A 72,089-nucleotide genomic window follows, 5' to 3' on the forward strand; every position below is an offset into this window, starting at 1 on the left:
GATTTACTTGAATTTTCTGGATTGGCATTTATGCAATCTAAAAATTCTAAAAATCTTTCTATTTTTGTGATAGGTTTTTGGGTTCCAGTTGACTTCAGAGGACATGAAACTCCTTGATGGCCTAAACCAAAATCTTCGATATGTTGCTTTAGAAATGTAAGTGACTTTGGTAAACATGTTGGGCTCGATTAATTTCCTGATAAAGAGTGTATGATGTTAAAATTTACCTCAATACCATGAAGACAGAGGCCAGTTTGAGACAAAAATGTGACAGGAACTTTCTGGAATCTCATCCCAGACTCACTCCAGAGATTTCTTCACTGTCACAACAGAAGGGTGAATGGATCAGGGTAAACTTGAACTTACACACATATGTCCTGCCCTCCTCACTCCAAGGATCTTTCCAAGAAGGTAGATATTGCTGAATCTACATCTTCCATGTATGCCTACCATTTCTACAACAATCCAGTGGACATACACTGTGGATATCACCAGAGTAGCCTAATTCAATGTTTACAAAACTGTGTTTTTCATCTTCTTCTCTCAACTTCTCAATTCTTTATCAGATTAAAAGATTCTCCATAAAGTTTGTGGTCCATGCCAGAAATGCCCATCAGTCCCATATGGTATCTTCATGAGATCCTGCTAAGTTTATGTCCTTCACAAGTTTCCAAATTTCTTCCTTCTTTTTCAATGCATGTTTTTTCAGAACCCAAATAATGCATTTGCCTCTAGAAAGGCTAGCCTTGTGGGATCAATTAGAATTCTTGGTTTAGATTTTCTGAAAAACTAAGATCTCAATGAAGAAGATAAAGCTTTTAAGAAGAGAGATTTAAACCATTGGAAGTGTGTGGAGGCAAAAGTACCACTGTTGGAGAGAATTTTTAGCCAATAAAACGTCTTTATGATTACTTCATGCTCTAAGCTTCTGGAATTTTGAGAAAAGGACTTCAGTATTAATGAGCGAAAGAGAGTGCACATTTTTTCTGCCTGTGAGAATTTTAATTCATAATTGTAATAAATGTGATAATGTATGGAAAAGGCATAATGGCAAGTTGTGCATATTGAAAAGTTGGTAAATATATTTTTATCCTTGCTAATATATTTATCAGTATAGATTCAATTGAAGAATAAGATAGGAAAATTATGCAAAAATAAAGAGAGAAGGGTAATCAATAAGTCATACTTCCAATAAATTAGATATTTTAATAAGAAGCCATTATATTCTATCACTTTCTATTTTGACTTGTTACTGAATAGAGATCTCTCTACTGTACAATAAGTTCCTTGGAGATGGGACACAATTTTTATGTGAAATTCTTTAGATTTATGAATATAACTTGGTATGTTTCCTTGGTGGGGAGTTAGTAAATAATTAATAAATTTAAAAAATTGAAGTGAAGTTTTATTCAGTAAACTGTGTCACCCTCAAGTATTTATCAGTTCTGAGCATATATCTGGACACGTGTTGTTCAAAACAAGGCAGAACCACTCTTTTCTCCCACTGAGGGTTTCAAATAAGAAAGGACCAATGATCTGGCTGCTTTCTTGATAGAAGTAGCTAGGGAAAAAGAGGTATTTGAATTTTTGATTCTGCTTCATGTGTGTATTAATATCTGGGCAGGGAATATAATTTGAATATTTTAATTATTTTTATTATATTTTAATTATTATGAAGTCATGTTTGTGAAAGAAAGGCAGACTCTATACCCAGTCAGGAAATAAAATGCTTAACTTTACCCTATGTACAGCTTCATAGAAATCACTTCTGTACCACTCTAGAAACAAAGTCATTGAATCCATGCATCTATTGTTGTTTTCTCATTTTAGGTTTGCTGACCACCCTGAGTATCCATTTTCTGATGATTATTAACTGGAGGCCTTTGTCCTGACTTCTATTAGAAGCCCTGTGTGTGAGTAGTGAGACAAGAAGCATCTCAGGTGTTGAGAATTGGATACATCAGCACGAATTTCGTCCATTTTGTTTAGCAACTCATACTCAGCAAGATTTAAGTCAATAGGTCAGAAAGGAAAGGAACTTAATATGTTTCACATCCTGTAACAATTAAAAATTTTCCCTACAAATCTCTTTCCTATTCCACTCTCTGTTTTGTATATTTTCTTTCCTTCTGACTCATTAGAGCCAAAAAATGATTTGCCTAGAATTTCAGTGTGTGGAATTGGATGCAATGAGTAATTTTATAGACATTTCTGGAGTGGGATGGGCAGGGTTTTTGTCCTCTAAGGAAGTAGTAGTTAGCAGATATTTATCAGTCAGTGTTCCTTTGGGCATTCAAGGAGCAAGAGGACACATTCCATACAGTCTGGATGGTGAGAAACATATTGAAAGGATGATCAGCAATGCATAGGCTCCCTTTCAGCAGCTCAGGGGATCATTAGTCCAGGAAATCCCAGAAGGAGGTAACCCTGTGCCAAGGTTGGCCCAGAAGGTGGGAGGGGAGCCAGACTGGAAGGATGACTAGGATTCAGATATATAGTAGTTTTAAGAGTGGAGAGTTGAGCAAATATCTGGGAAACTTTGGGAGATGACTTTTTGCTACTTCTCTTCTGTAGACAAAAAGAAACTTTTCACAATATTTTACCTCAGAGCCAGAGATGAGAGTCACAGTTAGACTGCTATATGTGCCCAGGAAAGAGTAATGAGCTTGCTGGCTTGTATTTTGGCAGGAATTCAAAGAAACAATTCAATGATCAAATCACCTTGAACATTAGCTCCATGTTTATCATAATTTCTTACGTTCAAAAACATATTAATTTGATATACTGGATCATTTTACATGTTTCAAACACAAAGCAAGGCACACTTACTCACAGAAAACACAAACCATTCCTAAGCCTTTAAATATTTTCTGTATAGCCAATATTAATGTAGCAAATACACTCAGTAATGCCAATTCTCCTAACTTTTCCAACACCATTTCAAAATACATGCAATAAAAAATAGCACAATGTTTACAACATTCATTAACTTTTAGGAAAAACTTTTTTTTAAAATATCCATTTGCTTTCTATAATTTTTATGGGTACAAAATCAATCATGTAATTGTAAGGAACCATATTTTGAACTCAAACTACCTTGTTAAAATTTGAGACAATCATGGACCAAACAAAGACAATCAAAGATTTTTGAGACTAAAAGTTGTTTAAAACCTGGGTACACATTCTAATGCCTATACCTGCAACTGTTTCTTCCTCTCCTGACCACATTCGTGTGTCATGACCATCCAGCTTTCTAAAGACATGCTCTTCAGCTGGGACAAAATCAAAAAGCTATGTAACCCACAGTATTTCCTAAAATGATTCATGTTTTAAATTAGAGAAGGTCATATATGTTCCCAGATTTTTGTTCAGATTTTTATAACCTTATGTTATCAAGACCAAGTTAATAATTATTTGGGTTGAATCTTATTGGTAGGCTGTATTGTACCCCTTTTCTATTTATAATGACTCCTTGGATTTTTTTTAGTCAATTCATTAAAATTCGTCTTAAAGTGTTCCTCCCCTGGGAAAATCAGTGTATATGGTAAATGTGGTCAAGTAAACTCCCTAAGCCTGTTTCAGGCAGGAAAAAGAAAATGAGAAGATGCAAAGCCTCAAGAAGCTATATTGTCTAACTAATTCAGAACTGCTCAAAAAAGAGGGCCAAATTTTAATAATATTGAAAAACTTAGACTTTTGGTTTTGGGTTGCATAGATAAAGAACTTGAAAGTCAACCCTTCCTTCCTCATATCAAGAAAAATGGCAAACAACCTAAGAATGAACCCTCCTTAGGTCCACCAGAAAATTGAAGTCGCAGGGCAAACTGCAGATCTAAAATTGGAGAGACAGGTGGTTACAGAATAGCACAACTCCATGAGAGCAAGAGAACAACAAAGTTACTTGGCTGACGTTACTCAATTTCAGGGCTTACTAGAAGGCTGCAGCAATCAAGACAGTTTGGTGCAGGGGACACACAGACATGCCGATCAATGGAGCAGAAGAGGGAGCACAGAATAGAGCCAGACAAATGGAGTCGAAACATCTTCGAGAAGAGAACAAAGGCAATGCAATGGAGAAAGAACAATCTTTTCAACAAATGGTCCTGAAAAAACTAGATAGCCACGTGAAAAAAAAGAATCTAGATTCAGATCTTATACATTTCAGAAAACTTAACTCAAAATGATTTATCGACCAGAGTGTAAAATGGAAAAGTATAAAACTTTAGATGATAACATAGGTGAAAATCTAGATAAACTTGGGCATGGTGATGACTTTTTATTTATTTATTTATTTTTTCAAATTGAATTGTCAATTTGCTTTATTAATAAAATATTGTCATAATCATCCTTATAAGTTTGAAATACCTAGTAGTATATGAACCCACTACAATTTCAAGAGTATCGTACATCTATTTTACGTTGTATACAGTTCCCTGGTTCCCAAAGAGACCCAAACTGGTAATGAGAATATCAGAATGAACCTATGTCAGCAACTCTACTGAAGAAACCCTTTTTAAAAATAGTTTTACATTTATTATGTAAAATTTCAACATAAAAAAGTGGACACGTTTGTGTGATGATCAATAGGTTAATGGATAAAGATGAGCTGGTGTACATACACAATGGAATACTGCTCAACCATTTGCAACAATATGGATGGACCTTGAGGGCATTATTCTAAGTGGAATAAGTAAGACAGAAAAAGTCAAATACTATATGGTTTCACTCTTAAGTTAAAGATAAAAACAACAACAAAAACAGCAACAAAAACGGATACAGATATTAGGTTGTTGGGTATCAGAGGAGAAAGGTGCGGCAGGATGGAGAAAGGGGTGACAGGGCACATGTGTACTGAGACTGATGGTAATTAGACTTTGGGTGTAGAACATGAAGTAATCTACACAGAAATTAAAATATAATGATGCAAAATTGAAATTTATATGATTTTTAAAAACAATGGTATCTAAATTAAAAAAAAAATAGTGTTGAATTCCCAAATACCATCCCTAAACTTCAACCATCACCAAAATTCTTCCATTCTTGTTACCTCTACATGTGCACCTACTCCAAATCCCACTCTAAATATTATGTTCTAAAGTGATTTAATGATAAAATTTACACAGCTTCTCAGCATAAATCTTAGCTGTCCAATTTTGACAAAGGGATGTATGGTATCACCTGACACCTAGTATGCTACAAAGACTTTCTATCTCCCAGCAAAGTTCTTTTGTGTTCCTTTCCAGAAAATTGTTTTTCACCGTAACGCAACCATCTTTCTGTCTTTTTCAACTTAGATTAGCTTGATGTGTTCTAGTACTTCATATATAAAAGAAGTCATACAGTATTTTTTTGTGTGTCCCATCTCACTGGCTCAGCATAACATCTGTGAGATTTATCTACATTTTTGCTGGTATCTGCTTCATTCCTTTTTATTGCGGAGTAATTTTCCATTGTATGGATATATATAAATAACTAAGTTCCTTCTCCATTCACTAGTAAATGGAAATATTAGCTGTTCCCATTTTGGTACAATTATGAATGAATCTCTACACATATTAATGAGACTCTTTAATCACACCATATTGTGCCTTACTTCTCTCAGTTATCTGAGAAGTTTGAGGAAAAGGACACTACATTTTCAATTGTAAAACCTTTAAATATGTATTTTCTGATTTTTGTTTTCAAGTTGGAGTGGGGTAGTCCATATCTCTCAGAGGATCCAATCTTGAATGCCATTACCAAGAAACATAGTTGAAACCATGGCCAGGTTGCCCTACACTACGAGCTGTACCCAGGAGTGGTGTTTCTGGCCAAGAGCTTTAATGAGAAGAGAATCGAAAAGAACTTCCCGATACAAGGTGGAGAGTCTCTCCAGAGTGAGGAACTGGTGCTGTATTTGGGGCTATCTCTCTTTCATTTCAGGAAACACCCATGTTTATTCATCCCCATGCATCTCTACCTATGTGTTATGGGGCCTCTTGGAAAAGAGGAAAGAGAGACCACTGGCCTCAGAGTCTTAGGTTTTATGGCTTCTAGGCCACTTTGCCACTTTCACAGTTGTGTGACACTGAGCAAATGTGATCTCTATTTTTTCATCAGTTGTAGAAGTCTTTTGATGCACTCAAGATCTTTTAAAACCCTGGTTCCTCTTCTCTGGCTACTCTACACAATGATCCCCAGTAGGATTAGTGCTTTGTTAATCCAATAAGACACACCAGTACAGTTGTTGACCATCATAGCCCTAGCTTTGTCTCTGTTAGTTTTTCCTTATTAAACTATTTTTTTTCTTTATATGACTCGTGCTTTCTAGATCATGAGACCTGAAATGTGACTCCCTCTGGGTTATCTTTTAGCACTTATTCCCCAACAGAGCTCGTGGTAGATCAAAAACTACATATAAGTTTGTAGACATATCAAATTAACAAACAATTGAATAAAGTTGTTCCCCAAATTCTCCCTCATACATCTCCTGGTCCCTTAGATTAATCAGTGGTCTTCAACTTATTTTGTTGTGCACCTCATGAGAATTGTGAAAAACTACTTAAGCTCTACCTCATTTTGATGTGATGCTAAAAATTACATCACGGTTTTAATATTAGCAAAAGATGACATTGGAGAATATTATTTATAATTATTTGCTCTAAAATCTTGAAGCTATAGATTTAGTTCATTCAATTTATGTAAATATTGAATACAGAAATTTAAATATCATTATTAAATGAATCAGAAAACAATCAAAATTCATTTTGTAAGTCAACTCAACATGTTAATACACATCCTTATGAAAACAAAACCACCTCTGGAGAATATTTTTTAAGATGAATTATGGGTTGATAGGTAGATGACACATAGGTAGATAGATATTTAGATGGATAGATAGATAGACAGACAGATAGATAGATATGTTGGTAGGAAGATGAGGCATTGAGTTTTCCATGAAGTTGTTCCCAGGAAGAAATGATGAACTTCACAGTTTCATATTTCTTGCCAAAGATCTGTCTGCTTATTATTGGAGTCTTGATTAGGGGCTATGCATTGTCAAATAGAAACATATCTGGACTTAAACAAGAGAGACTTTTTTCAAAAGGAAGAACCCTCTGAGTGTAAGATCTATGTGTCTCAAAGATCAATCAGAAACTGTTTTCTTTTATAAGAAGGAGTACACACTCCTAGAAAGACAATGGTGTTTGCTGGTTGTGATGAGCAGGTGATTTAATTCCACAGTTGATCAAGGAACCCTTTTTCTGGAGGATGACAGATTCTCGGATAAGTCTTCACAGGGGTTGGCTCTTCCTGCCAATACTTACTTAAGTTCAAGGCTATCAAATATTAGAGAGTTATGGGGAGGGAAAAATCTGGCTAATGTTGTGTCAAATCAGCAGATACTCTGTCCTGATTGTCCAACTGTCCGTTTGTAAAAAATGGATGTTTTCTTTTCTGTCACAAGCAATTAACTTGGAAATAATTGGGATTTGTGAGTTTTGAGTCTTTTATTTTGTGAAGTGGAGAGTGAAGGACAGGTAGTGTGGAAGGAGATGTGGAAGAAGGAAGAAGAAGGAAGAAGAGTTCTCAGGCCACTACACCTTGAAACTGATGACAGGGAAGGCTTTCCTTGATGCTCTCCTTGCCTCCGTACAGCTGGAGTGTCCCCAAGTTCCCAGGAGGAGCCAACTGTGTGGCAAAAAGTTCAATATGATTGTCTCCTTCATTTCAGGTTTTTGACTTTGAATGAGTTGACTCCAGAAGGCTTGAAAGCAGTTGGTGGCCTCACCAGAAATTTCTATTTAGTCTTGTAAGTTAGCTATAGATTGTTTTCCACAGGTTGTTTTTCGTAGCATGCAAGTTGTCAGATGAACTAAGCTTCCCTAAATCCAAAAGACAGGCCTGATTTCTGGTGTAGGACTAAACAGGTGCATCCTGTAGACCTGAGACCAGAGATCACTCTAGGATTCAGCCTCTGGCCCAACAGAATTGTGAACAAGGTCCAGGACAGAGCATAAGTAAAATCACCAAAGTTTTCATCACGGAGAATTCACTAATTTTACACCCTTAGTTTCTATGTCTGATGATCTTCTAAAAAGAGTTGACTTACCCATTCAACATGGAAGATACAGTGCTCAAGACCCACTATACTTTTGGGAGCCTATAAAATGTTTCGTCTTTAATACTTTTTAAAATCAGGAGAAAAAAATGATTATACTAATAATGCCTACATAATTATTAATCCAGCCCAGATTCTATTCATTTTTATCCTAATATAATAGTACAATGTAATGTTAATATTTTGCAGAGAGGCGGGACCCAAACAGGCAAATGTGCATTCATGCTACAGAAGTAATACCATGTCCCTGCTTCAGCTTCCTCTCCTAAGTGTCCAGTGGCATTTCTCCTTAAAGGATATTAATTTTTCAAGACACCATCCATTTCTCCTAAATTTATCTCTCCCTTGGCCTCTTTGCCCCATCACAACTCCCATTTCCTCAGCCATGTGATCTCACCAAACTGAATTACAAATGGATAATGAAATTAGTTGACACTAAAGTTAGTGAATAATGTGTCCCCAGTGGCACACACCAAGATGAAGTCCTCTGTGTTGCTCTGCTTCTTGAGTTAAGTCTTACTTATTTGAAAAAAGTGGCCTCTGTCAGTCAGGAGACTATCACCTGGGAGCCTCTACATCCTTTGAGTTTGACTTGTTCACAAACATAACATTCAAGTTGTTCTGTTCCTGGAGGAGCATCTCACGATGAAGAGAAGGAAGGCTCATCAAACTGAGAAGTTTGGATGGGAGACTGGAGATAAGGGGGATAAAATTTTAGCTATAGAATAAAGATTTAGTTCCAAAAGAATGGTCTTAAAATTCTCCTTCTTGCTTTCAAAACTTTGTCATGATTCTGAGAAAGTAACTTTCCTATTCCCAAAGGCTTTTAAGTGTAAGTGTATGATCTCCTTCATTAGGCTGTGAAAGCCTAGTCTCACTATTTTTGTTGTTTTATGTCAACAGCACAACTCCTGGCCCACAGAATTGCTCACAATGCAGTTTTCAATGAAATTGAATTGAAAAGGACAAATTTAAAAAGGAAAGTAAAACATAGAAAAAAGGAAAAATCAGTACTAATGGTTGAATAACAAGTATTCTTATAAATTATGAACACAGCAAACAATAATCACCTTTTATAGATGTGGTTATGTAAGTGTTCATGTTGTCTCCTCAGCAGATTAGAAGTTCCTTAACGGAAGGGCCCTTGATTGTTGAGGGTGCTCAGCACATATTTGTTGAGTGAATGTGTCAAATAGAGCAGCAAAATCTTTATCATGATCATTCTTATTGGCTATGGACAAAAGTTACACTTGTGGCTGAAATGACCACAGCATTTTAGCCATAGTTCTTACTTATACATAAATATAAATTTTAATCTTAATCAAACTACCTTTCACTTTTGTGTTGATATTACACAGCAATATGAGATTTGGGCATGTAGGTGTTGTTTGCACATGAACAGGGAGCCTGCAAGTATGTGTATTAATGTAGAACGAGGGACACGGTTGTAAATTTAGTTTTCAGCCCATCCTGACTAGATCCTCAGAGAAATTCCCTCTTTGACGACGTGAAGACAGAATTAATGCATTAATATCCCTCTGCTCTTTCAATGCTGTTGACATAACTGCTATTATCCATATTCTGAAGAATATTGAATGTGAGCTATGCACCATGAGCTCTACCAGAATTATCTGTCTAAGAGCGTGGAGAGTATTTCTGTAGTTGGTGGAGTTGATTCAAAGCAGCATCTCTAGTTTCAGACTGCCAGCCTCTCCTTTTTTCAGTTTCATTACTTTTTTTCATTTTAAGAAATAGTAAAGACTACAAAATAAGGATGATTGCTTTTCCTGATTATTAAAATAATATATACAAATTAGAAAAAAATGAAAAATAAAATGGAGAGGATAGAGAGTGATAGTAACTTATAATTAGTCCATTAAAAAATTCCTGAACTATTAGTGTATTTTCCTTCATGATTTTCCTATAGAAATGTGGAGTTTTGTGTTTATTTATAAATTGAAATAATAGTCAATATACAGATTGCATAATTTATGTTTACTTACTTAAAGTATTTTCCCAAGCTATCGAATATTATTAAAAATTCCAGTATTATATTTTGCTTGTTAAAAGCCATGTATCTTATTAATTTAATTCTTTAATCATCAGCCTCTGTTTTGACATTTTCATTTGTTCTCATTTATTTTCCAATTCATTCATTTATTAATCCAGCAAAATCTTTATTGTACATTCTTTAGTTGCTAGACATTGTTTTACCAATAAATAAACCAGACGAGAATTAAATTAAGATGAAAAAGGTCTTGGGTTTTCAGGCTAGTGGGAGAAACGACCATGAAGGAATTAGTTACTTAGTTGTTAGAAATGGGTACGTGTGTGTTGGGAAATAATTTTCCGTGGTCTCATACTTTTCTACCCCTGATAGGCAGAGGCACTTCTCCCCTGCATTCTACAGTAGTTTTTCAAGATGTTTGCCCAGTAAACAGCCTTGGAATGTAGAGATAGTGGCTCCCTCCAAAGAAATGGAAGGCATGCCTACTTTCTGGTAATAGGAAGACAATATTTCCCTCCCGAGAAAGGACAGGGATGTTCAGTGCCTGCTAGAAGGCATCTGAGTTCTCTAGACTCAAGTTTTCCTCCTGTAAGTCAACCTGAAATTTCAGATGTCATGTGGGCCCCTTCAATTCACCCTGTAGAAATGGGGATGAAGGACCTAGCACAGCAAACTTTACTGTGAGAAACATTTTCATGATATATCCATGTAGTAAATCACCACATCATAAATTTTAAAGTTACACAATGTTATATATCAACCATATTTCTATAAAAGTGGAAAAATGCTCTCACTTTGTATACAGCTATTGTTGTGAGTAATAAATATTTCTTCTTCTGTGAGCCACAAGTTTCATGACTTCTACCAACATCCATGAAACCATGGCAAGTTAACTTGCTAGCTTGAAAAGTCAGGTTAAAATCTTAAATCCTTCATGAGGATTGACAGGGATATGGAGAAAAATTAAGCAGGCAGAAAAAGAAGCAGTGTTGGGCTGTGGGATTATTATGTGGAATTTCAAATAGAGTGGTCAGAAAAGACATCACCAGGAAGGCGACTTGAGCATAAATTTGAATGAGACAAGAGTTTGAGCTATTCACTTGTGTGGGAGAGTATTCCTGGACATTGAACAGAAAATGTGAAGGCAAAGAAAAAAGTGTGTTCCTATAATATGTACGTGATGGCAGGTAGGCTAATGCAGGTTATGTGATGCTTAGTGAGCCAGGGAGGAAGTAGTGGAAGATAAGTTCCAGATCTACGAAGGGGCCCTCTGGTATGTAGGCTATCAAGAGAGCTTTGACATTTTCTCTGATGAAATGGAGAATGATTGCACAGTAGCTACATTTGTTAGCTTATTTTAAAAGGATCATTGTGGGTGTTACATTGAGAAGATAAAGGGAAAAGACCCCTCTGATATTGCTCTTTAGAAAAATTCCATTGAGAGATGATGTTGACTAAGACCAAGGTATGAGCAGTCAAGGTGGTCAGAAGTTGTTAGAATATACCCATATTCCACAATTTAAATATACTTGCTGGCCCGCTGGTGTAGTGGTTAAGTCTGCATGCTTTGCAGGTTCGTATCCTGAACATGTGCCCAGCAGCACTTGTCAATCCACATTCTGGCAGTATCTCACATAAAATAGAGGAAGGTTGGAACAGATGTTAGCTACATGACAATCTTCCTCAAGCAAAAAGAGGAAGTTTGGCAACAGATGTTAGTTCAGAACCATCTTCCACATAAAAATAAGCAATAAACAAAAAACATATATTAAGAAAAAATAAAAATAGACTCAACAAGGCTTTCTTACATACTGGATATTTGGGAACAGGAAAAAAGGTGCCAAATTTGATTCAAGACTCTTTGAGATAAGGAACTGGAAGGAAGGAGTTACAATTTACTGAGATGCATAAAATATACGAGAGCAAATATGGGAAGAGGATAAGTTTAATTTTACACATGTATGTTTGAGATGTCTGTTAGCAATCAAGGCGAAGATGCTCTATAGACCATGGGCATACACTTCTAGAGGTAGAGGAGGGGTCTAGACCAAATATATATCATAATATAATTGTCATTGTAAAGCCATAAAGATGGATGACCAGAGATTAGATTAGATGAGTGAGTGTGGACAGAGAAAGGAAGAGCCATGAGGGTTCGCATAATTACGAATTTATTAGAAAAGTGGAGGAAACGGAAGATGAGGCTGAGAAGGAGTGGCTAAATAGGTCCAATGAAGAGCAGGAGATGGTTCTGTGTTGGAAGGAAAATGAAGGAACTGTTTCAAGGAGAACAGTCAAATGCTACTGATGGAACAAGTAAGATGAGCATTGAAATGGACCAGTGCATTTGGCAACTGACCTTAACAAGGTCAAAAGCCGTTTTGAAAGATGGGTGGAGACAAAAGCCTGGATAGGGTGGGTTCAAGAAAGTGTGGGATGAGAGCAATTAGAGAACATAGACAGTTTTCAAAAATTTGCTCTAAAGAAGACCACAGATTTGGACAGTTGCTGAAGAAGAAAATGAAGTTAAGTGAGGATTGTCTCTGATGGGAGAAATAACAACGTGCCCCTATGCTCTTAGAACATTCTAATAGAGAGAGGAAAATTGATTATGAAGAAGAAGGGGGGAGAATTGCTGGATTCATGTCTGTGTTAGTTTCCTGTTGCTAATATAACAGTTTACCATAAACTTTGTGGCTTGAAACAACATAAATTTATTATCTTATATCTCTTGAGGTCCAAAGTTCAAATTAGGATGAATGGTCTAAAATAAAAGTGTCTGTGGGCCTGAATTCCTTGAACCTCTAGAGGAAAATATGTTTCCTTGCCTTTTCTAGCATCTACAGCATATCTTCATTCTTTGTCTCATAGTCTCTTCCTCCATCTCCAAAGCCAGCCACACAGTATCTTCCAATCTCTTATCTGTGCTTCTATCCCAGCATCCCTCTATGACTGAAACCGTCTGGGGTCCTACTTAAAAGGATTTTGTGATTCCATTAGGCCTTCTCAGTTAATCCAGGGAAATCCTCCCATGGCTTGATCCTTAATCACGTTGACAAATTCTTTGTTGCCGTGCAAGCTGACATAATCAGAGGTTTCAGGGATTAGGGTGTAGGCATCTTTGGTTACTTATTCAGTCTACTACACTAGCTCTGTGGTTAATTTGGGGCAACTAAAGCTCAGTTTCCTAATCCATCTACTAGGAATAGTTATATCACCAGAGGCTAAGTACTGAAACTCTAGATTTTCATCTCAGAATTCAAGTTGAAAGCCATATTAATAAACACTGTCCATTTGGGGCTGGCCTGGTGGCATATCAATTAAGCTTATGCACTCTGCTTTGCCAGCCTGGTGTTCATCAGTTGGGAACACCAAGTGTCGGCCTATGGACATGTGAACATGGGCCCAGATGTTATCAAGGCCATTCTTCCTTGGCAAAAAGAAGAAGATTGGCAATTGATGTTAGATCAGGGAAACAAAGACATAAATATATAATTGTCCTTTTAATGCTGATATCAGTTTGATCCTACCACCTGACTCATTGTACATCCCTTCATGGTTTTACTTTATAATTCATTCCCAGGATATGTTCACATCATCCTTGTTCATGCAGACATCTCAAGTTTCAGTCTTTTGACAATCTCAACTCCTGATTCTTTCAACTTGTACTCACACTACAGGTGGTAACTATTCCCATGTTTACTTCTTAGAACTGCTTCATCTGTGAAACATTAACTTTAACACATTCCACACCCACCAAGTCTCCTATTCTCTGGCTTTTACTACAGCTTAATCCAACAAGTTATTGATTCATCAAGAATTGTAATCACTGAGTCTTTTTCTCTCCATTTCATCCTTTCAGTTTCCATAGAAGTTTACATATCAAATTAAGCAATAAATTAAATCAAAGTTAAATCAGACTCCACTCATTCTCTAAATTTCTCCCTTAAACAGGTTGGTGCTAAGTGAGACCTGCTGGCTTTTTCATCTCTGTGGGCAATTAGAATTGTTCACCTCAAAACGCCTCTCTTTGGCCTGATTATTTTTAAGACCAAAAGACTCTGAAAGAAACTTTGATGTCCTCCTCAACTGCCTAAAGGAATTTAAAGTAGAAGGGCCTCTTCCAGGAAAGAGGTTATATAATAACAGTAACGTAATTTAAAACGTGTCTCTAATGTCACATTCTCTATAGTTGGCCTATTTGCATTTCCATCTCCATATAAATATCTTTCCTCCTCATTCAACTCCCAACTTCTATCCCCAACACCCTTGTTTTTCTTTAGCTAAAAATAGTTTTTAAGGTGGTGACCTCAGCCATTTTGGTGAGTTGCTGTCTTTCCGAGTTTCTCCCATGGATGCACGTTATAAAGCTTTGTTTAATTTTCTCCTGTTATTCTGTCTCATGTCAATTTAATTCTTAGGCCTGCCAGAAGGACCTAGAAAGGGTAGAGGAATTCTCTTCCTGCCCTACAGCTTGGGGACTTAGTCAGCATCACATTTCACTTGCTGTGCATTGTTCACTCCTGGACTACTGCAGGAGAGATCCTGGACCTCTGCCAAGAGCCAGCAGGAGGTAAGAGTTCTAATCATGTCAGTCTCCCAGATGTCTGCCTGCAGGGTACAATGGACATGAGAGTGGTAAGTTTTTCTTTTCCTTTTCTAAATATCAGGAGAAAATATTGGTGAATCTAGCTTCTTGGACTCAGTGACTCTAGGATTTGGTTTGAGTCCTCATTGCTCATTGATCCTTTTTCTCCCAGAGATAGTCACTATCTTTTCTTGCTTCTGTCTTTTTTGTCATTTGTTATAAGACACAGGCATTTCTACAAGCCGGTTGTCTGGGAATATGTGCATGAGGTGAAAACTGTTGCTAAGGGCATCTCAGAAGCCATAAAGGACACACAGTTGGTAGGCAAGGATCGAGGAATTAAGAGCCATTAGGGAACTTGTCACCTCAAGAAGTTTCCAATGACAGGATAAGTTGGATCATGGAATGAGATAGGTGACACAGGTCCCTGTCAACTTCAAAATGTCTGTGTGATACGGTATTCTGTAAAACTGATATCGACCTGGATATCGGTTTCCCCACATTAAACCCAGCATATAGGGGGTTAAAACCAAAACACTTATTCCCTGACTATTCTCCGGCTTCCTGGCTCCAGAATCCACTATCCTCCATGGAGACAGACACCATCAAGGACAAGCACCTGGACTGTCTCCTCCCACAAAGAGATATGGGCTGGTGGGAAAGCTGCTGACCAGCAAGATCATGGGCTCCCTTCTCTCTGCAAGTGTCTCAAGGCCAAAGAGAGTCTGGTGGGAAAGCTCCAACCAGCAAGGCCATATGCTCCCCCTCCCCTACCTAAAACCCCAAATAAAAACCCTTCCTTTTAGCTTTTCGGGGAGTTTGGGATTTGAGCATTAGCTGCCCTCTCTCCTTGCTCAGCACTGTGCAAAAAATAAAATTCCTACTTTCTTCCACCACAGCCAGTGTCAGAGATTGGCTTGCTGCACAATGGGTGAGCGAACTCACTTCAGGTTCAGTAACAAAACCACATACAGCCCCATGGCACCTCTCTGCTAGTTGTTAACTTGGCTCCAAGAGACCCAAGGCTTAGCTAAAACTGTTCATGTGCATATAAGATGAGTGTTTTTTTCTTTTGTCTTGTTCTGTGTCTCCAGAGTTTGGCTTTGTGAACCTTTCTTGTTTCTGCCATCCAGAGGATGCACCAACAGGCAAACATCTTGGTGACCAGTCAAATAGACTGGGGTTCTGAAGCACTTTCTTTATTTACTGTGTCAGCTCTCAGGGAAGTTTGGCATGAAGGGTCCAGTTGTTTTCATAAGGGGACTTTGTCATTTCAACCTTTGTTGCTTTTTGTGCAATGCTGGCCTTTGCTTTCTTACTCTATTTTGGGGAAGAGAACTTTCTTGATATATTTTGGGGATGCCTCAGCCATCTGTGGTTAAGCTTATGGGTATGAGCCTCTTTTAAGATCTACTCATCAATGTGGCCAGATGATGGATCGCTACATTAGAAAAACTTCTAAAAATGGAAAAAAAATCCTTTTGACAGTTTTCAACCTAATTGTTTTGTTGGTATCTATGAAAAAGCCAAATTAAAAAAGAAATACAAAAAAATAATGACTAACTTTAAGACACTGACTCAGGTTACAATTAAATTGAGAAAATGTAAAAGTATACTTGGTGTAAAGATTATAAAGGCTGTAATGTTTGAGCTAATTTTATATCAAGATGTTATATCAACTTTGCCTGAGTACATTTTAAAACATCTGACTGGGAGAGCTTCCCCTATCCAACAGTATAAGACCAAAAACTACTGATAAAGTCCTAATGAAAGGTATGATTAGAGGCAGAAGAGTTGACATAATTCAGATGAAATTTTGTAGGAAAAATGATATATTCGTGGGTTCTATGTGAAGTGATCACATCTCTTTTTGCCTGATTGTATTATAAATTGCATTGTAGGGATAGATATTTTCTCTCACAGGGAGATGTTTCCCCTGCCTGATTGTAATCCAGCATATAGTCTGCCCTTCAGACAATGTTGATTAAACATACCAACGAGAAGTCCATAAGGTTGCTTGGGCCTAGACCTTATGAGATAAAAACTAGTGGTTAATATCAAGTGCTAATAAAAAGGATAATAAAAGCTCCCCCAAGTAAATTGGTCTAGTGTTGAACTGTACACTTAGGAAAAAAGAAGCCTTTGTTAAATTCTTTGTGCAGACATTTAAAGGTGTGACACCTTGTCCTGAAGTTTTAGAACACGATCATCTTTTGATTCACCTCTTAAATTAAAAATTTCCCTGACACAAAGAAGGAGTTGGAAAAATGTAGTTGGAAGTGTGGGTTATCCTTCTTTGTCATTTAAACTGTAATCCAGATGCAGTAAATGTCTTTGGGTCTTTGGCTTACAAATCTCTGCAAGGTGTGTGGAGGGAGTATGGCTCTAGAAAAGAGCTGAAAGTTCACCTGCCAATCCCAAGCCTCCCATGTTCCTCTAAAAATGTTCCTAGATATTGATTGAGGCAAAAGCTTGAGATCTTAGAAACTGACAAGGCAAATATGCCCCAGAAACTCCATCTTGAAGAAAACTTGATGGCTTTTTCTGTGCCTTTATGACCTAGATTCTCTGTTCCCAACTTCTCTAGGATTTAAGAAACATCATTTGAAATGTAAGTGTTTCTCATAAACTAGTGAGTTTTGTATCTCAACTGATTCATAACAAAAATTTAAATTCAAAAAGCTATATGGTCTTTCTCCTTGTCTACCTATATGTTAATGTGTGTCTATAGATGTTATATATATATGTGATATTTTACCTGCAGATGGTACGGCCAAAATTAAGAGCTCTTCAAAATAACAATTGATAAAGTAACTTGGTTATTTCTGTGACAGACGACATCAATATAATAACTAGAATTATGACTGATAACCAGGACAGATTATAATTTTAGAAATATTCTATAATTTTTTAAACAATTGAATCAGTAACATTTACCCACATGATATCCTAGGTCCATATGAAATAACGCTTATTTATACATTTAAGCATGGTGACAGTTAAAGATTTTTAAGCATTTGTATGTCACAGAAATAACCAAATTACTTTATCGATTGTTGTTTTGACGTCTTTTGTCATTTATAGACAGCTATTTTAGAGAGATGATTTTGTAATATTTTCATCTCTGGAGAGATTCATAGAAAGGACTCTGACACACTCTACACTCAGGTTTCTGATAAACTTTCAGATCATAAAACTGAACTGGGTAAGAAATTACTGATTCTAATGGAGAAACTGATGAGTTCATGAAATTGATAATGAAAGACCAAGATCAAAATTTGGTTACATGAGACTGAGTGAACTAATGAGAATGATTACAATTTTTATGATTTTTACTTTAAATTATTGCTGATTTGTAAACATCTAATTTCAGATTTAAGGAAATTTTTTCTCCTTCCCCTGAAGCTAACTATGATACAACAACTTAATAAATTATACATCTGTAAGCAAAATTGTAACATTTACCTTTTTCTCCCTACCTGATATCTCCAGAATTTGAAAACTTACAGTGAATTACTATTGTTATTTTCATGACAATGGAGTTATTTGCATAAGTTCATTAAGAATATGTTCTCTTCATAATAAGACCCATTGGCATCAATGGTTGTATTATCAAAGCTTTCACTGCAATGTCATATTTGAGAGAAACATTGATAGACCAGATATAACCAGACAGCTTTTGAGGAATAAAGATTATACTTTATGAAATAAAGCCACTTGGCAATACTGGCCTATTACCTTGTTTACAGGGTTTCCAGCAACCTTACTAGTTGAGTTAAGAAGCTCACTTTTCTTGCATGTGCAAGAAAATTCAAAAGAATTTGGGAAACCTCAAGAGAAGAAAGAAATTCACCCAAACCTATAGGTATTGCAGGAGAAGTCTGACAAGTTCTTGACTTGGTTTTCCTGATTTCAAGTGGCCTATAAAGTTCAATCTGAGATTCCTTAAAAAGTCCAGGCAAAGCAGATTTAGAAGAGCCTATATGATCAACTGCTATTCTTGCTGTACTTATGTAAATAATTGGGCCAAATTTAGACTTGCTTTACAAACCAATTAGCCATAATTTGGTGATGTTTGGTAAAAATGAGAGTGATTTTAGAGAGAAAAAATATATTTCAGTAAAAATTATAGTACATACTTATGGATATTAGATCCTTGTTCAGTTGTCTTTGAGGTTTTTTATTTTTTCCTACCTATAAACATGACTAGAACTTGAATTCTTTGAGTTGCCTGAAATATCTGGCTACAAATATCCAAAATAACATTTTAAACTTATTTCCCATCAATTTTATTTGCAATCATTGAGAATCGAAACCACTCTTCTTCCTAAAGCCCTGTAAACTGAAGTTGGGCAAATTGATATAAACTTAAGAGAGATCACCATGATAGCACTCCTATTGCTTTGTAAGCCATTCAAACTGATATTTGAACACCCCATGACATCATGGGAGACAATTCAAGCTGTAAATGATGACTCAACACTGACCTCTAAAAATCTTCTTGACTGACAGTCCCCTGGTGTCAGAAACCTGGTTTATAATTTTCTGCAACCGCTAACCTTGTTTTTCGATTTGTTTCTATAAAAATACTTCCTATTAAATACCTTATTGCTTGTTTCCACAATATAGGCCTAATTTGGGGAGCGCACATCCATCACCACCTCCTGAAATGAATTTGACTGGACTCATATATGTTCAGGACTATAAAATGTGCTCAATGAAATGGAACAACTATCAACATGGCTTATGGAGTATGAAACTTCTTAAGATTCAAAGGACTGTGAATATTCTTAAGTTTCAAAGGTGGGACTGTAGGGGATCAGATAGGCCAGCCAAAAATGTGTCTCTTTACTTCATTATTTAAAGAAGAAAAGACTCTGAAAGAAAATTTGACATCCCCTCCAACTGTCTAAAATAATTTAAAATAGAAGGTGCTGTTCCAGGAAGGAGGTAATAGCATAAAATAACTGTAATGTTTAGTAACATGTTTCTCTAAGATCACATTGCCCAAAGATGGTCCACTTGCACTTTTACCTCTATTGAAATTGCCTTCCTCCCCCTGATGTCCCAAGCCACTACCTTCAAAACTATCCTTTGGTCTTTTCCATGTATACATGTTATAAAGTTTTATGTGATTTTCTCTTGTTATTCTGTCTCATGTCATTTTAATTCTTAGACCAGCCAGAAGTAACTAGAGAGGGTAGAGGAACTATCTTCCTCCTTTATTCCTGTTAGTCTGTCCTTGTACCGGCCATATAGGACAAATGTCTCTAAAACCAAGACAATTGTTCTGCTTTTATGAGGACCCTGTTATCTGAAGCTGAGACTCACACTCACTGGAGATTCTCATTCATTTGACTGTAGTAATGTCTAGGTATCCCTATGTTTTAGAGCTGATGAAGCACTTCTAATTGCTTCTAATTGAGGCCAATATTTGAAATATCTAATCTAAACACCATCAGGATCTCACTATGATTTCAGTGGTCAAGGTGTTGGCCTTCCCAACACCTACTGTGTCCAAATGATTTGTTAGATCACTTATGTAAACTTCATTACCTTTGAGAGGTAATAGCCTTGGGAATAGAATGGTGACCCAACCCTTGCCAATGGCACATGAAAGCAACTGTCCTGGGGAGTTTCTAAGAGAGATACACTCATCTTAAAACAGGTAGCCACTCTCCTTCAACTGGATATGTCCTGTTGAAATGTGGTGTCTGAAATTGCTGCAGTGTCTTCACCCAGCCCAAAGATGATACCTAGACACAGAAGAAGGAACAGCCAAGAAAATATAGAAGGTCTTTACCTCCTGTGGCCAACTCACATTTGGCTAACCTTCTGGACTTTATGTTATGGGAGTATCACATTTTGGTGGGGCTTAAGCTATTTTGAGATAAGTTTTATTTACCCGGTTATATCCTAACCACAATAACCATTGAAGTTAATAATTTTCTCTTTACTGCTTCCTGCTCTATATATCAGCCAAGAATTTCACAATCTATGAAAATTGCTGAGTCATTCTCTGAGAGCAAGAGACTCAGTGCATTCTAAAGCTTTAATGAGAGTATTGGGTGATATCAAAATAAAAATGCAGGAGAGGCCACGATCTCCAAAAAAGCCTCAGCTTCTCCTTCACTCATCTTGAGGCCACATTCAGGGCACATTTTGCTCTTTAGACAGAGGCCACTTCATGAAACAATAGTGAGCAAAGTAGATTGTACTTTGAATTCCATGAGTTACGAATTTCATCATATATCATAATTCAAACTTCATAAATATCTCCTTTGACATCTCTGTTTTTATCCAAAATTCCTCAAAGGGAAAAAACGGTGCTACAAATCCTCTCTCCATCCTGCATCCCTTCCCTCCCTCTTCCCACACAGCCTCTACCATCTCCCGCCATTTCTAAGGCAAGGCAGTCTGATGTTTGGCCTGTGCAGCCCTTCAGGCCCCCATATCAAACCCACGTGTCTAGGTCAAGTTCAAATGTACTCTATTTTTTCTCAAAGGAACACCATATTTCGCCACTCCCCCCAGAGAATTCATTATCTATCCTAAAGATCTGAGTTTAGGCACAAGTCCCCAGTGGAGCAGCACACCAGGGCTCATGCTTCTTTTGATGTTCCCACCCAGTTTCTGGGTCTGGTGAAGCCAGAATTTCCTAAATGTCCCAGGCTTTCCCTCCCAGCATCCAGTCTCCACCAAACGTCTTTCCTTTACAAAACCTACACAACTTCTTAAACTCCTAATAGTCCCTGCTTGTTCTTTGTCTGCACAAGTGGGAACCTCATGTCATGGAGGGGATGACATTAGTGCCTGATAGACATAGTCATATTGTTTGTAATGAAATCTTCAAGATTTGAGACAAACTAGAGGGTGTAGCTCTTGACCAAGGTCCTGGCTTGCTTGAAGAGTCCTCATTGGTGGGGAACTTGGTTCTCTTGGTATCCCCCTAAACCTGTACCTCACCCAGTCCAATCCCACACAGGAGCCAAATCCACACACAGGTCTTGTTACCTATAGATAGGTAGGGTAAACTCCTTGGTTATTTCCTAAGTCCACAGGTAGACACAGGACTCTAAGCTTTTATAGAAGGTTCAGAATTAGGTTGAAGGAGGATATTTTGTAGGCTGGTGTTTGAAAATTCCAAGTCTTCTTAAAGACTTTGAATATTTTATGATTTTTCTTTGGAAACATCCAATAATGCATACCAGGCATGTTTTATAAGGCATTCCCTGTCTCCTTTTTAATATCCCTGATTCAATGGGCTGTTGGTTGACCATTCCCTTTTCTAACATTTCTCTGTTCACACTGCATTCATAATTAGGTTCTGAATAACCTTAGGAAGAAAACATTGGTTGAGATGAGGTCAAAACATACCAATACAGAACAAGGATCTATAGCACTAGGGTGTAGGGGGGAGGTGGGGGTGATTTGCTTAGTTGGTGCAGGCTGTGTCCTCAACATTGGCACTGACATCGAGAATGGCAGTGCAGCTGCCCACTAGGTCCCCAAAGTCACATCTATTGCCTTTCAGAGGTCGCTGTTCAGGAAACTGAACTGATTTTTTCAACTTCATTATAGTTGTAATCAGAAATTCTCTCTGTTCTTCACTATTAGAAATTATATATAATACTCTCTACTCGAACTCTTCACATAGACAACTGATGTTAATTTTTTATACATCAGTCCTAAAGTATCCTCTTGTCTATGATTAATGTTGGAAACCTGCTCATCAATACTGCTAACTAGGAGCAAATCTGCTCTATGAACCCAAAAATTCAACAAAAAATAAAGAGATTAAAAACTTTGATCTTTCTTTCTTTTCAGAAATTAATTACAAAGGCAACAGCCATCCCTTCCCAAAGCATGGAAAGTGGACAATGACTTAGGTGTGTGAAGGAGTAGAGAAAGATAGAAATAATTTTAATATTAATCCAGACACACTCAGTATATATATTTCAACACCATAACAAGTATAAAGTTTGTCACATTAGGACCTCATCCCAACCAGTGCTTCCTTCCTATATTTATTCAGAAACTAATGCTCAGAATGCAGTGAGAATGAAGCAAAGGTTAGAACAGTGTTAAGGTTAGACACTAACCCATTGCATCAGAGGATATTGAATTCCTTAAGAAAGAGAAAAAGGTTTCCTTAAACTGCTACTAGAAACATTATAGTTCCCATTGAGTGTGTCCGGATATTAAAATTAAGCAACATTCTGACAGGATACCTGCCATTTGAGTGAGTGACTTCCACTAACATATGGCAGTGGAGTTGGAGTTGAATAATCAGAGGGCTGACTAAGGAAGAAAATTCAGCAGGTTGAATTCAAATACCATCCACAATCAAAGAGCGCACAAGGGACGTTCATACTGTGGAACTCCAACTGCTAAATTCTTGATCTCAGTGTCATCAATTTTTGGTCTCTAATATTGAGGTCATGGAGCAAATCCTGAACTCTCGAAATTTGAGGTAGTCACTAAGGTCACTCAATTCTGGACAACGTCTTCACTGATCACGAAAGATCCTGGAACATTGAACCTGATGGTTCTCAGTAGCGTCATTGCATGTGAGCACAGGAGATCCACTGTGAGAAGAGAGGGTCTGTAACTGGCTGTTGGGTTATATATGGAATCCATTGCATGTGTAAACCACATTGGTTAGTATTGCCATCCTAATATTTTCTTTCACTTATGAATATGATTGTCTTTGCATATGTTTATTATTTAATTTCCTTAAAAATCTTTTATTCATTTTGAATGAACATGTCTTTTGCCTCCTTAGTTGTTATTCTTAGACATTTTATTCATTTTCATGATATTATAAATTGAATTCTTTTCATAAATCTCCTCAGATTGTTCATTGTTAGTTATATAAATGTAATTGATTTTTCTGTGTTTAATACATATCCCACACTGTTTCTGAGATTGTTTATTAGTTTAAAAAGTTTGTTGTTTGATCTTTAGGGTTTTCTGCATGTAAGATCATGTCATCTTGGAACAGAAATAATTTGACATTTTGCTTCCCATTTTGGATGAATGTTATTTATTTTTCTTGTCTTATTACTTTAACTGAAACTTCCAACAGTGTATTGAATATGAGTGGCAAAAGCAGACAAAATTTTTGTATTATTGATCTTATGGGGAAATACTTTCAGGATTTCATCATCCAGTATGATGTTATTTGTCAGTTTTTCATATATGGGCTTTATTAATTTCAGGAAGAATCTTTCTCTTTCCAGTTTGTCGAGAGTATTTTTAATCACAAAAGAGTGCTGAATTTTGTCAAGGGCTTCCACCACATTAACTGAGACCATCATGTTGTTTTTCTTTCATCCTGTTAATGTGGTGTATTGCATTTATTAATCATTTTGCTTGAAGAATCCTTCCATTCCAGGAATGAATCCCACTTAGTCATAGTGTAAAATTTTTAGTATGCTGCTGAATTCGATTTTCTAATATTTATTTTTTTAGAATTTTTAACTCTGAAATCATATGGAATACTTGTCTTTAGTTTATTTTCTCATACTATATTTGGCTTTGTACCAAGGTAGTACTGTCCTCATATAGTGAGATAGAAAGTATTCCCTCTTCTTCAAGTTTTTGCAAGAGTTAAGAATGACTGTTAATTCTGTTTTAAATGTTTGTTGTAATTCACTGGTGAAGCAATCTGATAGAGGTCTTGTCTTTATTGAGAGGTTCTTTTTCTCCTTCTTTTTCTTCTTCTTCTTCTTCTCCTTCCTCTTCTTCTTTCCCCTAAAGCCTCCTAGTACGTAGTGGTGTATTCCAGTTGTAGGTCCTTCTAGTGCCTCTATGTGGGAAGCTGCCACAGCATGGCTTGATGGGCAGTGTTAGGTCTGTGCCCAGGATGAGAACAAATGATATTCTGGGCTGCTGAAGCAGAACATGAACTTGGCAATGTGGCTAGCCCCTATTGGCAGGTTTTCATTGCTGATTCAATCTCTTTAATTGTTAAAAGGACTACTCGGGTTTTCTATTCCTTCATTATTCAGTCATTGTAGGTTATGTTTTTCTAGGTATTTTCCATTTCAACAGGATTTTTCAAATTGTTCACATACAGTTTTTCATAGTACTCTCTTTTCCATTTTCTTAGTGATCTTCTGTCTCATTGTATTATCCATTATTGAAAGTGTACTACTGAAGTTTCCAACCAGTTTTGTAGTGGTGACTATCACTCCTTTCAATTCTGTCAATGTGATTTTTATATATTTTGGAGATCTGATGTTTGGTACTATATGTTTATAGGTATTTTATATTCTTGGTGGATTGACTCTTTTATCAATACATAGTAACCGTTTTTTGTCTCATGACAATTTTTGTCTTAATTTTTTTTGTCTGTTACTGGTATAGCCACCCCAGCTCTCTTTAGGTTACTATATACATGGAATTCCTTTTACTATCTTTCCCTTTCAATTATTTGTATCCTTAGATCCAAATTGAATCTCTTACAGAGAACACATCCTTGAAGCTTTTGTTTTAAATCCATTCTGCCTAGCTATACCATTAGTGTGAGGCAGTTTATTTACATGTAAAGTAATTACTAGTAGGGAAAGACTTACCTTTTTATTTCTTTTTCTATGTGACTTAAGTTACTTATTTCCTCCATTAACATGTTACTTTGTGATTAGAGGATTTTTGGTTGTGTCATGTTATGATTCCATTATCATTTTAAATTGTGTAAGTCCTATTGTTATTTTCTTTGTGTTTACCAGGGGAATTACAGATAATATTGTAAAGTTGTAATACTCTATTTTGAATTGATAATTTAACTGTAGTGCCATATAAAAAGTCTACTTTTATACAGCTCAATTCCCCTCTCCCAATTAATGTTACTGATGTCACTGATTTCATCTTTATACATTGTCGACATGTTAACATAGATGCATAGCTATTTCTGTACATCTGTCTTTTAAATCTTGTAAACATGAGACATTAGAGGTGTAATCCAAAATTACAAAAGTACATAATTTTATACTTGTCCTATACTTAGCTTTCCTGCAGGTCACTATATCTTCATGTGGCTTTAAGTTTGTGTCTAGTGTCCTTTCATCTGAATGTGAACAACTTCATTTATATATTTTTTTAGAGCAGTTCAATTGTCAATGAACACTTTTAGCTTTTGTTCATCTGAGATTGTCTTAATTACACCATCATTTTTGAAGGATATTTTTACCTGATATTGAATTCTTTGGTGACAGGATTTTTTTTTTTTTTTTTTTTTGCCCTTTAAATACATCATCCCACTTCTTTATCTTATCAAGGTGTCTGATGATGAATTTGTTGATAGTTTTATCCAGAATCTCTTGTAACTGATGTGTCACGTTTTCTTTGCTCCTTCAAGAAAGTCTCTCGTCTTTGTTTTTCAACAGTTTGAATATATTGTATGTAGATGTGGACATGTTTGAGTTTTTTCTACCTGCAAGTCTTTGAGATTCTTGTATTTATTGATTATTCATGTCTTACATTCAGCTTGGGTAGTTTTTATTCATTATTTCTTGAGATAATCTCTCTGTCCAACTTTCTCTTCTCCATCTGGGATTATGCTAATGTGTATACCATTTCACATGATGGTATCCTGTAAGTTGTTTAGGGTCTGTTTATATTTCTTCATTATTTTAACCTTTTCTTCCTTAAGCTCCATAAATCCTCTGTGTTTTTTGATATTATCATTTTAGTCACATATGATTCACTTGATTTCCTTTACTTTGTCAAATTTTTGCTTTAATAATTTCAGCATATGTAAGGCAGTTGTTTTAAAACTCTTTACCTAATAAATCCAATGCTCATGTTTCTTCAAGAATGGTTCAGACGATTTTTTTTTTCTTTTTAGATGATAATGGTTTTGTTTTTTTCTATATGTTTGTGACAGTGTTTAATAGGGCATTAGAAAAAGCATCCACTTCTCCGACTCATCTCAGATTTGTTCTCTGTCATACAAATTCTTCACTTATCAGAATTTCATGCTCCTAGTCTTGGGATCTACCCAATATGAATCCTGAAAGTCTATTCAGTTCCTTTCTGAGTGTGCATTTCGCATGGCATGTGTGTGAATTTTTTAATTCCCCTGAATGCATGGCTGTTTTTTGAATTTCTTAATATCCCCCAAATACATATCCCAGATCCTCCTCAGAACTTTATGTTGTCTATTCTATGCCTTCACTCTTAATCTCTTGCCTGTGGCATCTGCACATCTATAATCTCTCTTCATCTATAATGAGCCATTCTAGATACTTCTCAGGTCAAGTTTAGACTTAGGCAAAACAGTTTTGCAGGGAGGCTGCAAATAGGTTAGAACACTGCAAACAAGATCTTTTGTGATTGCTTTGGTCTGAGACAGGTAACTGGGAATTGGGCCGATGCCTCTTACACACCAAGCCTTCACTGTTCCAGGCAGGGGGAGGGGCAGGAGTGAGTAAAACATGATGTAATTTCCCACCACATTGAATCTGGATTTTTCCTAACTGGGTGTTTACTTTGTTGATGTCGATCTTTGTTTAACATTTTTCCGGATTTCCTATAACGTTATTTGAGCTATTTTCTGGTTGTTTACTTATGTTCCCATGGGAGAAGTCAGAGCTTCCTAGTCTGTAATTAAGTTGACATCAATCTATGTGTTAAATTTTAAATGGCTTCATAATATTCCATTGTATCAATGCTTCATAATTCTCCTAATTTCTCCCAAGGTTATTGTAATTTAAGTTGTTTTCAGGTTTTTCTTTCATGAATCCTGTTGAGCAATATAATAAATTACAGAAAATATTCATCAGTTTTCTGGTAGTTAAAATATGATAATGTTCTAAAAGTTCTATAACTGGGTAAACATTATAAACACCCTACAATTCTGTTTAATGCTCCAATAATCTTCTTTCAAAAATGTCTTTTTTCGGCACTCTTTTCAGGATTGAATCCTTGTTCAAATGGTATATTCCTTTGATAAACCAAACAAAGCAGAAACAAATTTTGCTGATGAGAAAAGTAAAGAGAAAAGAAAAAGGCAAGTTCTCTCATCACTTTGAAGTTTTAATTTTATATTGATAATAAGCATTTTCAAAATGCTTGTTAAGGATTTCTCTAAATTGTGTGTGATTATTTGCGTGTGTATGGCATAAGATACTTAATTGTTTGAAATTACGTATGATCCAGAAAAGGCTTCATCATGGCAAAAACAAAAGAGAGAGATTAATATCTGGAGGTTTATGGTCTACAATATGTTTAATAATTGTTCATCTAATCTCTTGTAATAATTTACTGATGTAAATAGATCCTGAAGGTAAAATTTACTGGTCACTATATAATAGTTAATTAAGATTCCTTTTTGATAAAATCAAACCAACAAGTTAACTAGTTCCAATTCTCTTCTCATACCATGGGTTACTGTTTTAACCTGACTCCTATAATCCATTTGATAAGAGTGGACTGTGGACTTGGGTGGCACCCTTCTCTTCTGTATATAAGCTACGGGAGCAGAAGAATAACAGGTTCTACTTAGACAGAAAAGCAACAGATAATGGATCCCAAAGTTTGGCGTGTGGAACTAAATGACGGCCACTTCATTCCTGTACTGGGATTTGGCACTTATGCACCTTATGAGGTAACAATAGTGGTTTTGGGGTTGAGGATTTGAAAGAAAGTAGACCTAAAATGTGTTGAAGACTTTTTGTGTTGGCAAGTCCCTGAGTTCCTTTCTGACTCTGGGAGGCTCATTTGGTTCTTGAAACCAGGCTAGAACCATTCCTTCTACAAATAGACAAAATAGTCAGTGTTCTTTCTGCATCAGAGTCTGAGTGTGTGGTCACCCACAGATTATTCTGTTTTCCTCCATTTTCCATCTATTTCCCAGGTTTTCATAATAGATAAGACTTTTCAATCAAGAACACTGACTGTTAGCTGACTTGCTTTGAGGGTTATTACATGGGAATTGTTTCTCTGGATATTTCTGGAAATCAAAAAATCTTTCCTCTGACCAAGAAGATATGATCCAGAGAAATATTTGTGGTAAAAGGTCCCAGATATGAGGTGAATGACAAGTGATTGGAGAAAGTTGCTGTTCTGTTGTGGGGTAACATGCTGAGTGACAGAAATTAAATAATCCATCTGTAGTTTACCTGGTACTTCTCCTACTGCTTGGGAATTTATCCTGAATGGAATAATATAACATCATTTGAGGGAATCAGCTACAGACTCCCAGGTCAAGATTTCAATCCTTCATCTTTGTTATTAATTTAATTGAAACAAAAATGGAGATTTTGACTCTGTACAGAAGAGGGGGCAAAGTGGATGAGTCAGTAAACTGGAAGCCAGAGTTTGCCTTCCAAAGTTGGCTTTAGACTACGTAATTGTACAACAAGGGTCTAGTACTTAAAAGTTGAGTCTCACATTCTCATCTAGAAAACAAAAGGAAATGTTCAAAGAGATGTTTTGGTGACCGATGACAGTGGTTGTGTACTTTGTAGTAGAAAGTGGAGTGAAGGGGAGGGAAGAGTCAAGGATACCACTGAAGATTCAACTTTGGCCAACCTCTGAGTGGCTCTACATCTAAGGACTGAGCCCAACCAGCAGAGGGCAGTTAGAACAAGTATCTACTTCCTAGGAACATCATTAAATAAAGAAAGCTTGTGAAATACTTAAAAAGCAATGGAATAATATTCAGACATAAAACAGATGGAAATCTTGCCATTTGAAATTAGATGGATGAACCTGGAGAAAATTATGCTATGTGAAATAAGACAGACACAGTAAGACAAATACTGCATGATCACACTTATATATGGAATTTAAAAAGTCAAACACAGAAGCAGAGAGTAGAGGAGTGGTGGCAAGGGGCTGGGGGAGACAGCAATTGTAAAAATGGGGAGATATTGGTCAAAGGGCACAAACTGTCAGTTATAAGATGAAGAAGTTCTGGAGAAATAATGTTCAACATGGTGACCATAGTTAATCTATTTTGTTCTTCAGATTTGATAAGAGAATATCTTCTGTGATCTCACCACATAGACACAAAGTTAAGTAAGAGATGTGATGGGTATTTTAATTAGCTTAATTGTGGTAATCATTTCACAATGCATAAGTATATGAAAACATCAGACTGTACAGCTTAAATACATAGTTTTTAAATTCACACACAATTTTTATTTGGCATTTTCTGTGTGACAACACTGAAAGTAGGCACTTAGAAGTGATCACTTTGCTTTGGGAGATTTTATTCCATGTACATTTTCCCTTTGTTGATTTTGCTTAGTAATCTCTCACAAGATAAATTGTACCCATGACTATAACTATATGCTGAGTCCTGTGATTTCTTTCAGCAAATCACTGAATCTGGGGCTGGTCTTGGCACGCTCAATGCTACTGATCAACCAGTGAATGCCTGGGATTGAAGGAGTTTTCGGGATGGCCGCTTTGGTCGATTACCAGAAAAGACCCAGGCAAACTGCCATGGGTTCATCAATACACATGCAGAAATAACCAAAGACACAAGGATAAATTAATTCTTAGGAAGGTCAAAGTTGTGCCATCGCTATCTGTCAATCACGTGGATATCCAACTACTACCTTTGGTTGCTCGTCTAGGTTCCTAAGAGCAAAGCTGTGGAGGCCACCAAATTAGCTATAGATGCCGGGTTCCGCCATATTGATTGTGCTCATTTGTACAACAATGAAAAGGAGGTTGGATTGGCTATCCGAAGCAAAATTGAAGATGGCACTGTGAAGAGAGAAGACATATTCTACACTTCAAAGGTGCTGTGTATTTGGGGGGAGTGTTTGCACAGGTGCGAACGTGATTGTGTGGCGATGACAATTGTATGCTAGGACCTGTTGTTTGGTGAATTTTGCTTATTGGTACAACTTTGTTCACACATATTCATGTATTAAAACTAGTGTCAAAGAACGATGATGGCTTTCTCATCATTGCTTGTTCAAAGTTTATGATTTTAATGGATAATCACTTAACTTTTCTGAGCCTCAGACCACATCAGGGTGAGTTAGTGTGAAATATTGAAGCAGACACTACTGTGATTAGATTACAGCTTCCCTTATCATCCGGGTGACTTATTACAGTTTCTTAACATTCTGAATCTCACTTCTCATCTCCATCAATAACAGACAGCAATGTAAGAGGCATTTTGTGAATTAAACAAGATATATCTGTTTCTATAGATATAAAGCTATAGATTGAATTGAGCCCAGCACATATTAATATGTTTGAAGCACCTTTTATCTAAAAGAGTATTGCTATTTGTTCTCCAGAGGATTGAATATTTTCAGAATTAGACTGTTTGTGGACTGCTTTGTAAACTCCATCAAAAAAGCATTCAGATAATGGGCATGTTTATTATTTGATAACACTTTTTATCTCTTCGTTCATTTCCTTCCATTGTTAGTAGAGGTACTAATGGTAAATCCAAACGAACAATAGAACATCTAGGAGTAAGTCAGATCGAAAGGGAATACACGCAAGAAAAAAGCATTTTTCCTCTGTAGTTGTCAGTTTCCGACAATAGAAAAATGTCTAATTATTAGGTGAAACAAGAAAAACAAAACTGATTGAAGTATTAATCCAATGCAACTTCCATTCTTTAACCTCTGCAGCTTTGGGCCACTTCTCTTCAACCACAGTTGGTCCGGCCTGCCTTGGAAAGGTCTCTGAAAAATCTTCAATTGGACTATGTCGACCTCTATATTATTCATTTTCCTGTGGCTGTGAAGGTTGGCAATTTGCATGATCACATCTATTTTACTTATTGTGTCAGAATGTTTTTCAGCTTGCATGGATGGTTGAATTAATGTTTTGCTTAGAATGATGTAAGGGTCATTACACCAGAGAAGAATCCCCAAAATAATAATTCCTGATCAGCTTTTTGTGTACATTTTTTGAATCATTAATTACTTTTCCATGCCTCCAACATAAAAGAGTTCAACAATTTCAAAAACCCTGCTTCAAACACTTGAGGAAATAAAAATAGGAATGCTCAGTGTGCAGTCCTTATGATGACTCTTGAGTCTCTTGGCAATGTCAAAAATCCAGATTCACACAGATGGAATGAGTAATGAAAATGTCTTACGCTTTTGCATATGAGTTGGTCGCCTAGTTCACCATTTCAAGTTGAAAGCAGATATGATGATGTTCTCTTTGCATGGGTCTAAAACTGGTAGCCTTCACAGGAGCTTAGGAGACCTAGCCTACACCATTGGCTATCTTCACAATGGAATTTTGTAGATTGCACTTAGCCATTATGGATTGTCTTATGTAGGATTCTTGATTTTAAGTTATAGAAATGTACTCAAGCCATCCTTTGCTGAAAAGTTTATTGGACTATGTAATGGGAAGTCTAAGCCATTGATAGATTTAAGGATTTGGAATAGTCTTCAGAAATGTTCCTTTTCCCTATCCTTTAACTTTTCATTATAATTGGTTTGCTTTATTTTTGTTGCAACATTTTCCATTGGTGGCAAATATAGCCCTGGAGCATGTTCAAGGGTCATGTTCATTAACACGTGAGAGTGTCTCTCATCTTCCAGCATCAATATTAATACTCAAAAGAACCTTAAGTGACCCTGTTTGGTTCATGTGCCTGCCCTTGGACCATTGAATTTTAAGACCCATAAGGAACTCTGATTGTCTAGCCTGGTTCAAAATTCTAACATGTTTTTCTGGAAATAAAGCCATGTAATTTACTGTCATTCTCAGCGTGAGGGTGGCTTTTTGCTAGAGGAAGGTATGGGGCAGACAATGGTAGCATAAGTCACTGAGTCTCCTTTAGGACTTAGGAAATGACATTTAATAAAACATAATCAGCGTCAGAAATTAGCTGAAGTTGTTTCCTAAAGACATTTCTTACAACTCCATATGAAAATCACGTTGCAAATATCAGTATCTAAAATGTTACACCACCTAACTCACAGAGGTTTAGTGTTCTGGCCCTAGATGTACCTGGCAGCATTGCTAGACGTGGAGAAATTATTTTGTGACATTACTAACACGGCTGCTTCTATTCCAGCCAGGGGAGGAACATATTCCACAAGATGAAAAAGGAAAAGTAATATTTGACACAGTGGATCTCTGTGCCACGTGGGAGGTGAGCACTTGGAGGAGAGCAGGGGAAATCAAGAGAGGGAAAATCTAGTTTCCCTTTCCATTTTTGAGAATGGTCTATGCCTTTGTATTCAGAAATTTATAAACTTTAAAAGAACAGGTGTGCTATCCTGGTTTGGAGGAAAGCATTCCTGAAATGTTAATTGAGAGAAATGGAGCAGAATAATTTGGGACAGGAATGACAGGCATCTCTTTTCTTCTATTTGTAATACTCTTTCACATTTTTCTCAGAAGACAGTAATTCTTATCCTTGCTGTCACTACATTCTTTCCTTGTTTAATTTACTACTTTTTTCTCTTCTCATTAATCAAGCCAATTGGCTTCATTGTCATTTCTTGACAGTTATTCCTTTCAACAGATTTTTCTTGCATTTATTCTTGATCTATAAGTGATTGCACAAGTGATTCCTCACCAACACTTCCTCTCCAGGCCATGGAGAAGTGTAAAGATGCAGGATTGACCAAGTCCATCGGAGTGTCCAACTTTAACCGCAGGCAGCTGGAGATGATCCTGAACAAGCCAGGGCTCAAGCACAAGCCTGTGTGCAACCAGGTGAGCACCCTTGGATTACTCTCCCTTCTGTTCTTCATCTCTTTCTTCTTGCACTCTGCCAGATGTCTATTTGCTTCCCCTCCTATTCACCCTACTTTTATGGTGCAGAAGATTCCATAAAGCAGAGCCTCTCTTGATGGGTATGGATAAAACTGATAATTGTATCTCTTTTTGTAAAGTCTTAGTGAAAAAAAGTGGTGAGACTTTAGTTCTAAATTTTCTATAAGAAATTTGGGAAGTAAAGGAGTTAATGGAGACCTAGAATATTTACCCAGACCTTAGAGGGAAGGTCACATTTCCCTGAGCTGTAAATGATGATCACAGATTGGAGGCATGAAAGTGATTTGAAAGGAATTGGGTACGGGAAGGAAGATCATGAAATCATGGAATTGGCAGTAAATAAGGAAAGAGTGAAAATAAGGTGAGGTAGTTGTTAGGGGTTTGTATGGGGTTTGTATGTCTGAATCCTTCGTCTTGGTATTTCTGTGTTCAGGGGTCTTTGAATAGGAAGCATGGATACAAGAAAACTTAATTGGAGACTAGGAACTCATCCAGGCTAGAGGGATGGTTTCTGCTGATACTAAGGGTGGACAAATTCAACACTCTGGAACATTTACTGGAATATACAGCAGATCTTGTTATGTACTCAGTGTTAGTCTTGTTTTCCTCATCGATTTTTACCCTTAAATGAACCGTTCATACACCTTATTCTGTATCTGTTTCTGTGCTCTTACAATTTTTGTCCATTTTTATTTTACTAGCGTAAGAACACATAACATGAGAAACATGAGATCTACCCTCTTATCGGATTCTGAAGTATACAATACAACACAATACAATCGTGTTAACTATGGGGACTTATACAGCAGATCTGTAGAATTTACTCATTGTGCATTATTGAGACTCCACAGCCACAGCAAACAACTCCAGACTTCTCCCTCCTCTCCACCTCTGGCAACCACAGTTCTCTCTGATTCTATGAGTTTGACTAATTAAGATTCCTCATATAAATGGCATCATGTAGTACTTGTCCTTCTGTCAAAATCTTAGTTCATTTGTCATACTCTCCTCAAGGGATAACTTGCAGTCAAGAAGTTACCACCTTCTGTTGAAACATGTGGCTTATAAAATTTGACATTTTGACATATAGTGATATAGCACTTCTGATTTTCACTTATAAATGTGAAAACATTCATGTAATTCTAACATAGGTTTTACTCTCAATTTTTATTATGAATTGAATAAAATTATGAATATTATTATGAATATTCAGATATTAAGAGAAGTTGAGTGTGATAGAAAACATTCATCTTTTCCCTCCCGTAATCAAAATTTTTAACATTTTAGCACATTGCCAAATATATATATATGTGCGTGTGTGTGATCTAGCATTCAATCCATATTCAAACTTTCCTATGGTTTTCCCAATGGCTTTTGTACATCGTTTATAATCAGGAGCCAATTTTGGACCATATTTTACTTTCATTCATGTTTAATGAGCTTTCTTCACCAAGAATGGTCACTCAACACCTCTTTTACCATGACTTCTGGATGGTTTTTGTTGAATATTCTGGATTTATCCAATTGTTATCTTGTGATATTAACTAACTTGTTTCTCTAGTCCCAGTTTCTATAAAAGTAGAAGTTAGATCTGAATGCCCTATTGCACTAAGGTTAGACATTTATGGCAAGAAAATGTCCTTTGTATGCTGTGCCCCTCAAATTGCACTCTGGTAGGAAGCCTGTCATGACAAGTTGTCCCACTGTGAAAGATGATAGTATTTTTGTCTTGATTAAGCTGGTTGTAGCCAGGCATTTTCTGTGTAAATATTTTCTCCTTTGAAATTATCTAGCAATCTGTCCAGTGATGATTATGTCAGTGGAAGACATAAGGCACCCAAGTTTTCACAAAATGGTTGAGTAGCCATCAATGATTTTACCCTGAATTAGTTATTTAATTGGGATTTGTAAATAATTATCTTCCATTTTAAGTATTATTTTATAATTTTTTTACCTGGCATTTTATCATAAACAGAAAATTCCCTCAGCTCACTCCCTCTCTCTCTCTGTCTCTCTCATCACTGTGTGCTCATGGATTTTTATTTACTCTATGTGTTAGAATTGCTTTTAGTCATTATTCCCTTTGATGATCAAACCTACCATATGTCATCATTTGAATCCCCATCAACCTGGTTCTTTTGTCCTTTATAGATCTTTTCACAAGTCTTTGAATAATTTCTTGCTTTCTGGCACTATTTGTTGTCCAAGGCTCTAACATTTCTTTTTTGTATCCCGGATCTAGAATTAGCCATGTCTTCTTGTATTACACCATGGTATTGAGTAACCAAGATCTCCATAGAGTCGCTTGTTCCCAGGAATGTCATGCTGTTCCTATATTTTTTTACCCTTTTATGGAACAGAGATATAATATTTATTTTTAAAAAACTCATTACTTGATGTAGGTATTTCCAGTTTAAATTTAATAATACACTTTTTTTATTCAGCTTCCTTTTTACTTTTAGTCTTTCTGTTTTATTTTAATATTGTCATTTCATATACTCTGACACTCTTCTATCTTGGTATTCTGCAGGTGGAATGTCACCCTTATCTCAACCAGAGCAAACTGTTGGATTTCTGCAAGTCAAAAGATATTGTCCTGGTTGCCTACAGTGCTTTGGGAAGCCAACGTGAACAATGGTAACAAAGAGAACAGGGAGATTCCCTAAAACACTGTTTTTGATGAAATAGGTTTAATGATACCCTACTTGGTTTTATGAAATTAACTCTCATTCAGTTTCGTGGAGAAAGGGGGGTTTTGGAAGAAATTCTTCTCCTTTATCACACCAACACCCTGCCAATTCTTTACCATTATATGTGACTGCTTAATCAATACCAATTTCCTGAATTAACATCTATATATAATCCAAAAATTGAGACAAAAGTTATAAGCTTAAGTCATAATTTATGTATTTAATAACTAATGAATCTATTTCTAGTAATATACTCTCTAAGCTTCACTTAATTTATGTCTAAAATCAGAATAGTAATATATAACTACCAGGGGCTGGCCTGGTGACATTCTGCTTAATTTCACATATTCTGCTTTTGTGGCACAGGGACCACAGCTTCAGATCCCAGGCACAGACCTACACAACACTCATCAGACCGTGCTGTGGCGGCAACCGACACATAAAAAATAAAGGAAGATTGGCACAGATGTTAGCCCAGGGACAGTCTTCCTCAAGCAAAAAGAGGAAAATTGGAAATGGATGTCAGCTCAGGGCCAATCTTTTTCCTCACACAAACACAGGAATATATATATATATATATATATATATATATATATATATATATATAATGTATATATACAATATATAATATATATATATTTCATATATAAATAACACCCAGGTTCATCATGAGATAAAAAATTATAATCTGAAACATTTTTGCATCCTTCTCTAGAACTATCACACACTATGAGTAATGATGAAAGGAGTAGTTTTCATTTGGGGACTACTCAACTTTTATCAATATCTTAGAAAAGTTAAAATAAAAACTATCCTATACTTTCCCTTTCTCTTTCTCCTTTCGTGCCCTTGTTCTGACTTTGAGGACCATGACCAGAGAAGAAAGACAGCCACTGAGAAGTAGTAAGAAAAAATTCATGATTGGCAGCATTGGTCTGAATTCAAGCATGCATCAAAATGACATGGAGGGATTTGAAAACACAGAACGCTAGGTGCTACACCTTAAATTCTGAATCAGGTGGTCTCGGATGCAGCCATGGAATTTGCCTTCCTAACAAGTTCCCAGATGCTAGTGATGCTTCTGGTCCCTGGACCACATTTTGAGAAGCATTGGTCTAGAGTGGACCTACTCAGTATGTTTTGGAAGTCTCCTAACCAACTGAGGACTGAGTCTCAGGTCTTTAATATTACTGCCTTTCCTTCCAGGATGGACCAGAGCTCCCCAGTTCTCTTGGATGATCCAGTTCTTTGTGCCATGGCAAAAAAGTATGAGAAAACTCCAGCACTGATTGCCCTTCGCTACCAGCTACAACGTGGGGTGGTGGTCCTGGCCAAGAGTTACAGTGAGAAGCGGATCAAAGAGAATATGCAGGTGATGAGTGAGATTGTGGGCATAGGGCTCCAAAACTTTTTGTAAGGCTCTCATTACAGCTTTGGGCCCAGATGAATTACCTGTTATATATTCCAGTTTTCTCCTGCCGTTGCCACAGTGAGAGATTGAACAGAAAACAGAGATTATATTTCCAGCGTGAAGTGTGCAATGTAGTCTTCAGCCCTGTGGAAGTAAATCTCATTGTTTTCATTCTAAAATGAGGGAAATGGACCATGTGATTTTCTTTTCCTATTTCAGCTTCAATAACAAAATACCGCAGAGTGGGTGTCTTATGAACAACAGAAATTTATTTCTCACAGTTGCAGATGCTGGAAGTCTGAGATCAAGGTGCCAATGTGGTTGGATGAGGGCTTTCTTCCTGGATCACATTTCTCATTGTATCTTAACATGGTAGAAGGGGTAAGGGATCTCTTTCTGGTCTCTTTTATGAACGCATTGATTGCATTCAAGAGGGCTCCCCTGTCATGACGTAATTAACCCTCAAAAGACCTACTTTCTAATTGTACCACAGTAGAGGTTAGTTTTCCAACATATGATTTTGGAGACATGCAATCATCAGAATGTAGCGGTGATCTTCAATCTCCAAATCACTGTGGTTTCAGTTTGCATTTCCTTGAATAATAATGTAGCTTCATTTTCATGTATTTATTCTCCCTGAGTTTCTGCTTTTGAGAAGTGCCCATTCAAGTCTTTGTCCATTTTTATTAAGGTGTCATTCATTTTATTTATGTGTAGGGAGAACATTAGCTATAGCTGCATAACAAACTATCCCCAATTTAGAATTTTAATACAAAAGCTGTTTATTTAGCTCATGACTGTGTGCTTTGACAATTAGTCTGGGCTCAACTCAGCAGTTTTCTTGGCTGGGTTCTCTCATATATTTGCAGTTAAATGTCAAGTAACTCTGCAGCTCTGCTTTAGGAGGTTTTCTGGCTGTTGTCAGTGGTGTTTAAACTCTATTCTTTACAACTTCTCACACAATTGGCTAGACCATAGACAACTATCCTGTTCTTCATCTCATCACAGCGGCAGGATCTCAAGGCAGCGAGTAGGTCCTTGCAGCGTCTTTTTATGTGTAGTCACAGAATGGTCTCACCACTGCTTCTGGCAAATTTTATTGGCCAGTACAACATACGGGCCAGGCCAGATTCAAAGGTTAGAGAATCTTGCAAAGGTGCTTTTGTATTCTCATTCAAATTTGGGTCTCTAATACACTTGGATTTGTTTTTTTAATATGATGTTAAAATGGACCCAAATATATATATATGTTTAAATGGAAATCCAAATGTCCGTATTTTCCCACAGATTTTTATTATTTTCTCTGTCATATTATCCAATGACCTTCAGTCTATTTCAGGCCTCTGTCTTCTATTCAACTACTTAATTTTCTCTACCGTTGCATTATCGTGGAAAATGTCTTATTTTTCAGAACTTTAAAAATTCTTCTTTATTCCTTTTTCTTCTTTCAGAATTTTTTTTGCTATTCTTGACTAGTTCTTCTTTTTTAAGATTTTTTTATTTGAGTTCATAATAGTTTATACATCATTGTGAAATTTCAGTTGTGCATTATTTCTTGTCTGTCACCACATAGGTGATCCCTTCCAACCCATCCATCCAACCCCCACCCCCATTCCCCTGATAACCACTGAACTGTTTTCTTTGTCCATGTGCTTGTTTGTATTCCACATATAAATGAAATCAACTGATATTTGTTTTTCTCAGTCTGGCATATTTCAGTAAGAATAATTCCCTCCAAGTCTTTCCATGTAGTTGCAAATGGGATGAATTTTTCCTTTTTCCTGTCTGAATGTTAATCCATTGTCTGTGTATACCACATCTTCTTTATCCAATCATCATTCGATGGGCACTTGGATAGCTTCCATATCTTGGCTATTGTGATTAGTGCTGCGATGAACAAAGGGGTACATATGTTACTTTGGATTGTGAGATTTCAAGTTGTTTGGGTAAATACCCAGTAGTTGGATAGCTAGGTAATATGGTAGTTCTGTTTTTCATTTTTTGAGGAATCTCCTTACTATTTTCCATAGTGGCTGCACCAGTTTGCATTCCCACTAGCAGTGCATGAGGGTTCCCTTCTCCTCACTCCCTTCATTCCCACATTTGTTATTTTTAGTCTTAGTGATTATAGCTGTTTTAAGAGGCATAAGGTGGTATCTTAGTGTAGTTTTGATTTGCATTTCCCTGATGATTAGTGATGTTGAACATCTTTTCATGTGTTTATTGGCCATCTGTATATCTTCTTTGTAAAAATGCCTGTTCATATCCTCTGCCCATTTTTTGATCAGGCTGTTTGTTTTTTTGTTGTTCAGTTGTGTGAGTTCCTTAAATATTATGGAGATTAATCCCTTATCAGATATGTGATTTGCAAAAATTTTCTCCCAGTTGGTGGATTCTCTTTTGGTTTTGATCCTTGTTTCTTTTGTCTTGCAGAAGCTCTTTAGTTTGATGAGCTCCCAACTATTTATTTTTTCCTTTGTTTCCCTTGATGAGAAGATGTGATATGTGAAAAGATCCTATTAAATTCAATATCAAAGAGTGTACTACCTATGTTATCTTTCAGGACTTTTATGGTTTCAGGACTTATCTTCAAGTCTTTGATCCATTTTGAGTTTATTTTTGTGTATAGCATGATAATAGTCTATCTTCATTCTTTTTCCTGTGGCTGTCCAGTTTTCCCAGCACCATTTACTGAAGAGAATATCTGTTCTCCATTGTACTTTCCTAGCACCTTCTTCAAAGACTAGCTGTCGGTAGATATACAGTTTTATTTCTGGCCTTTGAATTCTGTTCCATTGATCTGTGTGCCTGTTTTTGTACCAGTGCCATGCTATTTTGATCACTATGGCTTTGTACTACTTTTGAAGTTAGGGATTGTGAGGCCTACAGTTTTGTTCTTTTTTCTCAGGATTGCTTCACCAACTTCAGGTCTTTGGTTGCCCCATATGGATTTTAGGATTCTTTGTTCTATTTCCATGAAGAATGTCATTGGGATTATGATTGGGATTGCATTGAATCTGTAAATTGCTGTGGGTTCTATGGATATTTTAACTTTTTACTCTTCCAATCCATGTGCATGGAATCTCTGTTTATCTCTTTTCTTGATTATCTATTTCTTTCAATAATGTCTCATAGTTTTCATTGTATAAGTCCTTTGCCTCCTTAGTTAAATTTATTCCTCGGTACTTTATTCTTTTTTTTTATTTTTTTGCCCATTCTAAATTTAATCGCATTCCAGAGTTCTCTTTCGGTAAGTTTATTAGCGTACAGAAATGCAACTGAATTTTGTACATTGATTTTGTACCCCACAATTTTACTGTAGTTGTTAATTATTTCTAATAGTTTTCTGATGGATTCTTTAAGGTTTCCTATATATAAGACCATGTGGTCTGCAAACAGTGAGAGCTTCACTTCTTCACTCCCTATTTGGATTTCTTTTGTTCCTTCCTCTTGCCTAATTGCTCTGGCCAAAAGATCCAGTACTATGGTGAATAAGAGTGGTGATAGCTGGCATTCTTGTCTTATGCTCACAAGGATGGCGTTCAGTTTTTCCCCATTGAGTATGATGCTGGCTGTGGGTTGTTCATATATGGCCTTTATTATGTTGAGGTAATTTCCTTCTATCCAAATTTTGTTAAGAGTTTTTATTACAAATGGCTGTTAGATCTTGTCAAATGTTTTCTCTGAATCTATTGAGATGATTGTGTGGTTTTTATTCCTCATTTTGTTAATGTGGTGTATTACATTGATTGATTTGAAGATCTTGAACCATCGCTGTGTCCCTGGAATAAATCCTACTTGGTCATGATGTATGATGTTTTTGATATATTGCCCTATTCTGGTTTCAAAAATTTTTTTAGGATATTTACATCTATGTTCATGAGTGATATTGGCCTGAAGTTTTCCTTTTTCGTGTTGTCCTTGTCAGGCTTTGGTATCAGAGTGATGTTGGGCTTGTAGAATGTGTTATTAAGTGTTCCATCTTCCCTAATTTTGGGGAATAGCTTGAGAAGGATAGGCATTAAATCCTCTCTGAAAGTTTGGTAGAATTCCCCAGGGAAGACATCTGGTCCTGGGCTTTTATTCTGTGGGATGTTTTTGATTACTGTATCAATCTCTTTACTTGTGATTGGGCTATTCAGATTCTCTATTTCTTCTTGACTCAACTGCGGGAGGTTGTAAGAGTCTAAGAATTTATCCATTCCCTCTAGATTGTCCATTTTGTTGGAATGTAATTTTTCTTATAATCCATTGTATTTCTGTGGTATCAGTTACTTCTCTTTCATTTCTAATTTTATTTATCTGAGCTTTCTCTCTTTCTTTCTTTGGAAGACTTGCTAGGGGTCTGTCAATTTTCTTTATCTTCTTAAAGAGCCAGCTCTTGGTTTCCTTGATCCTTTCTACTGTCTTTTTTTGTTTTAATACCATTCATTTCTGCTCTGATTTTTATTATTTCTCTCCTTCTGATGCCTTTGGTCTTTCTTTGCTCTTCTTTTTCTAATTCAATTAGGTGTAGTTTCAGATTGATTTTGGGTTTTTTTCTTGTTGATTAAGGTGAGCCTCTATTGTGATGAATTTCCCTCTTATTATGGCTTTTGCTGCATCCCATATCAATTGGTATATTACATTTTCATTTGCCTCCAGATATTTTTTGATTTCTCCTTTAATTTTTTCATCTTCCAGTGATTGTTCCATAGCATGCTACTGCGTCTTCACATCTTTGTCCTTTTCTTATCTTTTATTTTGTAGGTAATTTAACCTTTAAAACATTGTGATCCAATAGATGCTTGTTATTATTTCAATATTCTCAAATTTATTGAGGCTTGCCTTGTCTTCCAATATATTGTCTATCCTTGAGAATATTCCATGCGCACTTGAGAAGAATGTGTATTCTACTATTTTGGACGGAGTCTTCAATATATGTCTATTAAGTTCATTTGTTATAGCTTTTCATTTAATTCCATTGTTTCTTTGTTGATTTTCTGTCTGGATGATCTATCCATTGGTGTGAGTGGAGTATTGAGGCACCCTACTGTTATTGTGTTATTATCAGTGACTTCTTTTAAGTTTCTTAATAATTACTTTATGCATTTTGGTGCCCCTCTGTTGGGTGCATAGACACTTATAAGTGTCATTTCTTCTTAATGGAATGTCCCTTTGATCAATATATACTGCCCCTCTTTGGCTTTACCTGTCTTATCTTGAAGTCTGTTTTGTCTGATATAAATATTTGCAACATAGGATTTCTTTTGTTTACCATTAGCTTGTAGTATCCTCTTCCATCCCTTCAATTTGAACCTGTGTTTGTCATGGAAGCTGAGATGTGTTTCCTGGAGGCAGCATATTTTAGGGTCTTGTTCTTTAATCCATCTCACCACTCTGTGTCTTTTTATTGGAGAATTCAATCCATTTTCATTTATGGTGATATGCATATATGGGGGCTTAATGCTGCCATTTTATCCCTCATTTTCAGGTTCTTCCACCTTTCCTTTTTTTCTCATCCTGTGTATTTTGGTCTATCAATCGAGTTATGTAGTTTTTTATGTTGTGTTTATTTGTTGTCTTCTTATTTATTATTTGTGTCTCTGTTCTGCTTTTTTGTTTTGTGATTACCCTGAGTTTTGTATTCAAGATCTTGTGGATAAGACAGTCCCTTTTCTGATGGCTTCTAATTTACGTAGAGTAATAGATTCAGTCCCTTTCCTCATGTCCTTTTAAGTTGTTTTTCTCATATCTAATTCCATCTTGTGTTATGAGTTTGTGTTTAAAATGACAAGATTATCTCTGTTTCTGGTGTTTTCCTTCCCTCTGTTTTTAATGCTATACTTGAGTAATTGCTATCCTGCTCTGATTCTGTCTACCTATTTAACTCCTGAGTCTGTGCTTTGTAACCACTTTGTCCCCCTCCACTATTTTTTTTATCAGGTATGATGGCTTTCTGGAGGATTGTTTTAGAAGGAGGGGGTCTCATGGTTATGAACTCAATTAGCTTATGTTTGTCTGGGAAAGTTTTGACTTCTCTTTCATATTGGAAGGATATTTTCACTGGATAGCATATTCTTGGCTGAATGTTTTTGTCCTTTAATGACTTGAATATGTCATTCCAGTCTCTCCTAGCCTGTAATGTATCTGCAGAGACATCTACTGAAAGCCTGATGGGGGTTCCTTTGTAGGTTATTTTCTTCTGCTTTGCCACCCTTTGTATTCTTTGTCATTCAGTTTTGCCAGTTTCACTACTATATACCTTGCAGTAGGTCTTTTTATGTTCATGTATTTAGGAGATCTGGCAGCCTCTTCCACATGGATTTCCTTCCCTATGTTTTGGAAGTTATCTGCTATAATTTTTTGAACAAGCTTTCTACTCCATTCTCCTTCTCTTCTCCTTCTTGAATACCTATAATTATTCTGTCGCATTTCCTAATTGAGTCAGACATTTCTCAGACTTTCTTCATTTCTTTTTAGTCTTAGTTCTCTCTCCTCCTCTATCTGGAGGATTTTGACATGTCTATCTTCCGTTATACTGATACTCTCCTTTATGGTGTCTGCTAGAGCATTTAGGGAATCCCTATTTTATTTTGTTTCTTCTATCGTGTCTTTCTTTTCTAATATTTCTGATTGATTTTTCTTTGTAGTTTCAATCTCTTTTGTGAAGTAGCTCCTGAATTCATTGAATTGTTTCTCTACATTCTCTTTTAGCTCATTGAGTTTTTTGATGATAGTTGTTTTGAATACTTTGTGATTTACATTACGTATTTCTGTATCATCAGGACTGATTTTTGGGTACTTGTCAGGTTTTCTTTGGTCTGGAGATCTAATATAGTATTTCCTATTGATAGAGGAGGTAGCTCGGTTCCTACGCATCCTAGCTTTATTAGGTTGCACCTATGGCCTGTCATCAATATGTGGGTGTCAAGAGACACTTATTTTGAGTCCTCTTCCTTCAGCCAAATGCCAGGGACTTGAGCCAGTGTTAGATGTGTGAGGGGAGGGGCACTTTCTCCTGTGTGCTCCTGGTGTTCTCGCCGTCTTCTCTCTTGGGGTGATGGCATGATAAGGACATTCTCCATGAAAACTTTTGCCACTGTAGAAAGCTTCCCTCTAGGCTGCAAGGGCCACTGGGAGTCCTTGAATCCTGTGAAGAAATGGCCCCTCTCCCCTTCCTTCCTTTTAGGAGACCCTCTGTGGTCCCAATCACAGTTTTTAAGAGAGAGAGCAAAGATTTCTCTAAATACACTCCACTCTCTCCAAGGGGGGCTCCAGCCTCTCTACCCTCCATTGTATGACTCCCTAGATCTCTCTGACATTTTTTGTGTTGTGTTGGATGTTGTCTGTTGGAGTAGGGATTTTTTTATTGTATATCGGAGGTGAAAGATTTCTGAGAGACCACACTCCACCATCATGTTGACGTAACTCAACTAGTTCTTTAATGTCAAATACAGTATCACTTATCAATGTTTGCAAAAAATAAAAGTATAAGTCTCCTGTTCATATTGCAGTGTGCCATTTGCACAATCCTTTTGTTAGATTTATTCAAAGATAAGGGGTAAATTAGATACCCTTTTGATAGCTTTTTCCTAACTTTTTATTTTGAAGATTTTCAAATGTACGGGAACATTGAAAGAGTAATTGCAATAAATGCATTACTTATAGTCATCAATTATTATATCAATGACATTTTGCACACTATCAATTGATTGAATTGTCCATCTCTTAATTTATCCCTCCAACTACACTATCTATTGCTATCTTGGAATATTATTATGGATTGATGAGTTTACTTGTTTCAACATATTAGCTCTTATAGACACCCTTTTTGGTGTTGAAAGTATCTCCCATTTAGATAATGAAATCCTCCCCAAGCCACTTACTGTGTCCTTTGAATATGACATCATTAGTATTTCAAAAATTATTGGTTTAAATAAACTTGAAAAATTTTTCACATCCTGACTTCATTTATGGGATTTAGAAATCTACCTGTATTCATCAAAATTACTAAATTATGTGTTTTACTTTTCAAATTTATTTCTAGATTCTTCTTGATTTGCTAGGTTCATTACCTTGTCTCTGAATAATATCAAATTTGATACTTCAGCTTTTTTATAAGATCTCCTTTTGTCTGTTGTCTTGTGCAGTTTTAATATACTATATCAAGGGATGGATTTCTATGTAATATTTGCTTTATATATATTACCACTTGAGTATTTTTATGACGTCTTTAAAAACTTTTGAAAACTTCTAAGACATTTTGAATTTTGCCTCTATACCATTCAATCTGATTTATTTGGATTTTCTGGATGGGCATGTATGAAATCTAAAAGTTCTAAAAATGTTTCTACTTCTGTGATAGGTTTTTGGATTCCAGTTGACTTCAGAGGACATGAAAGTCTTAGATGGCCTAAACCGAAATGTTCGATATCTTACTTTAGAAATGTAAGTGACTTTGGTAAACACACTGGGCTCAATTCATTTTCTGATAGTATGTTGTTGTTAAAGTGTATGTTGTTAAAATTTATCTCAATACCAGAGGACAGAGGCCAGTTTGAGACAGAGATGAGACAGGTACTTTCTGGAATCTCATCCTAGACTCACGCCAGAGCTTTTTTCACTGTCACAACAGCAGGGTGAATGGATCAGGGTCAGCTTGAACTTTCACATATATGTCCTGCCCTCATCACTCCAAAGATCTTTCCAAGAAGGTAGATATTGCTGAATCTACATCTTCCATGTATGCCTACCATTTCTACAACAATCCAGTGGACATACACTGTGGATATCACCAGTGTAGCCTGATTCAATGTTTCCAAAACTGTGTTTCTCATCTTCTTTTCCAAACTTCTCAATTCTTTATCAGATTAAAAAAGATTCTCCATAAAGTTTGTGGTCCATGCCAGAAATGCCCATCAGTCCCATATGGTGTCTTCATGAGATCCTGCTAAGTTTACGTCCTTCACAAGTTTCCAAATTTTTTCCTTCTTTTTCAATGAATGTTTATTCAGGACCAAAATAATGCATTTCCCTCCAGAAGAGCTAATCTTGTGGGATCAGTAAGAATTCTTGGTTAAAATTTTTTGAAACATGAAGATCTCGATGAAGAAGACAAAGCTTTTAAGAAGAGAGATTTAAACCATTGGGAATGTGTGGAGGCAAAGGCACCATTGTTGGAGTGTATTTTTAGCCAACAAAACATCTTAACTATTACTTCATGCTCTTTGAGAAAAGACCTTCAGCATAATTGAGGGAAAGACTGGGTACATTCTCTATGCCTGTGAGAATGTTAATTCATAATAGTAATAAATGTGATAATGTATGGAAAGGATTTGCATAATGGCAAGCTGTGAATACTCAAAAGTTGGTAAATATATTTTTATCCTTGCTAATATATTTATTAATATAGCTTGAAATGAAGAATAAGATAGGGAAATTATGCAGAGATAAAGACAGAAAGGTAATCAATAAGTCATACTTCCAATAAATTAGATATTTTAAAAAGAAACCATTATATTTCTATTACTTTCTATTTTGACCTGTTACTGAATAAAGACCTCTATGCTGTACAGTAAGCTCCTTGGAGATGGGACCCAATCTTTGTGTGAAACTCTTTAGATTTATGAATATAACTTGGTATGTTTCCTGTGGTGGATACTTAGTAAATAATTAATAAATTTTAAAAATTGAAGCGAAGTTCTATTCAGTAACCTGTGTCACCCTCAAGTATTTATCAGTTCTGAGCATATATCTGGACACGTGTTGTTCAAAACAAGCCAGAACCACTCTTTGCTCCCACTAAGGATTTCCAACAAGAAAGGACAAGTGATCTGTTACTTTCTTGATAGAAGTAGATAGGGAAAAGGAGGTATTTGAATTTTTGATTCTGCTTCATCCGTGTATTAATATCTTAGCAGGGAATGCAATTTGAATATTTTAATTATTTTTATTATTATTTAATTATTATGAAGTCACGTTTGTGAAAGAAAGAAAGGCAGACTCCATGCCCAGCCAGAAAATAAAATGTTTAACTTTACCCTAATGACAGCTTCATAGAAATCACTTCTGTACCACTGTAGAAACAGAGTCATTGAATCCATGCATGCATTGTTTTTTCTCATTTTAGGTTTGCTGGCCACCCTGAGTATCCATTTTCTGATGATTATTAACTTGGAGGCCTTTGTTCTGACCTCCACTAGAAGCCCTGTGTGTGGATAGTGAGGCAAGAAACGTCTCAGATGTTGGGAACTATATACATCAGCATGAATTTCATCCACCTTGTTTACAAATGCATACTCACCAAGATTTAGGTCCATAGATCAGGAAAGAAAGTCACTCAATATTTGTCACATCCTGTAACAATTAAAAATTTTCCCCACAAATATTTTTCCTATTCCAGTCTCTGTTTTGTATATTTTCTTTCCTTCTGACTCATTAGAGCCAAAAAATGATCTACCTAGAATTTCTGTGTGTGCTTCTTGGTGAAATGGGATACAATAACTATTTTATAGACACTTCTGGAGAGGACTGGGTAGAGTTTTCATTCCCTAGGGAAGTAATAGTTAGCAGTTATTTATCAGTCAGTGTTCCTTTGGGCATTCAAGGAGCAAGAGGACACACTCCATACAGCCTGGATGGTGACAAACATATTGAAAGGATGATCAGCAATGCATAGGCTCCCTTTCAGCAGCTCAGGGGATCATTAGTCCAGGAAATCCCAGAACGAGGTAACCCCGTGTCAGGGTTGGCCCAGAAGGTGGGAGGGGAGCCAGACTGGAAGGATGACTAGGATTCAGATACATGGTAGTTTTAAGAACACATATCTGCTTGGGAAGCTTTGGGAAATGCCTCTTTTCTACTTCTGTGCTGTAGACAAAAAGAAACTTTTCACAATATTTTACCTCAGAACCAGAGCTGAGAGTCAGAGCTAGAGTGTTGCATGTGCCCTGGAAACAGTAATGAGCTTGCAGGCTTGAATTTTGGCAGGAATTTGGCGAGAAACAACTGACTGATCAAAGCCCCTTGAACATTAGCTCCAAGGTTATCATAATTTCTTAGGTTCTAAAGCATATTAATTTGATATACTGGATCCTTTTAATGTTTCAAACACAGAGCAAGGCATACTTACAGATAGAAAACACAAAACATTCCTAAGGCTTTAAATATTTTTGGTATAGCCAACGTTAATGTGACAAATACACTTAGTATTTCCAATTCTCCTAGCTTTTCAAACATCACTTCAAAATACATGCAATAAAAAATAGCACAATGTTTACAACACTCATTAAGTTTTAGGAAAATTTTTAAAAAAAATATCCATTTACTTTCTATATTTTTTTATGGATACAAAGTCAATCATGTAATTTTAAGGAACCGTATTTTGAACTCAAACTGCTTTGGTAAATTTGAGACAATCATGGACCAAACAAAGATAATCAAAGAATTTTGAGGCTAAAAGTTGTTTAAAACCTGGGTACACTTTCTAACACCTATACCTGCAACTGTTTCTTCAACTCCTGACCACATTCATGTTTCATAACCACCATGCTTTCTAAAACCATGCTCTTCAGCTGGGATAAAACCAAAAAGCTATGTAACCCACAGTATTTCCTAAAATGATTCATGCTTTAAATTAGAGAAGGTCATATATGTTCCCAGATTTTAGTTCACATTTGTATAACCTTATGTTATTAAGACCCAGTTAATAATTATATAATGAATAACTCTCCTTAGGTCCACCAGAAAATTGAAGTCAGAGGGCAAATTGCAGATCTAAAATTGGAGAGACAGGTGGTTACAGAAAATCACAACTTCGTGGAAGCAGGATAACAACAAAGTTACTTGGCTAACATTACTCAATTTCAAGGCTTACTAGAAAGCTGCAGGAATCAAGACAGTTTGGGACAGGTGAATGTACAGACATGTTGATTAATGGAACAGAATAGGGAGCACAGAAATAGAGCCAGACAAATGGACTTGAAACATCTTTGAGAAAAGAACAAAGGCAATGCAATTGAAAAAGAATAATCTTTTTAACAAATGGTGCTGGAACAACTAGATATCCACATGCAAAAAATGCATCTGTCTTCAGACCTTATACATTTCAGAAAACTTAACTCAAAATGACTTATCAGCCTTAGTGTCAAATGGAAAGGTATAAAACTTTACAAGGCAACATAGCTGAAAATAGGGATGATCTTGGGTGTGGTGATGACTTTTCATTTATTTTTATTCAAATTGAATCACCAATTTATTAATAAAATATTGTCATAATCACCTTTATACATGTGAAATGTCAAGCAGTATAGGAACCCTCAACAGTTTCAATAGTATTGTGTGCCATCTATTTTACATTGCTGACATTATTGATTTTTCTATATGTCATTTGCCTCTTTCATCTTCAGAACTAATATAGTTTAGTCAATTCCCTCATCATTGCTCCTTTCAGTAAAGATTATTTCAATGTGTCACACTTCAGGAAAATTACCAGATATTGGACAGCATGAAATTTTTGCTCTAGTTTCCTGCAAAATTGCTTTGTAAATTAGGTCATAAAGATTTCCCGAAACTAAATCAACACATTCAAGAGAAACATCATTAAAGGCACAATCTACGAAAGAAAAAAAAATGTTAGACTTGTTTAAAATAAAAAAAATCTTCTCTGTGAAATATACTATAAATAGAATGAAAAGACAAACCCCAACTGGCCAAAAATGTTTGCAAAACATATTTATAATGGATCAGTATCCAAAATATAAAAAGCGCTCTTAATACTATGTAGTAAGAAAACAAACAATTTAAAAATTAGCAGAAGAGCTGAATAGACACTTCACCAAAGAAGATATATAGATGGCAATTAAACATGAAAATTTACTCAACATCATTTCTCATTAAGGCATTGCATATAAAAAACAAAATGAGATAACAAAGATTGGATATCACCATCGTGGCAGAGTGAGTTCTCTCAGCAATCTTTCCCCTCCAATATAGAACAAAGTAAACATCCATTATCCAACAGAGGACATTCAAACACAACATAAATAAAGTTGGAGATACCCACGCAGCCATATGATGGAGGGTGGGGTGGTTGGATCGCTCCTCAGAAAAATTGGAATGCAGTGAGAGAAATCTTCATTCCCTCCCCTTAAAGATTGCAATCAGGGACAGTGGGAAACCTCCAAGAAGGAAGGAACAGCGGAGGGGACATTTGTTTGTGGGAAAATCAAGGAATCCCAAGGGCCCTGGCAGTCTAGAGGGAATCTCTCTACTAGGGCAAAAGTTTTCACAGGGGGTAACCTTATCAAGCTAAAACCTCAGGAGAGCAGAGGGAGAAAACCCTGAGATCAGCAGGAGCAATCACACATCCCCCACCCAAGCAACAATGGCTCAAACCCCTGGGATTTGGGATAAAGGCAGAGTACTCAGAATATGCAGCTCTTGACCCAGCGGTGATAGGCAGAAACTGCAACCAAATAACACCAGGAAGTGAAAGAACAGACCAAGGTCCTCTGTCAATATCAAACACTATATTAGATCTCCATGCCACAGAGAAAATTACAGGTACCCATATTCAAGTCATTGAAGGACAAAAGCGTTCAGTCAAGAATATGCTATCCAGTGAAAATATTGTTCAGAGATGATGGAGAAATAACAATTTTCCTAGACAAACACAAGCTAAGAGATTTTGTAACCACAAGGCTCCCCCTACAGCAAATCCTCCAGAAAGCCCTCATACATGATAAAAAAGAGGGAGAGTGGGGTTACAAACCATGCAGTAAGGAGTTAAATAAGTAGACAGAATTAGAGCAGGATAGCAATTACTCGAGTGTAGCATTAAAAACAAAGGAAAAGAAAACACCAGAAACGGAGATAATCTTCTCATTTTAACCACAAACTCATAACACAAGATGGAATAAGATGGGAGAGAAACAACTTAGGAGCTGAAAAGGAAAGGGACTGAGTCAATTTGTCTATGTAAATTAGAAGCCACCAGAAAAGGGACTATCTTATCCACGAGATCTTGGATACAAACCTCAGGGTAACCACTAAAGAAAAAAGAACAGAGACACAATAATAAATAAAGAGACGACAAAGAAACCCCACACAAAAACTTACATAACTCAATTGGTAGACCAAAATACACAGGATGAGAAAAAAAAGGAAAGGCAGAAAAGCCTGAAAATGAGGGATAAAATGGCAGCCTTAAGCCCTCATACATCAATAGGCACCCTAAATGAAAACGGATTGAATTCTCCAATAAAAAGACACAGAGTGGTGAGATGGATCAAAGAACAAAACTCAAAAATATGCTGCCTCCAGGAAACACATCTCAGCTTCCATGACAAACACAGGCTCAGAGTGAATGGATGGAAGATGATACTCTAAGTTAACTGCAAAGGAAAGAAAGCCTGTGTTGTAAATACTTATATCAGACAAAGCAGACTTCAAGATAAGATAGGTAAAGACAGACAAAGAGAGGAAGTATTTAATGATCAATGGGACATTCCATCAAGAAGAAATAACACATAAATATCTATGCACCCAATGCAGGAGCACCAAGGTACATAAAGCAACTATTTAGAAACCTAAAAGAAGACATTAATAATAACACAATAATTGTAGGGGACCTCAGCACACCACTCGCATCAATGGATAGATCATCCAGACAGAAAATCAAGGAAACATTTGAACTAAATGAAAAGCTGGGGCAGATGGACTCAATAGATACATAGAACACTCCATCCAAAAACATCAGAATACACATTCCTCTTAAATTTGGATAGAACATTCTCAAGGATAGACTATATGTCGGGAAACATGGCAAGCCTCAGTAAATTTAAGATTGAAATAATAGCATGAAACTTTTCAGAAAACAATGCTATAAAGCCAGAAATTAATTACAAGATAAATGCTGAGAAAAGGACAAAGATGTGGACACTAAACAACAGGCTATGGAACAACCAATGAAGCATTGAAGAAATTAAAGGAGAAATTTAAAAAAAATGTAGAGAAAAATTAAAATGAAAACCTACTAGACCACCTAGAAAGGAATGCAGCAAGAGCCATATTAAGAGGGAAATTCATTGTAATACAAGCTCACCTTAACAAACAGGAAGAAAATCCAAAAGGTAATCTGAAACTACACCTAGCTGAATTAGAAAAAGAAGAGCAAAGAAAGACCAAAGGCAGCAGAAGGAGTGAAATAAAAATCAGAGCAGAAATTAATGGTATTAAAACAAAAAAGGCAGTAGAAAGGATCAAAGAAACCAAGACCTGGCTCTTTGAGAAGATCAATAAAATTGACAGACCCCTAGCCAGTCTCCCAAAGAAAGAAAGACAGAAAGCTCAGGTAAATAAAATTAGAAATGAAAGAGAGGAAATAACTGATACTGCAGAAATACAATGCATTATACCATAATGCTATGAAAAGCTATATGCCAACAAAATAGACCATCTAGAGGAAATGGATAAATTCTTAGACTCTTAAAACCTCCCACAGCTAAGTCAAGAAGAAATAGAGAATCTGAATAGCCCAATCACAAGTAAAGAGATTGAAACAGTAATCAAAAATATCCCACAGAATAAAAGCCCAGGACCAGATGTCTCCGCTGGGGAATTCTACTAAACTTTCAGAGAGGATGTAGTACTTATCCTTCTCAAACTATTCCCCAAAATTAGGGAAGATGGAACACTTAATAACACATTCTACTAGCCTAACATCACTCTGATACCAAAGCCTAACAAGGACAACACAAAAGAGGAAAACTACAGGACCATATCACTCATGAACATAGATGTAAATATCCTCAATAAAATTTTCAAACCAGAATACAGCAATACGTCAAGAAGATTATACATCATGACCAAGTGGGGATTTATTCTAGGGACGCAGAGATGGTTCAACATCTGCAAATCAAACAATGTGATACATCACATTAACAAAATGAGGAATAAAAACCACACAATCATTTCAATAGATGCAGAGAAAGCATTTGACAAGATCCAATAGTCAATTATAATAAAAACTCTTAACAAAATCGCGAGAGAAGGAAATTGCCTAAACGTGATAAAGGCCATATATGAAAAACACATAGCCAACATCATACTCAGTGGGGAAAAACTGAACTCCATCCTTCTGAGAACAGGCACAAGACAAGGATGCCCACTATCACCACTCTTATTCACCATAGTACTGGAGGTTTTGGCCAGAACAATTAGGCAACAGAAAGGAATAAATGAATCCAAATAGGTAGTGAAGAAGTGAAACTCTCATTGTTTGCAGGTAACATGTCCTTATATAGGAAACCTTAAAGAATCCATTGGAAAACTATTAGAAGTAATTAACAACTACAGAAAAATTGTGGGGTACAAAATCAACATACAAAAATCAGTTGCATTTCTGTACTCCAATAATGAACTTACATATGGCAAATTCAGGAATACAATTCCATTTAGAATGGCAAAAAAAGTACCTAGGAATAAATTTAACTAAGGAGACAATGGACTTTTACAATGAAAACTATAAGACACTATGGAAAGAAATAATGACTGAAAGAGATAGAAAGAGATTCCATGCACATGGATGGGAAAAATAAACAGTTAAAATATCCGTACTACCCAAAGCAGTCTACAGTTTTGATGCAATCCCAATCAGATTCCCAGTGACATTTTTCACAGAAATAGAGCAAAGAATCCTAAAATTCACATGGGGCAACCAAAGACCCCGAATTGCTAGGCTAATCCTGACAAAAAAGAGAAAGCTGGAGGCATCACTATCCCTGACTTCAAAATGTAGGAGAAAGCCATAGTGATCAAATTAGCATGGTACTGGTAAAAAAACAGGCACACAGATCAGTGGAACAGAATTTAAGGCCAAGAAATAAAACCACACATCTATGGACAGCTAATCTTTGACAGAGGTTCCAAGACCATACAATGGAGAAAAGATAGTCTCTTCAATACATGATGCTGGGGAAACTGGACAGCCACATGCAAAAGAATGAAAGTAGACCATTGTCTCATGCCATACTCAAAAATAAACTCTAAATGGATCAAAGACTTGAAGATAAGTCCTGAAACCATAAAAGTCCTGAAGATAACATAGGTAATACACTCTTTGATATTGAACTTAAAAGGTCTTTTCAAATATCATGTCTTCTCAGACAAGGGAAACAAAGGAAAAAATAAACTAGTGGTAGTTCCTTAGACTAAAGAGCTTCTGCAAGGCAAAAGAAACTAGGATCAAAACCAAAAGACAATCTACCAACTGGGAGAAAGTTTTTGCAAATCACATATCTGATAAGAGGTTAATCTCCATGATATTTAAGGAACTCACAGAACTGAACAACAAGAAAACAAACAGGCCAATCAAAGAAAGAGCAGAGGATATGAACAGACATTTTTCCAAAGAAGACAGACAGATGGCCAACAAACACATGAAAAGATGTACAGCATCACTAATCATCAGGGAAATGCAAATCAAAACTAGACTAAGATACCACCTCATGCCTCTTAAATTGCCTATAATCACTAAGACTAAAAATAACAAATGTGGGAACGAAGGGAGCGGAGAGAAGGGAACCCTCATACACTGCTGGTGGGAATTCAAACTGGTGCAGCCACTATGGAAAATAGTATGGAGATCCCTCGAAAAATGAAAAACAGAACTACCATATGACTCAGCTATCCCACTACTGGGTATCTAACCAAACAACTTGAAATCAGAAATCTGAAGTACATATGTACCCCTGTGTTCATCGCAGCACTATTCATATATGTATATATATATATATATATATATATATGTATACACACACACACAAATACACACATACAATGAAATACTACTCAGTCAGAAAAAAAGGCAAATTCATCCCATTTGCAACAACATGGGAAGACCTGGAGGGAATTATGCTTAGTGAAATTAGCCAGACTGAGAAAGACAAACATCAGATGATTTCACTCATATGTGGAATATAAACAAGCACATGGACAAAGAAAACAGTTCAGTGGTTACCAGGGAAAGGTGGGTAGGGGGCGTCACAGGGGGTGAAGAGTAGCACCTATGTGGTGAATGACAAGAAATAATGTAGAACTGAAATTTCACAATGATGTAAACTATTATGAACTCAAAAATAAAATGAGATACCACTACATATGTATTAGAATGTCCAAAATCCAAAACAGTGGCAATCACAAATGCTGACAAAGATATGCAGTAACACAAACTCTCATTACCTTTGGGAATGCAAAATGTTACAGCCACATTGGAAGATAGTTCGACTGTTTCTTTCCAATCGAATTGTCCTTTTACCATACAGTCCAGCCATGGCAGTCCTTGGCATATACCCAAATAAGTTCAAAATTTATGGCCACCAAAAAACTTCACACAGAGTTTGTAAGAGCTTTTAATAATTGCCCAATTGTGTAGGGAGGTTCATTTGATGCAGATACTATACTATATCCAAAGAGTAGAATCTTATTCAGTGATAAGAAGAAACAAACTAGCCAGCCATGAAAAGACATGGGGGAAATTTCAATGCATATTACACAGTGGGAAAAGCCAGCCATATAAGAGTGTATGATTCCAACTGTATGACATTCTGGAAAAGGAAAACTATGGAGACAGTAAATAGATCAAGGTTCCAGGGGTTTGGAGGAAGAAAGGGAAAAATGGAAAAATGGAGCACAGAGGACTTTTAGGGTGATGAAACTATTCTGAAAGCAGACAGTAATGGTGGATACAAGTCAATATGTGTTTTTCAGTTTTTATGGAACTTAACAATACAGAATGCACCCTTATGTAATCCATGGCTATCACTTAATTATAGCATATCAGTATTGGCTCATTTGTTGTCATAAATGTCTTACAGCAAAGGCATCGTGTTAATGATAGGGATAACTGGGGATTGGGCAACAGTGGGGAAACTCTGTACTTTATGTGTAATTTTTAGTTTATTCTGGTTAATTTAACTAACTTTTTGGAGTACCTAAGTGTCAGATTTTGTGACTGTCTTATGATATCACTGTTAAAGGATCTGATACTCACGTAGTCATAATGTTGGTAATTCTGATAGCTCTGGAGTCTGTGAAGGTGAACTGGGATAAGAGATGAGTTCCTTTTCTGATAATGACCTACATCTTAATGAACTAGCCTAGCAGGTTGCCAGACTTACTCACATGAGATCGTGTGGAGACAATTTTGAGGAACTGGTTTTCAGAGGCATATTACCTTCATAAGGAAAGTGGAATCAAACCTCAAGGGACCTTCCACCTCTGTGAGTTGACCTGCTTATCTCTGCAGGTTTGTGGCAGCTCTCCTAGGCTAGACATTTTCTGCCTGCACCAAACTTAGAGACGCCAAAATTCTTTTATAATCTTTCCAGAAAAGTAAAGTTTCATTGCATACTGGCTTGCAGTAGCACAAAGGTAAACAGCAGATATTCTCTGGGACTGTAGGCCGGTTCAGACATGAAACTGGAGAGGACATGGTCTGTGAATGTCACATATGCCAAGGAGAGATTACAATAGTCTTGCAAGATTTGCAAGACTGAGTTGTAGTTGTAGAACTGAGCCAATTGGCAAAATTCCAAGCTCAGTAATAATTTCTACATTACCTTGTATGGAATTGAAGCTACCCAAAACATTCCTTGCCAGTAAGAGCCCAGGAAAATTGTTGGGTGGAATTCCATGAGTGGAAAACTCATGGGATCAATTCCATAGATTCAGCTAAGATACTCCAAGAAAATGTCGAAGAGTTATACCAATATTGTTCTATTGGAATCAACGTTAGGCTATCTGACTTCAGAAGGAAGAGTGAAATAATCCTGAATCCTAACCTAAGACCTGGAACCACAAGAGTTACCACGAGGCCCCAAGTCACACAGTTACAAGACTGTTTCTCAAATAAAAAATAATGAGGCAAGGAATGAATTCGACTATCATGAAAAAGAACCAAGAGACCCAACAAATAGAAAAAGAAAACCACAATAAATATAATAGTAGAGTCAATTGAACAGGACGTGAAAATAATTGGCTTAGCACTTTCAAAGGAATTAAGAAGGGAAAAATATTTGTGAAAGGACAAGGAAACTAAGTAAGACAATGCAGATGGGAGAAAGAACTAATTGGAAGTCTTATAGAAAAATAAATTATTTGAATAAAAAAAGGGAAAATTCAATATATTCAATAAACAGGAAATTAGACACAACACAATGAATTGTCATTTAAATTAGTGATTGCTTTTAGAACCTGTTTGATTTCTCTTTAGCTACCAAAGCCAATGGCAACAGTGTACTCTGATGACGGCCATATAAAAGAGGTTGATCTCTGCTATTTTACCAGGAAAAATCATTTTTCCTCTAATGTTTTTTGGTGTTTGCTTTCAGTGTTAAGCCATACTTACAAATATTTATGCTTCAATCTTTATATAATTTGTTATATAATTTTCAAGCTTCAAGCCCATTCCATTTATGCCAGGCAACCACTCTTGGCTCCATCTTCCTGCCTCTCCTTCAGGTTCCTTCACTTCTGTTCCACAGTGGAAAGCTGAATCAGGTCAATTCATATTTAACCAGAAAATTCAGTGATTCAGTCACTTCAGCTTCATAATGTGTCTCTTTCAGGAACTTTCACCTCCACAGAAATATATGCAAAGGCACTGCATGCTCCCTCACTTCTTCCTTTGCAGGCTCTCTTGTTCTGACTGGAAGATAATGGCATTCCACAGGCTCTGATTTTTTTCTCACAGGTCACTTTTCTGTTCCCAGCACAACCCATGAAAATTTTCACATGTTGTGTTTTCACCTGTAATAACATCAAATCACTGGCATTGCCATTGGGACACACAAAATGGGAGCCTGAGGAATTGTGTCCAGCAGGAAAAATTGCTGATACTCTCCAATGACCTCCGAAACTAGGTATGGCAGAACTTTGTCCCATTATCAAAATCTCTTGACTGACATTGTTACAATTCAAACAATATTCTCCATTTAATAGCCCCTATGGCCAGTTTTAAAGGCATACAAAACTGAGTGGTGACTCACAACTGACTATTATAACGTAAATGTGCTTGTTGTGCCAAATATTACTGAAGTCATCAAGGATATCCAGAGGACTCTCCATGACTACCTTGCTGGCATGATCTGGCTACTTACTCCATACCTATGTCTGGTTTGCCCTCAGGTATGAAAGCACTCAATTGACTTTATCCCAGCCTCCAGTGGATACCTCAGAAGCACTGCAGTGTCATATAACCTCTGCCACCAGGTTCGAAACAGACAAATAGTACCAAATTTTGTCTTCATATGAGGGATATCTTTTTGTAGAGCCTTGCTTTACAACAGGTTACCCAAAATCTTAACTCTCTCACAAGTTGTTCTCAAAATAGTGGCTGAGCCACTGCCTCTTACAAGTTTCAAGGGCCCGCCAAATCAGTCATGTTCCTTGATTAACCTTACTTATTCCTGGCTACCACCACTATGCCTCTTGGAATTTATGGACCAAATATGGACCTAAGGGCTGCCCATGGGTTTTGAAACCAAACAGCTGCCACAAGGCATTTTGCAGGAGACACCTTAGAAAAGCTGATACTTGAGCCTACTGTGCTCTTGGATACTGACTTCCTGGGCCCTAGTCAGTTGCCTGAGGACTCAGAATCCTCTCTGCCATGGGTAAGAGACCCTTCATGTGGGCAGCTGTGCCTAGACATGGAACCTCCTTGGTTAAATTGTAATTGCTCCTAATTACAGGGCCAATCTACAGAAGGATGACTTCCCCCATGCTCAGGCCCTCACCTGTGACCATGGGCAAGTTGAAGACATCCTCTCTGCCCCAGGCAAAATGAGGAGTGCCTTTGGATGATGGAGGTGACATCATTAAACAGAATGGAGCTCGTGGGCCAGTGGCAGAATTCCACCCGCCTATAGCACGTCCCTGACCTGGAGTAGACAAAGGGCTCTGGTCAGTTGACAGGGTTTAAAGCTGTTCATTTGGCCCTTCCAAGATGCCCTGAAGAGAGCCTACCTGAAGTCTGAGTTTTTTCTTATTCATGGGCCGTTGATGGCACTGTTGTGACATGGCTTGTAAAATGGAAAAAGCATATATTGTTTTTTTATTACAATTGAAACTGATTTGAGCAGTCTACATTTGGCAGGCATTGATGCACTTTCTGCTCCATCTTGGGTAACCCTGTCTCAGCTTTCACCCTTTATGATGGGTATAAGGACAGTCTAAGAGGTAAAGAGCCAGGATGACTCATCCAACACCAGTATGTTTAAAGGAGGAATGTAGAGAGAATGAATGGAGTCTGATTTAACTTAATTTAATTTGTTACCTAAGCTAGGTTGGATATGTAAACTTCTTTGGGAAATGAAAGCATGAAAAGGAGAAAAAAACTCAGTGATTAAAATTCTTGATGAATCAATAACTTTATGGACTGAGGTGTAGTTCAAACCACAGAGGAAGAGAATTGATCAGGATGCACTAAGTTAAAGTTGAGACATCAGAGATGAAGCAGTTCTAAGAAGCAAACTTGGTATTGCTTACCTCCTGTAGTGTAGGTACAAGTAGACTCTCAGGAGTTGATAACATCAGAACACTGAGAAGCTTGCCTTGTTGGCATGAACAAGGAGGATGTCTACATATCCTGAGAAGGATTTACAAATGTTATAAACATTGCAAAGACAATGAAGGCAGTGTACTGAGAAGTAGGTAATATGGTATTGTCAACATGATGTCATCCTTAAAATGAGAGTCATGTGCTTCTCTGTAAGGAATTTAACATCCTCGATGCCATGGGCTATTGTCTGAGTATTCCCTGTTCTAACCTTTGCCCTCATAATATTACATTCTCAGTATTAGGTTATGAATAAACGTAGAAGGAAGCACTGGTTGGGATGAAGTCCAATTCTTAACAATTCAGAACAGAGTTCCATAGCACGGGGGTGTAGGGGATGTTTGGGGGAGCTTTGCTTAATTGGTGCAGCCTGTGTGTCTCTCCCCTTGGCACTGACAACAATAATGGTGGAGCAAGCTTCCCCTTAGTTCCCCCAAAGCCACACCGCTCTCTTTCAGACGTTGTAGTTCAGGAAACTGAACTTAAATCTTCATCTTCATTAAAGTTGTAATCAGAAATTATTCCCATTCTATTCTATTAGAAATTATATATAACACAATTCTATTCTAACTCTTGCAAATAGTTAACTGATATTCATTATTTATAAGGTGGACTTAAAATATCCTCTGATCTATATTTGATGTTGGAAACTCTTTTATCAGTATTTCTAACTAGGAGCAAATCTCTCTACCCACACTATAATTCCCCAGAAAATGAAAAGAATAGAAACTCTTATCTTTCTTTCATTTCAGAAACTAATTAAAAGAAAAACCACCATTCCTTCCCAAAGTGTGGAAAACTGACTATGATTCAGGTCTGTGAAGGAGCAGAGAAAAATAGAAATGATTTTAATATTAATCCAGACCCCTTCAATATACATATCAATGCAATAATAAGTATACTGTTCATCATATTAGGACATAATTGTTGGTGAAAGTTTACACAGAAAAAAATGGGTAAGAGTTTTTGGGTGTAATAATTATGTTTTATGTTATATAAGCTTAGAAAATAGCTTTCAAAATCTTTTTGGTAACTTAAAACTTTCAAGTTTGCTAACTTAAATGATGAAATTTCATTGAAGATCTGGATCATTTTCCAAATAAGATGAAATTTTAAAAATTGATTACTAAGCATATATTTCTCTATCTTTGGCTTTTTGTTTCAGATAAACTGAAAAATGCTTGTGTTTTTGATAAACAAGTTTTGTGTGTGCTGAAAAATTTCCTTTTAAAAAGCATATATTTCTACAGTTTGTATACAAGGAAAGTAAATGTATGTTTTCAGTAAAGAAGGTATAGAAAATAGAGATACTTTGTTTTTTCAAGAAAGATAAATTTGTCCTAAAGTAATAGTGAAGTAAACAGGAAAGAAAGTACAGGGCAAATTCCTAATGTGGAAAGTAAGTGACAGAATGTTTGTGGAAGTAAAACCACGAGGATTTTCTTTTTGAGGAATTTTAGCCCTGAGCTAACATCCACCTCCAATCCTCCTCTTTTTGCTGAGGAAGACTGGCCCTGAGCTAACATCCCTGCCCATCTTCCTGTACTTTCTGTGGGATGCCTGTCACAGCATGGCTGGAGAAGCAGTGCATTGGTCCACACCCAGGATCCGAACTGGCAAACCCCAGGCTGCCAAAGTGGAACATGCAAACTTAACTGCTGTGCCACTGGGCTGGCCCCAAAACCCTGAGGAGTTTTATGCATGATCAAGTTGGCTAAGATTGAAATAGATTTAATTAAGTAAATAAATTTCAATATCAAATGTAAGTTGTTGCAAAATTAGAATTTGGCTTTCTCTCTCTTGTGGTCTGTTCATGATAAAGAGGTTATAATTTTGTTTTCACCTTTGAGTAAGTCTACCTAAAAGACAAAACATCTGTTTAGTTAAAATAATTTCCTAAGTTCAAAAAGACAGAAATCTCTCTGATAAGGTTTTCTTGACTTTTTCTGTTGTCACTTTGATTGAATGCATAACTAAGCATTGTTTTCTGTTTGACTAAGTATTTTAAAACTGTTTCGTATTTTTTTTTTTTTTTTAAGATTTTATTTTTTCCTTTTTCTCCCCAAAGCCCCCCGGTACATAGTTGTGTATTTTTCGTTGTGGGTTCCTCTAGTTGTGGCATGTGGGACGCTGCCTCAGCGTGGTCTGACGAGCAGTGCCATGTCCGCGCCCAGGATTCGAACCGACGAAACACTGGGCCGCCTGCAGCGGAGAGCGCGAACTTAACCACTCGGCCACGGGGCCAGCCCCAACTGTTTCGTATTTTTGACAAACTTGCCCCAAAGTCAAGTCCTTCTTTTGACTGAAAAAGGAACTTTGAGAATTTTCAGTCAGCCTTAGGACTTCTCAAAGAATTTATTCTCTCACTCTATAAGGAAAAAATAAGAAGTTAATTAGGCTTATTTGGTATGTTAAATTGCATGGGAAGCATTGTCAAGTAAATGACGATAAAGTTTCTTAGGTTATATTTTGTGGGTAAATATTTTACTATAAATGTCTTTTTAAAAAATTATATAACATTCCAAAACTTCTAATGAATGCCAGTTGCTACTCATAAATCTATTTATTATCTCAAAGTATGTTATGTCACAGAAATAGCTGCATGTCTTTGTCAATTGCCATTTTTGAGTGGTTTGTTATTTATAGACAGTATTTTACTCTGAGACACTTTCAAGTATGTTTTATCTTCGGAGAGAATCATGGCAAGTCCTCAGGTACTTGCTCTGAAATACAGGTTTTGATAAACTTTTGGAAAATGAAACTGAGCTGGGTAAGAAATTACAGAACTCTAATTGAGAAACTGATGGCTTCCTAAAACTGCCAACAAAAGATCAATAAATTATTACATGGGGTTAAATAAATTCATGTGAATGATAATTTTTATGATTTTTCATAGAAAATATTGCTGATGTTTAAAATATTTTGTATTTCCAGATTTAAGGAAATATTTTTCTCTTTCCTATTAAGCTATCTGTAACTTATAGTAATTTGTTAACAGAATTGAAGCATTTATCTTTTTTCCCTATTTGATCCATCCAGAATTTAAAAATTATTGATGACTGAGTATTCTTATTTTCGTGACAATATAGTTATTTGCATAAGTTTGATAATAATCTGTTCTATTTACTGAAGGACACAATTGGAAACACTGGCTATATTAACAGGGCTTTGACTGGAATGCCGTATGAAATAAACATGCGTAGATTCAGATATGACCATACGGCTTTAAGGAACCAGGTTTGACTTTATGGAATACATAAAGCCATGTGGAAATATTGGCCTAGTACCTTGTTTATATGGTTCCCAACAATCTTACCAGGTTAATAAATAAGGTCACTTCTCTGGCAGGTGCAAGAATCTCAGGATAATTTGGGGAGATCAAAAAGAGAGTAAATCAACAATATCTGTGTTATTGTAGGCACAGTCTGATGGCAATTCCTTGACTTGAATTTCCAGGCCTGGAGAGGCCTTTAAAATTCCGTCTGAGATTCCTTATAAAAAGATCCAGCAAAGCAGATTCAAAAGAGCCTATATGATCAATTGCTATTCTCGCTGTACTTATGTAAATAAATCGGTCAAGTTTATTGAAACTAGACTTATTTAGCAAACCAATGAGTCTTAATTTGGCTATTTTGGGAAAAAATAAGGATGATTTTACAGAGAAAAATTATGTTTCAATAGAAACTATAATACACATTTGTGGATGTTGGATTCTGGCTTTGTTAATTGTCTTTGAGATTTCTTTTTCTATCTATAAGCTGGATTGGATCCTGAATGCTTCTAGTTTCCTCAAATAACTGGTCTAAACTAATGTTTTCAATTTTTTACATCTTTTTCATTTGGAATCATTGAGAGCTGGGGCCACCGTTTTTCCTGAAGCCCTGCAAACTGAAGCGGGGCAGTATAGTGTCAACTTAAGAGAGAGAACCATGATATCCCATGTTTGCACAGTCCTCACGCCTATTGCTCTAAATGCTTCTTATTAAACACCTTGTTGCTTGCTTACACAATATAGGCCTAACTTTGCGAGACCCTTCCTATGTTCTAAATATGATCCAAAAGACCCAGAGGCAGCTCTAAATGGACAAATAAAGTCCTGAGAGACTGCAAGTTGCATTCAGAAGATGGTCTCCTAAAAATAAGGCATGAGTGACTCCTAGATTTTTCCTTACTGGTTGGACTACTAGATGGGAGGCTCCTTGGCTGCATCAGATTTCACCTGAGCTTTTAGGCACTAACTTTGATTCATTCACAGGCCTCTTCTCCTGGGTTCCCCAAGGATTGAGTTCCATTATGAAGGGGATCCTAAAATTTGGGCTATTTTGCTAATTTTGTGGTCATCTATGTAATTATAAAATGTGGACACAAGTGTTCTTCCCAAGCCATTGTTCAGAGTACTAAAGTACTAGTCATGCAAGGCATATCTCACTCTCCCCATTTGGCACCCGAAAGCATTTTAAAATAAAGGTAAAACAGTTTCACTTCTCTGACCCTGATCTTTGTCTTTTTGCGGCCTGTGGTAGCTAGAGCAGTCTTTACCCCCATTTCCCAAGATTAAAGAATGATCATACATGGGGGGAGTTGAAACTGAGAATGAGTTAAAATCTTCTCTAGGGCAAAAACTTTGAGATAAGCTTTTAAAACTGCAGCTGTGCATACACAACATGAGCAACTGTTGTTTACAATTAGCAAGGAGATTCTGTCCCTCCTTAGTATATCAGTGAATTGTTTTTCTGAGGAAATCAATGTCCACACAGCAAGATTTAGCCTCATAAGGCCAAATGCAGGCTGAAGATGTAATCTAACCAGAAAAGCACAGATAGTCAAGGAAAAGAAATTCAACCTTGAAGTTCAAAACACACCTGGTTGTAAGGCACCTATCAGCAAGACCACATGATCCCCACATCCTACATCAAACCATAGAACATGCTCCTCCTCACTTACCTAAAACCCCAGATTAAAACTCTACCTTTTTTGCCTCATGGTGGTGGTTTTGAGTTTTACCTGCCATCTCCTGTCGGACAGCTTTTCGATAATAGATGTATTTCCTTGCCACGACCATGGTGTTCCAGTTCTTGGCCCTCCTCTCTGGTGTTTTTCTGTTCAGTAACACCCTTACACAGAGTAGAGCTCACAGGACAGTGGCAACCTTTCACCCACATATAGCAATTCCTTGACCATGATGAGACATAGGGCTCTGCTAGGTTGGCAGTGTTGAAAGCTGTCCATTTGGCCATCCTGCAGTGCCATGAGGAGAGACATATTTACCTTCCATGTTCTTACTTATTCCTAGGTGGCTGCTATTGGTCTTGCCCCATGGTCTTGAAAGTGGAAAAGCACAATTTTTAATTTCAAGGAAAGCCACTTTGGGCACCATTTTTAACTTTAAGGAAAACCACTTGGGGCAGTCCACATTTGACAGGCAATGGTGGATTTTCTCCTCCCATTTGGGTTACCCATGTCTTGGTTCTCTCCCTGTATGTTTAGTGTAAGGAAAGACTAAAAGCTGAAAGAGCCAGGAGGCCTCACCCAGCAGCAAATCTGTTTAAAGGAGAAATGTAGAGAGAATGAGCACTCTTATTTAGCTTTAATTTAATTTGTTACTTAACCTAATTTGAATATGTAAAGTATGGAAACTGAAAAGATGAAACAGAAAAACTATGCACTGATTACAATTTGTGATGAATCAAGAACCTGATGGATTGAGACATAGCAGAAACCACAGAGTAACACTATTGATTGGCATGGAATGTGTCATATTTAATATTTTAGAGGAGAAGCAGTTCTAAGAAGTAAACATGGAAGTAGTTACCTCATGTAGTGTAGGTACAAAGAGAAATGCTCAGGAGTTGAGGACATCAAAACACTTAGAAGTTGGAGTTGTCTTTGTAAACAAGAATAATGTCAACATATCCTGGGAAGGAATTATAAACCTACAAGCATAATAAAGAAAAGAAAGGGACTGTAGGGTGACATGCACAATATGGTAGGGTCAAGATCATGTGAGAATTAAAAAAACACTCATATGCTTCTCTCTTTCTAAGGAATTTCACTTCCCTGATGCAGTGGGCTATTGTCTGATCATTCCCTGTGCTGAATTTTACCACAGTCACGTTGACTTCTGCATATTGTATTCTGAATAAACAAAGGAAGGAAGCCCTTGTTGGGGTGAGGTCCTAATCTTACCAATTCAGAACACAGTTCTGTAACACTGGGATGTAGGAGGTAGGTGGGGGAGCTTTGCTTACTTGGTGGAGGCCGTGTGTCTCTGACCTTGGCACTGACAATGAGAATGGCAAAGCAGCTTCACACCAGTTCTCCCAGAGCCACATTTGTTCTCTTTTAGATGTTGTAGTTCAGAAAATTGAGCTTATTTCTTGATCTTCATTAAGCCATAATTAGAAATTCTACCTATTTTATTCTATTAGAAATTATATGTAAATTCTACCTACTTTATTCTATTAGAAATTATACGTAATACTACTCTATTCTAACTCCTGCACATAGTAAAGTGATATTCTTTATTTATAAGGCAGTCCTAAAATGTCCCACTTGTCTATGTTTGATGTTGGAAGCCTTATCAATATTCCTAACTCAGAGCAAATTTTCTCTACCTACACTATATTCCCCAGACAATAAATGATTAGAAACTTTGATTTTTCTTTCTCCTCAGAAATTAATTAAAACAATAGCTACCATTGTTCTTAAATCTTGGAAAACAGACCAAGACTCAGGTCTGTGAAGGAGTAGAGAAAGATAGAAATAATTTTATTAATCCAGATATATTCACTACATGCACACCAACACTATAATAAGTATAGTGTCCACCAAATTAGCACTTCTTCCCAATCAGTGCTTCCTTTCTGTGTTGCTTCAGAAGTTAATACTCAGAATGCAGTGTGACTGGAGCAAAGGTTAGAAAAGGGAATTGTAAGACAATAGCCCATTGCATCACTGGATGTTAAATTCCTTAGAAAGAGAGAAGAAGATAACACCAAACTGCCAGTACTAAACTATAAATCCTCTTGAGGGTATCCAGATATTATAATTTAACAATATTCCTTCATTATACCTGCCATTTTAATAAATGACTTCAGTAGGACAGCTCGAAGGGAAGTTGAATAATTGGAAGGCTAAGGAAGAAAATTCAGCAGATGAAATTCAAATAACATCCACAATCGGAGAGAGGACAAGGGAGGTTCATGCTATGGAACATCAAGTAATATATACTTGATCTCAGTTTCATCACATCACGGTCTCTGTATTTGAGATCATGTAGCAAATCTGGAACTTCCACCATTTGAGGTAGTCACTGGGGTCTCCCTGTTCTGGACAACCTCCTCACTGATCATGAAAGATCTTTGGAACTTCGAACCTGGTGGCTGTCAATAGGGTCATTACATGTGGGTACAGGAGATCCTATTCATCCACCCACTACAAACTCCACTCTAAATATTATTTTTATAGTGACTTAATGGTAAAATTTACACAGTTTGTCATGAGTAAATCTTGGCTGTCTGGTTTTCACAAACGGCGTTAGGGTATAACAAGACCCCTATCATGATACAGAAATTTTCTTTCTCCCAGCAAACTTCTTTTGTGTTCCTTTACAGACAATTCTTCCTCACCTGAAGGCAAATATCTTTCTGATTTCTTTTTTCAACTTAAGATTAATTTGGTATGTCCTAGTACTTCATGTGTAAAAGAAGTCATAGAGTAGATACTCTTTTGTGTCTGGCTTCTTTGGCTCAGTGTAACATCTGTGAGATTTATCCATGTTGCTGCAGGTATATAGTTCAATACTTTTTACTGGCGAGTAATATTCTATCTCATGGCCATAAATACTCCAGTTGCTTCTCCATTCACCTGTCACTGGACATATTAATAGTTTCCAGTTTGGTACAATTATGAATGCATCTCTACAAATGCATGAAAGTCCTTTTTAATCATACCATATTTTACCTACTTCTCTCAATTATCTGAAGAATATTGGGAAAAGGACACTCTAGATTTTCAGCCTTAAACCTTTCTAATATGAGTTTTTCTGTTTTGTTTTAAGGATGGAAAGTGATATTCCATATCCCTTGGAGGAATCAATCTTGAATGCCATTGCCAAGAAACACAATCGAAACCCAGATCTGGTTGCCCTGCACTATCAGCTGCAGCAGGGGTTAGTGGTCCTGGCTGAGAACTTCAGTGAGAAGAAAATCAAAGAGAACTTCCACATACAGGATGGTTAGTCTCTCCAAGGTTAGAAATGGATGCTCTATTTGGAGCCATTTCTCTTGCTTTTCAGAATCAACTCATGTTCATTTTTTCCCAGGCTTCTCTCCCTATGTGCTGTCTGGGCAGCTTAGAAGGGTGCAAAGAGAGCACACTGGCCACAGTGTCCTATGTTTTATGACTTCTAGACCTGGCTTTTACACTTGTGTGATGCTCAGCACATTTCATCTGTTTTTTCATTAGTTGTAAGAGCCCTTCCATGCACTAAAGAACTTATAAATTCCTGATTCCTCTTCTTCAACTTATACCTGACGAAACTCTATTTGTGTGTCAGTATCAAACCAAATAGCACTAGTTGCTGTGTAAAACAATTGAGATAGCCCAGCACAGTTGTTTATCACCATAGCACTTAGCATGACTGTGTTAGTGAGATTTCCTTATTAAACTGAAAATGTTTATTTTTCACTGTGCTCTCTAGACCATGATACTCTAAATGTATTGACTCTTTGTGTGTCATCTTTTAGCACCTTACAGGTAGCAAGCAAATATATAAATTTATAGACTGATCAAATTAACAAACAAATAAGTAAAGTCGTTGCCTGGGTTCTCCCCCACATATGTTTTGGTCCCTTGCATTAATCAGTGATACTCATGTTTTTTGTTGTGAACATCATGAGAATTTTGAAAAACTACATAAGCTCTGTCTCATTTTAAGGTGACAACTAAAAATTTCATCATGAGTTTAACATTTGCAAAACATGACATTTGCAGCATATTATTTATAATATATTTGCTCTAAAACCTTGAAGATGTAGATTTAGGTCACTCAATTTTTTAAAATATTGAATACAGAAATCTGAATCTCATTGTTATACCAACCAGAAAAAAAATCTTTTTATGTTTCAATTCAACTCAAAATGTTAACACATAGCTCCATGACAACAAATCACTTCTGTAATATATTTTTAAGATGAATGGCAGGAGGATATGTAGATGAAAGATACGTGCATACATACATACATGCATACGTACGTAGATACATAGCGAGATGGACAGATAGAAAGAAAAGGCACTGAGCTTTCCATAAAGTTGTGCCTCGTTGAAATAATGAGCTTCTTGCTTTCATATTTCTTACTAAATATCTGGCTGCTTTGCTGGTAGTGTTACCGAACCTGAAGTGAGTTCACTTACCTGTTGCACAGCAAGCCAATTTCTGACACCGGGTGTGGTGGAAGAAAGTAGGAATTTTATTTTTTCACAGCGCTGAGCAAGGAGAGAGGGCAGCTAATGCTCAAATCCCAAACTCCCCAAAAAGCTAAAAGGAATGGTTTTTATTTGGGGTTTTAGGTAGGGGAGGGGGAGCATATGGCTTTGCTGGTCGGAGCTTTCCCACCAGTCTGTCTGTGGCCTTGAGACACTTACAGAGAGAAGGAAGCCTGTGACCTTACTGGTCAGCAGCTTTCCCACCAGTCTGTATCTCTTTGTGGGGAGGAGATAATCCAGGAGCTTGTCCTTGATGGTGTCTGTCTCCATGGAAGATAGTGGATTCTGGAGCTAGGAAGCCAGAGAGTAAGCAGGGAATGAGTGTTTTGATTTTAACCCCATATATGCTGGGTTTAATGTGGGGAAACTGATATCAGGGTCGATGTCACTGCCAGTCCTCCTCTTTTTGCTGAGGAAGCCTGGCCCTGAGCTAACATCCGTGTCCATCTTCCTACTTTATATGTGGGACGCCTACCACAGCGTGGTGTGCCAAGCGGTGCCATGTTCATACCCTGGATCCGAACTGGTGAACCCCAGGACTCTGAGATGCAGAATGTGCGAATTTAACCACTGCGCCACCGGGCCTGCCCCCTCCGTCTGTTCCATACCTCTTCCCATAGAGCCTCTACCATCTCCTGCCTTTCTCAAGGCAATACAACCTGAGATTTGGCCTGTGCAGCCCCTCAGGTCTCCATATCAAACCCACAGGCCTCTGTCAATTTGAAGTTTACTCTATTTTTCTTCCCACAGGACACCACATGACCCTTCTCTCTCCTCAGATAATTCATTAGACAAAACTGGTCACACCCTAGTGGCAAGTAATACTGGAAACATAAGATATATATTTTAAACAATATCAATATTCTCTTTGCTGAGCAAATACTTGCTGTTCTCTATACACTGTTAATTATCTTGTAAGGAATGAGTAAGGAGAAAAATCAAGCAATTATTTACTGGTGAACACAAAAATTACTTGTTTATAACTCAAGGATGCCCTCCTCTTGTCCCTCTCCTGCAGGACTGAGGAGTCTTGACATACAGTTTTCTTGTTCAGCTTGATTGTATAAACTGGGGAAACTTTGAATCCCCACCAACTCTGGTAACCCAGCCTGGCCAAGCACAAGCCCCAATGGACAAGCCAGTGTCTCCAGTGAAACTTGGGAGGCTGGCAGATTCCAACTGTTCATTAGATTATTAGGGAAATATTGATCGTGTTCTTGCTGTGATACATAGTCTATCCTATATGTCCGATCCTGTGCAAATGTCCCCAGTGGAGCAGCACACTGGGGCTCACATCCCTTTTGACTTTCCCTCCAAGAGTCTGGGTCTGGTGAAGTCAGAAGTTGCTAAGGTCCCAGGCTTATCCTGCTGCATCCAGTCTCTGCAAGACACATTTTCTTTGCATAACAAATGCAACTTCTCAAAGTCCTAGCAGTCCCTGCTTGTTCTAGCTGCAGAAGTGGGACCAGCATGTTATTAGTGCCTGATAGCCAGTCACATTGTTTGCAAAAAATCTTCAAGATTGGAGACAAACTGGAGGGTGTAGCTCCTGACTGAAGTCCTGGCTTGGTCAAGGATTCCTCCCTGTTGATGAACTTGGTTCTCCTGTTATCTCCCTATACCTTTATCTTCTCTAGTCCAAGGCCACACTGGAGCCAAATCCACACAAAGGTCTTGTTACCTGCAAATAGCCAGTGTCAACTCACTGATTACTTTCTCCTAAATCCCCAGGTGGCCACAGGAATCTGAACTTTTATAAAACCTTAAGTGGTGGGTTGAATGTTGCTATTTTGTAGACTGGTATTTGAAAAGTGATTTTTAAAGAATTTGAGTAGTTTATGGTTTTTCTTTCGAAACATCCTATCATGCCTGAAAGTTATGTTTTATAAGGCTTTCCTTGCTTCTCCTTTTTAACATCCCTTAGGCAATGAGCTATTGTCTGACTCTTCCCTTTTCTAACATTTGTCCAGTTCACATCACGTTCTTGGCATTACTTTATGAATAACATTAGAAAGGAAGCATTGGTTGAGGTGAGGTCAAATTTTACCAATTCAGAACAAGGATCCATAGCACTAGGGTGTAGGGGGTGATTTGGGTTGCTCTGCTTAGTTGACGCTGGCTGTGTGTCTCTGACATTGGGACTGACAATGAGAATGGCAGAGCAGCTTACCACTAGTTTCCCAAAGCCAAATCTATTCTTTTTCAGAGGTCAAGTTTCAGGAAACTCAACTTATTTCTTCAACTTCTTTATAGCTGTAACCAGAAATTCTCTCTGTTCTATACGATTAGAAATTATACCTAATGCTCTCTACTCCAACTCTTGCCCATAGTCAACTAATATTCATGATTTCTGAGGCAATCCTAAAATATCCTGTTGTCCATATGTGATGTTGGAAACCCACTTATCTATCTTGCTAACTAGGATCACATATGCTCTACCCATCCTCTAATTTAACAGAAATGAAAGAGATTAGAACTA

General features: G+C 36.8%; 2 protein-coding genes across 4 annotated transcripts in view; both read left to right on the forward strand.

The window, feature by feature from the left end:
• The window catches only part of LOC100146955 (aldo-keto reductase family 1 member C23-like), a 15,037-nt gene extending 12,952 nt beyond the window's left edge, over positions 1-2,085 (forward strand). Inside the window, exons 8-9 of the mRNA XM_001916963.3 lie at positions 74-156; positions 1,831-2,085. Coding sequence (XP_001916998.2) covers positions 74-156; positions 1,831-1,873 — 126 coding nt within the window. The 3' untranslated portion in view covers positions 1,874-2,085. The remainder of the gene's footprint in view (positions 1-73; positions 157-1,830) is intronic.
• A 25,999-nt stretch (positions 2,086-28,084) lies between these two features.
• LOC100070570 (aldo-keto reductase family 1 member C23) lies at positions 28,085-47,891 on the forward strand. 3 transcript variants are annotated; one of them, XR_011433830.1, is made up of 10 exons: positions 28,153-28,309; positions 30,288-30,455; positions 31,308-31,424; positions 32,717-32,794; positions 33,241-33,363; positions 35,954-36,060; positions 37,320-37,485; positions 37,744-37,905; positions 45,872-45,954; positions 47,636-47,891. XR_011433830.1 is itself a non-coding variant. In XM_001500882.5 (9 exons), the coding sequence occupies exons 1-9, from the start codon at positions 28,226-28,228 to the stop codon at positions 47,676-47,678; spliced, it is 969 nt and encodes a 322-aa protein (XP_001500932.2). In that variant the 5' UTR covers positions 28,085-28,225; the 3' UTR covers positions 47,679-47,891. The 3 variants fall into 3 exon arrangements, 1 of the variants encoding a protein (XP_001500932.2); XR_011433829.1 differs by having other exon boundaries at positions 37,806-37,905; XM_001500882.5 differs by lacking the exon at positions 37,744-37,905 and having other exon boundaries at positions 28,085-28,309.
• The last annotated feature ends 24,198 nt before the right edge of the window (positions 47,892-72,089 follow it).

The sequence above is a fragment of the Equus caballus genome, chromosome 29 (assembly GCF_041296265.1).
Source record: "Equus caballus isolate H_3958 breed thoroughbred chromosome 29, TB-T2T, whole genome shotgun sequence".
Lineage (NCBI taxonomy): Eukaryota > Metazoa > Chordata > Mammalia > Perissodactyla > Equidae > Equus > Equus caballus.

Excerpts from the sequence above, each read along its gene's own strand:
- LOC100070570 (XM_001500882.5), top strand. The coding sequence starts at position 28,226 with ATGGATCCCAAAGTTTGGCGTGTGGAACTAAATGACGGCCACTTCATT. Across the intron at positions 32,795-33,240 it reads ATCTCTGTGCCACGTGGGAG|GCCATGGAGAAGTGTAAAGA; the intron begins GTGAGCACTTGG and ends CTTCCTCTCCAG. Across the intron at positions 33,364-35,953 it reads ACAAGCCTGTGTGCAACCAG|GTGGAATGTCACCCTTATCT; the intron begins GTGAGCACCCTT and ends GGTATTCTGCAG.